General features: G+C 35.1%; 2 protein-coding genes and 1 long non-coding RNA gene across 3 annotated transcripts; 2 read left to right on the forward strand and 1 right to left on the reverse strand.

Moving 5' to 3' along the window:
• Window positions 1–15,295: 15,295 nt before the first annotated feature.
• On the forward strand, window positions 15,296–16,521 carry LOC127151474 (uncharacterized). The gene is made up of 3 exons (XR_007824463.1): window positions 15,296–15,408; window positions 15,679–15,755; window positions 16,395–16,521. It is a non-coding gene; the product is annotated as an uncharacterized LOC127151474 (long non-coding RNA).
• A 4,235-nt stretch (window positions 16,522–20,756) lies between these two features.
• On the reverse strand, window positions 20,757–23,826 carry LOC127151329 (uncharacterized). The gene is made up of 5 exons (XM_051090837.1): window positions 23,406–23,826; window positions 22,196–22,358; window positions 22,004–22,103; window positions 21,882–21,931; window positions 20,757–21,169 (listed from the first exon to the last, which is right to left on the reverse strand). The coding sequence occupies exons 1-5, from the start codon at window positions 23,455–23,457 to the stop codon at window positions 21,046–21,048; spliced, it is 489 nt and encodes a 162-aa protein (XP_050946794.1). The 5' UTR covers window positions 23,458–23,826; the 3' UTR covers window positions 20,757–21,045.
• A 16,389-nt stretch (window positions 23,827–40,215) lies between these two features.
• On the forward strand, window positions 40,216–43,826 carry LOC103491920 (U-box domain-containing protein 44-like). The gene is made up of 3 exons (XM_008452036.3): window positions 40,216–41,094; window positions 41,175–41,475; window positions 41,976–43,826. The coding sequence occupies exons 1-3, from the start codon at window positions 40,363–40,365 to the stop codon at window positions 43,418–43,420; spliced, it is 2,478 nt and encodes an 825-aa protein (XP_008450258.2). The 5' UTR covers window positions 40,216–40,362; the 3' UTR covers window positions 43,421–43,826.
• The last annotated feature ends 28,263 nt before the right edge of the window (window positions 43,827–72,089 follow it).

The raw sequence follows: 72,089 nt of genomic DNA on the forward strand, positions 1-72,089 counted from the left end.
CCGTAGACTTATGTTTTCAAAACTCATCTTCCAGGAAACAGGCGTTAAGGCCAAGTAGAGAAGGTTGAACTACTTGCTAGGCGAGAAGGCTACCAAGGTGTTTTAGCTTAAGTTTACATTGTTGTATTTATGTTTATGTATGTAAAGCTATTGTAAGTACTTGGACAAGGTTTAATAAAGTTTTGTTTTGTTTATCTTTTCTTGTCAGCTAAAAGAATTTGTTAAGTGATATTTGGTCCAAGAAAAGATAGTGTGGTGATTAAACAAAATTTAAGCAACTCAAGACTAAGTGTCTTTGTCATTTAGGCGCGTCAAGGATGCTCAAGTTGCACTGCATCTCGCCTGGCAAAAAAGGACATGTGCGGGGCGGGGTGTGACAGAGGATAAGATGAAGAGAAAGTATCCCTCTCTCTTTAACTATGAATTTCAAATTTCAATGACGAAATTTCCAAAAGGGGAGGAGTGTTGTAATACTCGTATCTTCTATCCTATTTGCTTGCTAAGAGGTTGAGAAAAGGCTAAGAGCTTTACATAAAGATCTCAGGATAGAAGTGTTCAAACTCGATCTTGTTTGGTCGAGAGAAAAGTTAGAAAAAGACCGAAGTGGGAATCTCGTGCCAGCCTTGAGTAGTCTCCAGCGAGATGGAAAACAAACAGTAAATCATGGTTCTAAGACAGGAGCATCTCATGATTGTTGACTGACTTGAAAAAAAGTAAGATTTGGAGATGTGCTCTTGGTCCATCTTGAGGCTGTGGAAGATAGAAATGAAAAATAGAAGGTTTGGAGATGTGCTCTTAGTCATGCGTGACCGTGTTTGGCTGAGGTTGAAAGTAGAAAAGGAAATTATTAGGATTCTCAGGCATTATTTCAAACATGGTCTAGTCGAGAAGAGTGAAAATTTTAAAGAAACTTGAGCCGATGTCAGTAGAGATCATTAAAGATTTAGTGAGGTTAGCATTTTATGGACGAAAGAAGTGTTTTTAAAAACAATAGACTCTCATTTCTCACCAATTTTCACTTCAAGAGCAATGTAGAGAGAAGTAGGAAGAAATTGAGTTTCCTTGTGAGAGTTAAGTTAAAGCAAAAGAGTAGTCCAGCCCCAAGTTTCAGTTGGTTGTTCAGTCAAGAGACATCCAAGGATCAAGGGTGTTGGATTTTTTTGTCAAATGAAAATCAATATGTATGAAAGTATATATAGGCAAGGTCTTTACAATCAAGCACAAATATGTTTAGAAATGAAATTTATTGCTAAGAGTAGGTTGCACAGACCTAGATTTGCCTCGACAAAACGAATTTGAATTTTACCCTTACTTTTTACCGTAGTTTGGTAGGAACTACAGGTGTCGAACCTAAGAGAATGACGGCTAAATAAAATTCTTGAAATTAAGCTTCAAAGAAATGATGTTAATAGCAAAAGAAAAGCATTGAAAAGTGTGAGAAAATCAAGTAGAACCAAGAATTAAGAGTGATTTACGATGTAAACTCAATTCACAAAATCTTCATCATCTTAAACCTGCCCTTCGTAGACATTTTGGTAGGCACATTCGGTGCCTAAGTGAGGAGGTGCGCAATGCAGATGAGGCAATGGATAGGGCCTAGAGAGAGGTAAAGCGTAATCCTATGTCGAATGTTTTGAGTCTCCAAGCAGGCCTTGCAACTAAGGCCTTCTGGATAGTTGTTAGATTGGAGGAGGTCTCTCTTCGTCAAAAGTCCAAGATTCGATGGTTGGAACTTGGTGATCAGAATACTGCCTTCTTCCATCGTTCTATTCATTCTCGTATGAACCGTAATTCTTTGCTTTCATTAGTTGATTCGGATTGCTCCAGGTTAACTTCTCATGATGGGGTGGTTCAGTTGGCAGTAAATTATTTTCGTAACAGTTTGGGTTCCCAAGAGATTGGCTATAGGGAGTTGTCTCCCTTGATTGATGACATTGTGTAGTTTAGGTGGTCTAAGGAGTGTTGTCAGGCATTACAGGTTCCTATTAGCCGTGAGGAGGTTAGGAGGGTCTTATTTTCTATGGATAGCGAAAAGGCTTATGGACTGATGGGTTCTCTATTAGGTTCTTCAAAGGTGTCTGGTCTGTGATTAGGGAGGATTTTTATGATGCGGTTTTGCATTTCTTTGAGACTTGTTATCTTCCTCAAGGAGTAAATGCTACTGCTATTACCCTCATTCCTAAGCGTTGTGGGGCTGAGCACATGAAGGATTTTTTGTCTATTTCTTGTTGTAATGTGATATACAAATGCATTTCTAAGATTTTGGCCGATAGACTTTATGTGTGGCTTCCTTCTTTTATCTATAGTAATCAGTCTGCTTTTATTCCTAGGAGAAGTATTACTGTTAACATTCTGCTTTGTCAGGTGCTGCTTGGGGGTTATCATCTTAACACTTGTAAGTCTCGTTGTACTATGAAAGTTGATCTTCGAAAAGCTTAAGACTCTTTTAACTGGGTCTTTCTGTTTGGCCTATTGATTGCTATCAGTGGCTTCTTAGAGGGGTTTTTCCATGGCATAAAAGGTTTAAGGCAAGGTGATCCTTTATCTCCACTCCTTTTCGTTATGGTGATGAAGGTTTTTTCCCGTATGCTGAATAGGCCTCCCTGGAGTTTCCAATTTCATCAGCACTGTGAAAAGGTTAGTTTAACTCACCTAACTTTGTAGTTTAACTCACCTAACCTTTGTTAACGACCTTATGCTATTTTGTGTAGCTGATGAGCCTTCTCTGAGTTTTTTTGTGACTCTTTAGAACTTTGACGAGCTTTCGAGTTTGTTTTCAAATCTTGGGAAAAGCTCTATTTTTTTTTTTTTTTTTTTTGCGGTTAGTAATGAGGTTGCATCTCGTCTGGTTGCTAGTTTGGGTTTTGTCCTTAAGAACCTCTCCGTTTGCTATCTTGAGCTTTCTTTACTTTTTGGTAGGTTATGTCCAAATGATTGTGGTCCTCTTATGCACCGTATTACTAGCCAGATTCGTTCTTGGACTGCTAGAGTTCTATCTTTTGCTGGTAGATTGCAGCTTGTTCGTTTTGTGCTTCGCAATCTTCAGGTTTACTAGGCTAGTGTGTTTATTATGCTTGCGAGGGTATATCATGAGGTGAATAAGATTCTGAGGTCTTATCTTTGAAGGGGTAAAGAGGAAGATAGAGGGGATGTTAAGCTGGTGTGGCAGAAGTGTGTCTACCTTTTGAGGAGGGTAAGCTTGCTACTCATGATGGATAAGCTTGTTACTCGTGATGGGCCTTCTTAGAATATTTCCAGTACTATAAAGATTCTTTGATTTCTGATGACGAGTTTGGGTTCTCTTTAGGTGGCTTGAGTAGAGGCCTACATTCTTAAAGAATGGTCGTTGTGGGTGATTAAGAGTAGGGTGGGTCGTTATTGGTGTCTTCGAGCTATCTTACGTAAGTGGGATAGCCTAAAACAACATGTTCGAATGGAGGTAGGAGATGGTAGGAGATGTAGAATGTGGCTTGATTCGTGGTTGCAGAAGGTCCCATTCTTGAGCAGGTTTGGGAGAGGATGCTTTATGATACGGTGAGTCGGAGGGAGGTTAGACTTTCTGAGTTTATTGGGTCGGATGGGGAGTCGTAGTGGTCGAGAGTGTCTATGGAGTTGATTGATTTATGGGATAGAGTTCAGGCTATAAGTCCGTGTCTTATTGTTATGGATAGATGGGTCTAGGTTCCTAGTCGTTAGGGTGGATTCTCGATCGTGACTGCATCGGATACTATACGTCCTCGGTATAGTCGGGTTTATTCGGCTTGTTTATTGTGGGGTGGGGGAATGCCCCCAAGCATTCCTTCTTTGTGTTGTTGGCCATTAAAGAAAGGTTGGGTACTAGGGATCGGTTGCAAAGGTGGGATAGTTTGGTTCCGCTATCGTGCATTCTTTTCTAGGGGGTGTTGAGTCTTGCGATCATTTGCTCTTTTGTGTCCTTTCAGTGGGGATGTATTGAAAAAGGTGTGAGGAGGAAGTTGTGGCGCGTTCTTTAGTGCGCAACTATCTACGTTATCTAGAAGGAGCGTAATCATCGTCTCTATGGTGACCAGGCTCGTGATCCCATATTGTCCTATTCCAACTTATCTGTACCTGTATTCCTGCTCGTATTGTTTCTTGGCATGAGGATGCTCAAGTTCTTATTTAGCTTGTTTTATTTTTGGTTTTTATCTGCTTGTCCCCGGGCTGTAGGGTTTTTCTTATTCATTGTATTGTTGTTTTCCCCTGTTTGGTGGGATTGTTTAGAGTTTGGTTGTTTTGGTGTTTTTTTTTTTTACTTTGATGTACTTTCTTTTCGTGCTTTTGTTATACTTTTTGTTTCTCCTTCTTTTTGTGAGCATTTTCTGCTATGTTGCGTGGACCTCAAGCTTTGAGGTCCTCCTTATTGTTGTATACTAATATTACCTTTTGAAAAAAAACTCAATTCACAAAAAAGGTAAAAATTGATCTCTTATGAGAAAAATGAGGGAAGGAGCAAAAGGCATTAATCAATCCTTATTATTGAATTAAGAAGATTATGAAATGATTTTTGCTCAAATAAAAGTGGGTTCTTGATCAAGATTCTTTTAAGATCAACTTGCTTGGCGTAAGCACTTTGGTCAAGATTTCAAGAAATGAGACTATCACCTCAAGCATTTAGTGTATATTCTTGCAATAACAACTAAAACCTAATCTTGCTCTTCAAAAAAGATGAAAGTATCTTTCACACTTTTTTTGGAAAGAATTTGAAATCAATGAATTAATTGGATTTAATTGTGCACAATAAAATCGATGCAATCAAATTAAAAAATTGCCAAGAACAAGGGAGATTCATCTAGCATTAATCAATTTTGAAGATTTGAGATGCGACAATCAAGAATTAAATTGAGTTTTTATGTAGACAAAACTAATCAAGTTAATCTTGCATTATTTTTTCTTACCCAAAGTATCTTTCATACAAAAATGGTGAATCAAGAACAATATCAAGAATTGAAATGACAAGGATGTTTGTGAATGAAAGAAGGAATTATTTTTTATACAACGAAATTAGGAATTCAACAAAAACTACAAGAAATTCAAAGATTTCATCATATCTAATTAATAAAGAAAAATAAGAGAAGAATTCTCCTAGAATTGAAAATCCCTAAGCCCACTTACCTTTTGGTGATTAGCCATCCATCAAGAAATAATTCTGGAAATTAATTGAGAGACCAAAAGAGGGCACAATGGAGGAGTAATTTCTGGAGTTTGAGCAAGTTTTTAGAGAATTTTAGGGTTTATTTAAGAGAAAATGGTGAATTTATGATGGATTTATGTTGAATTGTGGGAAAATTGGTATATATAGAAAAAAGTTTAAAATAACCATCATCAAGATTCAAACTTGGAACCTCAAGGCCATATGCGCGCTCCAATTGACGGAAATGTGGGTTTTTTTTTGGATTGTTGCAAAAGAATTACGAAATTGCCACACAAAAACTCTTTAAAAAATAATTTACAGACACCGAGGATCGAACTCTGGTGGTAGGAGAGGTGCACGTGCTTCAGGAGCTAACACGTTACGAATACGGATTAATGCACGCCCGTAAAAGGAATTTGAATAAATTTGATTTTAATCTACGATTGGTGCGATTCGAACTGATGACATATAAGGTACGCAAAAGGGAGGATCAAAATGACGACTTCTTGGCTTTGAAAAATCCTGGAAAATAATGCAACGCTTGAGACTCGAACTCATGAACTGAGGAGATTTTGGTGGGAACTAATGGAGAGAGGGAGCATGAGATTTTGGGGAATTAAATAAAATGAAGAAAGAGAAAAGAAAATAATAATAATATTATAATATTATTTATTTTCTTTAATTAGGCCTCGGGATGCGCATGTAACTGTTCATCTTCTTCTTCCTTATCACAAGAACACCCTAGTGAAACCCTAGCCGTCGTCGCCTAGCCTCGCCGTTGAAGCCAACGAACCCGTCGTTTCTTCGTCTCTGATCGTCTTCTGCTGCACCATTTCACCCAGCAGCAGTCGACGAGCCTCATCGGCCTTCAATCGTCGGCCAAGTCGAACACTCAAGCATTACCAAGCTTCGTTCGTCACTTGTTTGTCAGCTACTGCTGTTGGCCGACCATTCTGCATGACGCGCATGTGAAGCCGCAAGTGTCGTCGATCCGCGTCTCTTCCACCATTTGTCATGCCGCTCTGTCCAGCAATCATCAGCAAGCCTCTCCGGTCATGGGTCGTCGGTTTTGCACTCGTCCGAGCCGTCTCCGCCTGAGTCGACCGTCTGCATCAAGCGTGTCGTCGAGCCGTCTAAGTGAGCCAAGCGTCGTATGTTCGCTTGAAATCGAGTCGTCTCCAGCCGCTCGAGCCGCCCCTTTGTGAACCAAGCCGAGCCGCACGCAACTTTAGCCAAGCCACCTACCCGAGTTGTTTCAGCCTTTTAGCCAAGCCGCTCAGTCTTTTAGCCAAGCTGCCTAGCTGTTTCTCCTTAGCCAAGCCATTTTTGAGCCACCTAGCTTATTCTTTGGCTTTTTCACCTATTTTCATAAGTTTTATTTGGGTTTTTGTCACACCCATCAAAGATTAATTTTTGGACCGTAATTAAATTAATTTTGGATGATTTAGTTAGACTTTATCCGGAAGCTTGAGCTGTGGGTTTTTTCCTAAACTAAGGATAAATTTGGGTTCACCTTCAACTTTGGTAAGGGAAAATAATTGGAATTTGGTCCTTAGGCGACTGTTAATTAATTTATTGATTTTTTTAGTTATTGGGTTCACCTGTGTTTAGGACGTGACTGTTAGGAAGCTTAACCGTGACTGTTAGGATAATTTTGGGTTGAGCTAATCTCCAGGTACGAGATTCTACTACTAGACCCTCGAAATGAATTTAAGGAACCGCATGTATTTTATGGTTATGTGTTAGTATTAGCTAAGATACATGATTTAATGCTATTGATAATGATTGTCATGATGCTGGGTGATTGATGACGATAGTTGTTAATATGTTTATTATGGGTAGTATATTGATGATGACGAGTGTGTTATGTCTTTGATGACAATGTTTAGTTAAAATGACATGATCGATACTTATGTCATGCTTATGATAATGTATGTTATGTTACATGCTATGGTTAGTTTGTGTTGTTAGCTTTAGCTAGTAGAGTTGTAATCACATGGGTGTCCTTCGGAATCACCACCTTTTCTGACTGTGTAGCCCGACAGGATCACCAGTCCAGTATGACATAGACATAGAATGACTATGAGGGACTCGACGAGGTCACTCACAACCCGATTTTCTTAGTGTTTCCTTCGGGTGCGCTAGTATTCCTTTAGGTTCACCGAAGAAGTGACTGTGGTGAGCCATAGGGATCGTTTTGCTTCCATTTTATGTCATTGATCAGATGCACTTATTTATTTTATTTATCTTTTTTTTCTTAAAACTAAATAAAGCCTGAATTAGGATTTTCATTTAATTTTATCTTTACGTATATTTGTTTATGATTTTTAATGAGTATTTGAGGTTTTGTTTTAGTTTCTATTTTTAAATTTAAGAAATTTTACTTATCTTTTAATTAGTAATGACTTCGGCTTAGTATAAGAAGTTGGGTCGTTACACATGATCTTTACCAAATCTAAACAATCTTGGTACACGATCTTGTACCAAATCTAAATAATCTTGGTACACGTTCTTGTACCAAGATCTTTTAGATATTGGTATACGATCGTTTAGCTCTTGGTAAACAATCGTTTAGATCTTGGTAAAAGATTGTTTAGATCTATCACTTATCTATAGATATGGATAGTGATCTATCTATGTCTATCTGGGTAGACAACTGATTGTTTAGATTTAGGTACATGATCGAGTAGTGAAAAAAAAGAAGAAAAAAAAAGATGAGAGATGATGAACAGAGGAGAAATTTTTGAAGAGGAGATGAAGAAATCGCGAACTAGTAGAAGTGGGAAAAGAAGGAAGGAAAATAAATAATATGAAGAAGATGCACACAAATTCAATACTTGTCCTGGGAAATCCATAACCAACAAGGTCAAATTTGAAATTTATGGAAAAATAATGATGACTTCATGGGTGTTTTTTGTATTTTTTTCTATAAATGTAAGTTAACCTTTTCAATTTTCTTAATAAGTTTAGTAACCCATTATAATTTTTCAAATTATCATGGGTGACAAAACTATTTTGGAAAATTAAAAAGGTATCTTGGATTTTTAAAATTTTTCATACATAGTAAAAGATTTCGTTTTTACATTTAAATTTGGTGAATTTTCATAAATATAAAAAATCGACAAAATATTTATTATCCGTGTAACAAAATAGAAAAGCCCATGAACCTGGTCATTTTTTAAATATTCCAGGTTTGCCATTCTTTTTCATTGTCTTTCTTCTCTTCCTCTTATGGAATTCTTTTTCTTTTCCATCGTCTTTCTTCTCTTCTTCTTCTACCATTTTTCTTTTATATTTTTTTTAAAATGATGAGGATTTTGTTTTCAATCAATAATTTTTGTATTATTTGGTTCAAGATCGTGTAGTAATTATAAAAGATTTTGGATAAAAAATCGTCGAAGCTCAAAACACGATCGTTTAGATTTGGGTAGCACAATCAAAATGATCGTGTACCAAAAAATCTTGAAAAAAAATCATTTAGATTTGATGGCCAAATTGAAAAAAAAAATCGTTTAGATCTGGCTACTCAAATCTAAACGATCATGCAACCAAATCTAAACGATTGTGTAGGAAAATATAAACAATCGTGTACCAAAGAATCTTGAAAAAAAATCGTGTAGATTTAACTATCAAATGTAAATGATCGTGTACCAAAGAATATCCAAATCTAAACGATCATGTACAAAGAAATCTTGAACAAAAATCATACAGGTTTAGCCAAATCTAAACGATCGTGTAATCAAATCTAAACGTACCAAGATCGTATACTAAGTATATTAAGCGTGCACGTGCTAAATTAATCACGTGTTGATAGAGGCATTTTTGGTATTTTTCATTCTGGGTTTGTGGGCTTCTTTTATTTTCAATATTGTTCTATATAGTGTAAATATTTTGTCGATTTGTTATATTTTTTAAAAGACCCTTTAAATTTTTTATGTATTCCCTTTTTACCCTCAAAATTTATTTCTCCTCTCACACACTCTTGAGACCCAAACCCCAGTTGTCCCTCTCACCCTCGTTCTCACATTCCTAATTAGAAACAAATTATTTAGGAGAGGGGTGGTTGGCGCATTAGTACAAATTTGAGTTTTAACGACACTACAAATCAAAACATTGTGTCGTTAAAGATAAAAAATGGGTAGGATGGGAGTAAAATGTGTCGTTGAAAATAGAAGTGACACACTATTTCTTGACACAATTCTATTGTCACAATTTAATTTTTCTTGACACATTTAAAGTGTCGTTAATTAACGACAAATTCTTTGTATCATTAAATAAATTTTGAAATAAAAAAACCAAAAATTCAAAATTTTCCAATTCCCTCTTCGTGCAATATTCAAAAAGAGTTTTACAATTTGCTCAACATTTTCTCTCTCCCTACCAAAAACGGGAAACAACGTAACTCATCTCGAAATCTAAGAGACTGCCGTCAAACCCACTAATCTCACACCGTCGAACAAGCAAACCCCGTCAAACAAGCTCACATCATCGAACAAGAAAACCACATCGAACAAGCAAGCACCGTCGAACAAGCAAACATCATCTAAGGGACTGCTATCAAACCCACAAATCTAAGAGACTGTCGTCGAAGAATCTTGATCACTCCGATTTCTCTTCTCCCCCGGCTACTAGAAAAATGGGTTTTAATGACACTACTAATTAAGATATTGTGTCGTTGAAAATCAAAAAGATGGGGTGAGGTACAATTGTGTCGTTGAAAATTATTTATTGACACAATTTAATTTTTCTTAACACATTTAAAGCATCGTTAATTATCAACAAATTTGTTGTGTTAAAAAATTTTGAAATAAAAAAACCTCAAATTTCCAAATTTGTTAATTCCCTCCCTCACGGAAATTAAATTATATGACAATAGCATATTTTCTCTCAACATTTTCTCTCTCTACCGAAAACGCGAAAGCCTAGGCTCTCTCTACCTATATCATGCATATATTCATTATTTTTATAATTTTAAACAGAATTAGAATCTAGACTCTATTACGAACCCAATGTAATGAAAAACACTTAAAACAAAGTCCGAACAAAGAAAAACGGGTAAATCGAAGATCAGAGACCAATTGGTAAATAACCAAAAAGATTCAATACTTCCACGCACGTAAAACACCTCAAGGTCGCAAGGTTGAATCCCAGCCGAGCATATTCCTTTATTCCCCATTTTTGAAAGACTTCACACGCACACCTTCTCCACTCTTCAGCCAATTTACACATGCCACGTGTCGTCTTCTCCTCACGCGCACGCCTTTGATGTCCTGTGTTCGAATCACATAGCCTGTAAATTATTTTTTTGTCACATATTTTTAATGCCAATTTTGTAAATATATAACTTTTCGAAAATCCTCTTCTTTCCATTAAATTGATCGCGCGCCTGGCTTTGAAGTTATGAGTTCGAAATCCACGAAGCGGTTATTTTCATTTCGTTTCTATATATATGTAACGACCCAACTCTTTATACTAAGCTGAGGTCGTTACTAAAAAGAAACAATGACAAGAGACACCTTTTTGAAACGAGGGAAGACTAAATTTTCATTAAAACGGAATATTAAAACATTGAAACATAAACGCGGAAGCAAAACTGAGTCCACATATGGCATGTCACGGATCCTTCTCTGTCGCTCGCCAGCTTTCGTCTACCTTTACCTTCGCCTGAAATGTTAAACATAGAAAGAGTGAGTATAAACATATACTCAGTAAGGGACCTACTACTAGTCCCGCTAGGTGTCTGTTAACTTCCCATTAGAGTCCTGAAAATGGTACCCAATCTCTGGCACGTTCCCGAACACGTGCAACATGCGCTCCCGTAGGAACGAAAATCTGGTCTTCGGTGTCCCGGGGGAGCACCTAGGACATGCTGGTCTGTAGTGAACCCGGGGGTAACACTAAGACAATCGGGATGCGAGGACCCCGTCGAATCACTCGAATCATATCTATATACATGCTAGACTGGCGTCCCGTCGGACCACACAGTCCTAAATAGGTGGTGATCCCGAAGGACACCCATACAGGTACGACTCTAATAGACAAAGTTAACAGAACACCCTATCCATAGCATGTAGCATAACATAACATCATAACATGGCATGAGTATTAATCTTAACGTCCTTAATCATGTGATTAATATATCATGCATTAACAATAATCAACATCAATCTACCAATCATTAATTTCACATCAGTCATCGTCATCAATCATCAATACAATGACAGTCATTATCAGTAGCATCAAGTTATGCATTTTAGCTACCATCAATGCATAATCATAATTACATGCGGTCTCTTAAATTCAGTTCGAAGGTCTAGTAGGAGAATCTCTTACCTGGAGATTTTAGCCAAACAAGGTACTCCCTAGTTGACAGTAAAAATTCTCCAATTAACTTGTCCTAATCATAAAAGGCAAACTTAGTATCTTAATTAATGAAATTAGCAATTGGCTAACATCCAAAAATTCTCCCAAATTAATTAACTTTCTAAAAAAAAGGGGTTGAAACCAATTCAACCTTGATTGGGAAAAATCCAAGATTTAAATCTTAAAAAGTTTAGCCAATTGAACCTTTACAAAAACTCTAAATAGATCCAAAATTAAATTAATAAAATATTAATTTAATTTTATTGGCTTACCAAGGTTAATCAGATGGAGGTTGAAAAATCCTCTTATCCTTGATGAAAAATTCATCACTTTAAATCCTCAAGCTTCCAAAGAGACCAATCTTAACTTCAAATGAGGTGGCGACAGCAGAGGGTTATCTTAGAGAAGAAGATAAAGAACCTTTTTCTTTTTCATTTATTTCCATCTTAAGCATTCCAATGCTATTTATAGACTCACATAATAACAATAATAATAATTATTATTATTATTTCCTTTTCCTTTTCCTTTTAGGATATATATATATAATACCAAAAAAATATACATATATCTTTATTCCCATTATCTTTCCTAAATCAATGCCGTAATCTTAGGCTTTTATAACCATTAATAATAATAATAATACTTCTTTATTATTATTATTTTTCTCTCACCAAAATCTAAAATAAATATATATTTATTTAAACCATTATTCTCTCTTATAAATATATATCTTTTTCATCCAATCAAAATCAACCATCTCTCTCTTCATGGATTATTTTCTTTTCCAAATAAATATATTTATATTCCATAATATAATTAAATACACTTTTCCAAGTTATTAATTAAATATATATATCCATATATATATACTCAATTAAATCCAAGTCCACCAAAACTAACTTTTCCCTCCAAAATACAACTATCTTTTCCTTAAATAATTATATTTCAACAAATATAATTATCTTTTCCATTAACATAATATTTATATATATATTTCCACATATACATATAATTATTAAATCTCCAACAAACTTTCCACCCCACAATTTAATTAAATAACATCCATAATTATTTAATTAAATTCAACTTCAACAACACTAAAAGTCCACAACTTTACTTAATTCTCTTAACTTACCATCTAATCAAAATCTCAACAAACAATACATGCCAAAACCTCTAATTAATTAAATATTCATCCAACAAATATTTAATTAATTTCAATTCCCACATAAATCAAATAATTCTCATTAAATGGATTCAAAATAACGCCCAATAAATTATCTAAATTTTTGGGGCGTTACAATATAACCATTTTTTCGGTAAATCTTAATCAATTTTTAATTATATTTGATCCATTCATAAATCCAATTCCAATTTTCACCCAAATTCTCTCTAATTATCATTTTTTCAAAACTCTCCCGTCTCATTCTGTCATTTTTTCTCTCAAAAATATTTCGACAATCTTTTATTTCAATGGAGAAAAAATTCCAGCAAGATATTCCATCAATCTTTTATTTCAATAGAGGGGTAATCTTCTAAGAGGTAAGAGGATAATGGGTATTCAATTTCTTTGAAAGTTTCTTCCATTTTTCTTCTAATTTAGCATATTGATTCTTTAATTTTTGTTCAAGAACGAATTCAATTCCATGTGATCTCTATGAAACAATCTTTTAATTTGCTCTTGATTGTTTAATTAGTATGCAAGATGCATTTTGTTTAGAAAATTAAAGTGCAAAATTCAATTGATTATCATTGTCTACAAGAAATATTTTTTGATCCAATAGAAGGATAATCTTTTAAGAGGTTGTAGAATACAACATCTTATCTTTTATTTATTTTTTACTTTTATTTAATTTTTTATTTTATTTATTTACTTTATTTTTATTTATTTTTATTTTATTTTAAAAGTTGGATTTGAATTTGAATTTAACTTTTTCTTTTTAAAAACAAAAACAAAAACAAAAAAATGAATATCAGTTTCTCCCTATTTTCCCTTACTCACCCAATTTTCTCTCCGACTCCCACCTTCTCCACCCTCCTCTCTATTTTCTCTTAACTAACCCAATTTTCTCTCTCACTCTCACATTCTCCACTCTTGAAACCACTGCCCTATAAAAATAAAGGAGGATTTTTTTTGGAGGATACGTTCAATTAAGATCAATTGGAAGGGTCGAAAAAAAGCTAAGGAAACTATTCTATCAAAGGTAATCTTTTTTTTTTAATTTCCTTTCTTTCCCTTCCCTTTTAAGGGTTGAAAAAAGCTAAGGAAAACTTTTTTTTCAAATTTGTTTTGTTGTAATTTCGTTAATGAATTTTAAGGTGACTTTAATTTTGTTAGGATTAGGCCAATTGGGTTTAGTGTGCTTTATTGTTACTTCAAATTTAGGCCAATTGGGTTCACTGTGCTTTTATTGTTACTTCAAATTTAAGTCAATTGAATTTATTGTTGTTTAGGTCAATTAAATTTATTGTTGCATCAAGTTTAGTAGATTTAGGCCAATTAATTTCAATGTACTTCAAATACATTATATTTAAGTCATTTGAGCTTAATGTCATTACTAGCTTTAATTTTGTTAGGTTCAAGCCAATTGAATTTGTAGTTGCTTCAAATTTAGCAAATTTGGGCCAATTAATTTGCTTCAAATTTGTTAGATTTAGGCCATTTGAGTTTATTCTATATTCTAATTTGTTAGATTTAAACCAATTGATTTAATTTGACCATTGTTAATTTTTCTGGTTTATTGTTTATGACTAGACTTGTGAAAGATAGAATAGTTTGTTAGGTTTGATATTTATTTTTCAAACGTGTACTATTTCTCAACCTTATCCGATATATTATTTTATATTATTTCTGATATATAATTTTATATTATTTTCGATATATTATTTTTTATTATTTTTTATATATTATTTTATATTATTTTCGATGTATTATTTTATATTATGTTCAATATATTATTTTATATTATTTCTAATATATTATTTTGTATTATTTTCAATATATTATTTTATATTATTTTCAATATATTTATTCTCAATCTGTGTATTATTTCCAATATAGTATTTCTAACCTTGTATATTATTTCCGTCCTGTATTATTTGTCAACTATATTGTTTGTTGTATCATTTGTCAACTTGTATTATTTCCCAACCTGTATTTGTCATATTTCACATTGTTATGTTTTGCTATTATTATTATTATTATTATTATTATTATTATTATTATTATTATTATTATTATTATTATTATTATTATTATTGTTATTATTATTGTTGTTATTATTATTATTATTATTATTATTATTATTATTATTATTATTATTATTATTATTATTATTATTATTATTATTATTATTATTATTATTGTTATTATTATTTATTTTTCAATTTCTATAATTGCAAAATGTATGAAAAATTCATTTGTTGTTTTGCCATGTGGATATAAAAATTTGAGACGGGAAAGAAGTAATGTTCATTTATGGATTTTATGGTTCTTGGCTTGCAACTAGTATATTACATTTTCCAATTAGTAAAAAAAAATTTCATTTTTTCTTCACTTAGATGACTTTTTTAGCTTTTTCGAACTTCTGCCAATCTATGAAGTATCATGCTATGTAAGTTTCATTATCATCTAATTTTAATATTTAAGAATAGTGATAGACTAAATTAAAAACTATAAGAGGATAAGATACAAAACTAGGACTTCTCAGTTTAAGCCATTAAAAATTTGCTTATGTGTTGTATGTTAATGATGATGTTTTCTTGTGCTATGGTTCCCAGGAAAAAACAAGGATTATTTAGATCAATATATTGTCTACTCGATTTTTTGGGTTGAATTTGATAGAAGAGAAACTATAAGAGATCTTTGATAGCAACACTTCCCAATCCTCATGGTAAGAAATTTTTGAAACTTACTTATTTTGCAACTGGATTTTATATATTATTTGGATTTTTAGAGTATGTAAAATTTTAAAGTGTTTGTTATTTGTTACATTGTTTGTTGTTTTCTCATAACATTGGTTGGAACTTTTGTTCTTCGAATAACTTTGAAAATGATGTTAACTTAATTTATCATGAACTCCGTTAGGGATCAAATAATGAGTTAATATATTGCATATGAAACAATAATTGTATAACTTACGTAGTTTGCTATTCATTATTAGGGCTTCCGAGCTTGCAAGAAAGAAGAAGTCCCTGTAGAGGGTAATCAAGATATGGAGGTGGGGATTAAAAGAAAGAGGTAAGCGTGCTTTATGTTTTGTAACGTAACTTAACTATTTTATTTTAGGAATCATGTTAATATGTACTTAGGAATGTTGCTTTGATTATCCTGCAGTGGTAGCCATTGAAAATCTATTTTGTGCGATCCACTTAGACATATGTTTTAGGAATCGTGTTGACATGTATTTATGAACTCGATACTTTGTTAAGTTGATTATTCTGCAGTTATGGTAGTCATTTAAAAGCTATTTTGTTCAATACGCTTAGACATATGTTATAGAAATCATGTTGTTTTGTAATTACTTTGGAGGAGAGGGGGCTAAGGGTAAGTTTATGCTAAATTCAACTTGATGAAAACTAGAATATTGCTTGGTCTGTAAAGATTGAATCGGAACTTACATTTGCAACATTTATATACTATGTTTATGTCTATGCTTATGTAGTCGGTGTTCTTTTTTTTATATAATCTTTTGCATTCCTTATGGGTCTTTTATTAAAAACCATAATTGTATGAACTTTGGGCACTTATTTTGAAAAGTTTATTGGTCTACTTATTAAGAAGGTGATTTTTGTTTGGCATGTACTTAATGTTTATGCTTATGCTTATGCATTTTTCATAATGAATGTTGGCTAAGGTTCATTTTCTTCAAATTTGCAGGTAGTTGAAGAATCTATAGATTATAGTATCGATCAAGCTCTCACTTATACGTCAGTTTGATTAGATTAGGTCAAACATACATGTAATATTACAGTAAATTTATCTTTTGGATTATTGTAAAATATTTACCGATAATGTAAGTTATATTTTTTATTATCAATATAAATATTTTTCCAAACGTATGTGGGTAATGCTAAAATTTAGTATTTAATTTTTTTAAAAGAATAAATATATGACAGAAAAATATGTGTTGCGAAAATGAAGAATAACGACACCAAACATGTGTCAACATATAAGCATTTATTAAACAGAAACAGTGTCATTAAAGCACATTTCTTGACAACAATTTTGTGTAACGAAACATTTATAAAGACAATATATTAGTGTCGAGTTATATTGAAAAGTGACACACTTAAAGCGTCGTTATAAGAGTATAAATGACAATATATTGGTGTTGAGTGATAGATAACGGTGACACATTTAAATTGTCAATGTAATAGTATTAATGACAATATATTTGTGTCGAGTGACAGATTACTGTGACACATTTAAAGTGTCAATGTAAGGGTATTAATGACAATATATTTGTGTCAAGGTATAGATAACGGTGACATATTTAAATTGTCAATATAAGGTTATTAATGACAATATATTCGTGTCGAGTAATAGGTAATGGTGACATATGATTTGCGTCAATGCAAGGGTATTGATGATAATATATTGGTGTCGAGTTATAGATAACGATGACATATTTATTGCATCAAAGTAAAGGTATTAATGACACAATTTTGATGTCATCTAAGCATATTTAATGACACGTTTTCCAAAGTGTCGTTAAATAGCCTTTCTTGACAGTAGCTTCAATGACGCGAAAATTGTGTCGCTGAAAGTCTTTATGACCCAAAATTTTCGTCGTTAAAGCCCAAACTTCAAGTAGTGGCAGCAAGTGATAAAAAGAGAAAACTGAAGAAGACAATTGATAGAAAGAGAAAACAAAGAGAGACTAGCGACCGAATCGTGCACTTGTGGTCAGCGGCAAGTACAGCAGTGGAGCAAGCGACATTGATTTTTTAAGGGGAAAAATAGCTTCAATTGGCAACATTTGGTTTATGATGAAAGAGAGAAAGAGACAGGGGAGTCTTCAGCTTACAAACTAAGAACGAGTTTTTTTAAATAAAAAGAAAATTAAACTCAACTGAATAAATATTAGGTTAATTTTTATAAATATAAAAAAACATGTCTGTGTAATAAAATCAAAAAGCCTATGAAGCCAATAATGTTTTTCATAAATTTCAAGTTTGCCCTTGATATTTCGGACGATTTGTCACTTCTCTTTTTTTTTTTTTCTTCTTTGCAATTTATTCATTCTCTTTCAGATTTCTTCAGCTCCTACTTCAACTCCTATTTTTATTCATCTTCTTTTAATTTCTTTCTTTTTGTTTCTTTCTTTCTTCATCTTCTCTTTCTTTCTTACAGCTCCTCTTCCAGAATATCAAGATCATTTAAATGATCACTTTGAAGATCAAGATCAAGACAACTTTGATATGATCTAAACAATCGCTTACCTAGTCAACATGATCGTTTAGTATGGTCAACACAATCGTTTAGATTTGAAATTCTTTTCCCATCATTTAGGAATTACATGATCGTGTATATGTGATCTAAACGATTGCTTACCTAGTCAACACGATCTTTTAGCATGATTAACACAATCGTTTAGATTTGAAGCATTTTTCCATCGTTAAAAAGAAATAAAAGATCGTGTATCTTTTCCTACATGATCATGTATAAGTTCCTACAAGATCCTGATTCATGATCATTTAGAAGAAGAATTTCATGTGTGCATGTGGCCTATTAATTGCATGTTGACCAGGACATTTTTTGTATTTCCCTTTGTAGGCCTTTGAGATTTTTTTTGTTTTTAAAATTGTTTTATACAGTATAAATATTTAGCTTGTTTGTTATAGTTTAAAAAAAAAACTCATAAATATTCACCTTCTTTTCCATTAAACTAACATTGCTTAGTTTTTTTTTCATTTACAACTTATGAAATGGTTTTTTTAGAGGCAAATAGTTTTTGGGTTCGCTTTGCTATTAAAAAATCACCAGTATCATTGGAAATTAGTATCAATTTAAGTGAACGGAGAAGCTCACTCCAAATTTTATCTCCAATTTAAAATAAAGTTTAGGTTTTTGATGAAACCTCAAATCCATCATGTTTGCACGAGATTTTTAGAGAAACGTGTTTTGTGGAGTTGAACTTGTGTATTGATGTTGATTATGATATTGCAATGTGGTTTAATATCTAGTATGAATCCTTTAATTTTCTCTCGGTTGAATGCCTACGCTTGATTTTAGGAAGCGTAACATGTGAGGCTTTTGAAGTTAGAATCTTGAAAAAAAGCTTGTATCTTTAACTTTCGAGGTTGCTCTGCTTCAGGAGTTAAGGAGTCTTCTACTTTTTGGAAGAATTCTCTTTGGACCTTATAGAATTCTCTAGTGAGCTTTATGGGCTTCGGCTTGGTTGGCCCATGAATCAAACCTCTAGGCCTAACCATATAAATTTGGTTCTTATTTAACGTAAGGGCTGTATTAAGCCTCTCTTTGGGCTCAATTGAACTTTAAGCCAAATAAATAATATTTAATTAAACCAAAATAATTAAATTGATCCAACAGTCATAATGAAAACGCATGGGGTCATCAGGATTTGCCAATTTATGTCTTCAATTTCAATTTGGAACACATGTTAACTTTTAATTAGTAAGAAATTCAATTATTCATATTTTCGCCAGAGGGTTCTCAACCACTCTCTGGGGACAAGATATGTGAGACTGTGTTGAGTAGACAAACGGGCTACTCAAAAGACTTTCGTTGGGGACCCAAGCCCAAGGCCCGCATGATGCTAGTCGACCAGTGCCACGACCTCAACGTAATCCACGGTAGAACGCCAGTTATGGGTCAAGCTTGATGAACTAAGCGAGCGATTGAAGAACATAAAAGAAACCAAGATATGTTAGCTTTACAAGTGGAATAAATGTAGAAGCTCATAGAAGACATGACTCAGGCACAACAAGGACCACCACATGATCTCTAGCTTTACGATACGATGTTTCCATTATTCTTAAGTTCTTGAAATGGCATTATTCAATGATGATATACATATGTACTAAACTTAGGCACTTTTGTATCATTGTAGCTCCTGTGGTATAGACTGGTGTACGAGGCTCGTTAGGAGACGTACATTATTTTGTATGAATTTTTGTGTACTTTGTTTTTTTTAACATTTACTATTTTTAATTTGTATTATGAACTTTGTTGAAATTTGTTGCATTATGAACATTTACTATTTTTTATTTCGTAATCATGTTTAAATTTTTGCTCAATTTTATATTTTCTATAATTTAATATTGCATAAATCGTACTAGAATTGAAAATGAATATGAATATTATAATTGAATAAAAAATATTTCAGAAAAAAATAAAAAATATATATTTAAAATATTTTTCGACACACCACATACGTCGAGAATATGGTCTATATCCTGACGCACCCAAGAAATCATTGGGAATATGGTTTCTAACATCACATTGGGGATGGTTATTTTTAACACACGCAAACATTAGACATGTGACGTCGGGGATGGATTGTTTTTTACGCACGAACAACATCAAAAATGCTGCCATCATGAGACATATACTCTTGATGTCGTGTTGGTGACTGTCAGGTATTTGTCACCCGACACATTTCTTTCGACTCTCTTCCCAACGTCTCTTGCGACGTCAAAAACTTAGTTTTCGATAAATTTTACATGTTTTCCAACGTTTTTATGCATCGAAAAAGGCCCCATTTCTTGTAGTACCTCCTTCTTCTACATTCCAATTCCTCAACAAGATGGACAAAACCTTTGATAAACTTGGATAAACTTAATAATTGTATGAACATAAATTTATTTTCATCATCTCCTTAATAAGATTGGCATAACCTTTCCACAAAATTCTATGGTTGTACTTGTTCTTAGATCATCGATATTTTGTTGCAATTGTCTTGTTTCCTATATTCAAATGTATTTGTTAGTGAGAAAGTAACAAATATTCTTCATAATAATTTTGCTCAATAAACGTTATTCATACTTGAAAAGTCTCACATAATCTTGACCTTAAAAATTCTTCCCAATGATTTTGATCAATAAATGAATACTTTTTTTGTGGAACTTGTAGGAGTTGCTGTTCATCATTATGTGGCATATTGTATTTCATTGTTAGCCAATTCTTAAACCAACGAAATGAAATGTCTGCAGTTTGGAGAATGTTTTTCCTCGATATTGGATCAATGATGAATGCGGCCTAAATATTTAAAAGTACTTAGTAAAGTGTCCGTCCATCAATAACATTATCGATATAAGCATACGAAAATTATATATACCTCAACTGTAGTGAATATCTTATCTTTCAGTTCTACAGGCACACTTTTTCAAGACGTATATGTGATAGGGACATGATAATGTGTTGGAGACCCCATGAAAGACTTTGGCTTGGCTTCGTTCTCACCAATAAATACTACGTCTTCATTGTACCTCACTACCTTCTTCTCTTCCAAACTTCTAATATGAGTTACATTAAACATAATAGTAAGTCCTTGTGGTCTCTTCATCTATTTTAAGGTTTCATTTCCAATACCAATCTCTTTTTTCTCATCCTCAATTCCAAATGTTGCATTCAACTCACCAACACCAAGTTCTTCATTCAAATCGTCCATGAGGCGTATGAAGCAAACACTGTCAATCAAAATCAAGAAATATTTAGCATGATATACAAGTTTTAAATAATAAATAATGAAAAGATATGAATGAACATGATAAACTTATAGTACAAGTTGTCTTAAATTTTGAAAGCACACCATTATAATACTATGTAGGTATCCATGTGCCTTCACAATCTGATCGTACGTACATTGAGATGTTCTCATCCAATTCATTATTTAAATAGACATCTGACATATCATTCGATATTCCTTGACACTATAGTATTGTATCACCAAGTTTTTCGTCATTATACCTATCTTCAAAGTCTCTTTGTGGTGGAGTAAGTACAACTGACCATCTAATAAAACACTTATTTTGCTTGGCTTGCTATTATGAAGGAGTCTGACTTGCGTCCTACTCTATTTAAATCAACTAAAATATAATCAAGTTCATCGATCCGAACACCACCACTATTCTGAACCTAATTGCATTTAAACACAGAAACATTAAACGTATTATAAATAAGTTCCCATATCTCTTGTATCACTCCATAGAATGACACATATCTCCAATGACGGGATTTTTGTCTTTAGAACTAGACAATTGCATTGTTTTTGCAACTAAGCTAACTTTACTATTTTGTACATTTCGATCCTTATCACAAGATTTGGAGTGATAGTGACATCCTTTTACTGCATAACTACTATATGTAATAATAAAAGAATGAGAGTCATGAAAATTCCACCTTAAGTTATTTGAGACTTCAGTATTTCCAAGTTCAAGCTCAGTTGATACCTACCACGAGAATTCTTATTTCAAGTTCAACACAAAACATGTGTAAATAAATTACTATGTTCAACATTATACCTCTTCTCGTAACCAATGTAAAGTTTGATTATGTTCCTCTTGAAGCCATTTCTGATTTTTAGACTTATAGGATATTGTAGTTGCAAAGCCTTCATATATTCTTTTTGTAGTCATAATTCAAAAATTGTAATATAGTTAGATTAGTTATATAAAAGTCAATGAAACAATTAAGAAAGCAATGAATAAACTTACTCCGTATGTGGTTGGACATCAATTGTATTTTCTAAGACATATCGATAAGTTTGTTGTAGAAGTTCTTGTTCAGGTTTGAAGGGAACTCCCATGGACAATGATTTACCAATATTTGAAGTCTCTAAATGATCTTGTGACTTGCGAGTTCCAAGCTCAATGAGATCTACTCCAGATAAGAAATCAAAACAAAATTCAACAACTTCTTCTATTAAATAACTTTCAGCAAGACAATCTTTTAGACGATACCTATTCCTCACAGAGTTTTTTATGACTTTCATGAATCTTTCAAAAGGATACATCCATCGAAGATATATAGGGCTACAAAGTTTGACTTCCCTAACTATGTGTACTGTGAGATGAATCATGATTGTGAAGAATGAAGGGAGAAAATACTTCTCAAATAAACACAGTGTTACCATAATATCTTCTTCTAACTTGTCTAATTGTGGCGCATCTAATACCTTGTTGCACACAGAATTGAAAAAGATGCACAACCTAGTTATACCATAACGAATATGTTTCGGTAGCACCGATTTGATTGCAATAGGAAACAACTATTGTATGAGCAAATGACAATAATAAGATTTTAAATTATCTAAGTTTTACATCTGTCATTTGACATAAGGTTTCTAATTTTGGAAGAGTAACCTTTGAGAACCTTTATTTCGGACAAAGTCTTCAAAACATATCGTTTTTCTTCCTTTGAAGAGTATAACACACAGGAGGAATGAATATTTTCTTTTCAATACTAATAGTTAAAAGTTAAAACCTCACGCCACACACCCCTTAAAATCACTATATAAAATGGAATAGTACTTTAACCTATTAAATTAAACATCATTATTAAAAATGTAGCAGAACTCAACACACCAACAAAATCTTTAGAAACAATTATCCTTATGATGTTCATTTCAAATAGACTCAAAACGTTAACAACACGAATCTCCACTACCGCATCACGATTTCTACTATCAGTCAAACAAAAACATATGGTGATCCAGATGACACAATTTCCACTTTCTTTGGTTTGCATTATAAATTCCAAATCTCATCGAAACCACACAATTCCCATCATTATTGTTTCTAAAATTTAGACATGGTTTTGAAAAACTTGTAAAGATTAAAGAGTTAAGAAATTTGAAGGAATTTTCTATCTATATATTAGTACCAATCTGAAATTGACCCAATAGAAGAGACAATACATACTTACCGATGAAGAAACTTGACGTTCGCCAAAGGACTGAGTGGTTAGGCTCGTACATAGCAAGTCAGGCTCCTTTTTGACGTTTTCTGGTGAAGAAACTTGAACGTACAAAATGTGTTCTTTTTCAAGGACGGTTTAGGCTCACATAGTGGACGACAGACGAAAGTTTAGGCTCATCGACGACGAAAGCAGAAGTGCAAGGGACTTTTTTTGCTAATGGCAAGGCAGAAGACCCATACACAGTGGATGGCAGAAGTGGAAGTGCAAAGGATCGAACTTTTTTCGCGAACGGGAAGACGGCGGACTTGTACACAATGGATGACGAAACGAGAAGCACAAGATCGTACTTAGTAGACAGCGGTTTGGGTGCTTCATTTTTGCGAACGAGAAGATGAAAGAGTAGGGAAGCAAACCCGAGACGGCTGGCCTTGACGTTTTCAAAGGAAAGGAAGAAGATTAGGGCTTTTTTTAATTAATTAAAAATTCAATATTTTATTTTTAATTATTTAGTAAATCTTGACATTTTTAAAACATCAAGGAAAAGTATATTACTTGACGTTTAAAAAATGTCAAGAACTTTAGAAAATGACTCCCCTCTACCTTTTTATAAAAATTCTTGACGTTTTAAGACATCAAAAATTTAATTAATATTACTTGACGTTCTTAAAACGTCAAGAAAAATTACATATTACTTGATAGATGTTTACAAAACGTCAAGAATGTTGAATTTATAAATATTCTTGACGTTTTAAAAACGTCAAGAATTTAATAGATATTAAACGTCAAGGAAAAATACATGTTACTTGACGTTTCAAAAATATCAAGATATCTAACAATTAGCCTACCTCCACCTTTTCATAAAAGTTCTTGGCGGTTTATCTTTCCAATCACCCGTTTCTAAACGTTTTTTTCAAAAAACGTCAAGATGTTTAAACCACAACCGTAAAAAAAGTCCCTTTTTTTAGTTGTGATATGCATTAATAGTAGGTAAAATTGCATAGACGAGTTGTAAGAGACTTCTACTACTAGACCTTACACTTAAGATTTAAGATTCTGCATGTATTTACTAATTATGTACTGATGGTAGCTAAAATGTAATGAGTAGTTGTAGTAGTTGGTTGATGTTACGTGACGATTATGCATGTTTGATGGATTACATAATTATGAACTATTATGATTGATGTTTCATGTCATGTTTATGATGATTGTTACATGCTTTTGGATTGTGGTGTCTATTAACTTTGGGGTCACTACCTTTTTCCAACTCCATGATTGTGTACGTTCGACGGGACCACTAATTTGTCATGCCAATTTCCATGTGTTGTCCGACAGGATCACTTAACAACCCGATCAGTTACATGCTCCTTCAAAATAACCACACTAATGAGAGTTCCTACGAAATAACTAGATCATGTTTGTTCCTTAGGGTTCACGATATTCTATGGTACCTCCTAATGGAAAGTTTGAAGGAATAAAAGCCCTTTTGCAGCAGAACAATTCAACAGAACCCTAAATTTAAATTAATTGGAAAATTAAAAGTACCATTACATTGGAAAAAAAAACATAAACTAATTTTCTTTAACCTAAAAGCTAAACATGCTTTTACAAATATAAATATAAATATACATACATATATATATATATATATATATATATATATATATATATATATATATATATATATATATATATATATATATATAAATTACAGAGAACACTTGCGTATGTTGAAGTCTCTGTATCTGTCAAACACCAATTTATGTGGCACCACTACTTGGAAATCTCCTTAATCTCTAAGCTTGAGATCTTGGTTTGTGAGAACAAAAATTGGAATGAAAACTTTTGCATAGAGAATTGAGAGAATACACATAGTGATTTTTTTCAGAAAAAAAAAAAAAAAAGAAAAAAGTCTTTTTGTGTAACGTTACCTACTTCCCCTTTCTTCATCCTTAAGATGAGGACGTTATTGAGATATGTGGAAAGCATTCCACCTCACTTGAATAATTCCCACGTAAGGGAATTATTCATTTAATTTAAACTAATTAGTTAATTAATTAATGAATTAATTAAATCATATTTCATTAATATTTCATTTAAATCATATTTAAATGTATATCTCTCACATAATTTATAGTTTTAATTTAATTAATTTAATCAAATCAAATTTAATTAAATAAAATTAAGGGGTCTTTTAAAAAGTAGAACAAAACGACAAAATATTTACACTGTATAGAACAATTCTGAAAACGGAAAAAACCCATAGGTCCAAAATGGAAAATACAAAAAATGTCTCGTCAACCACGTCGTCAACAATATGTGTAATATATTTGGTACACGATCGTTAGATTTAGTTGTTTAGATTTGGATAGTCAAATCTAAACAATTTATTTTTTCAACTCTAGCGTTTAATTTAGGTAGACGATCGTTTAGATTTGGTCGTTTAGATTTGGCTACACGATCGTTCAGATTTGGCTACCCCAAATCTAAATGATTTTTTTTTTCAAAATTTAGTACACGATTGTCTAGATTTGGCTAAACATTTTTTTAATTCTTTTGGTATATAATCGTTTATTTTTTTTACACGATTGTTTATATTAGCTACTTCAATCAAAAAAAATTCAAGGTTTTTTATACACAATTTTTTAGATTTGATTACCCTAATCTAAACGATGGAAAGAAATCGCAGCGAAAAAAGAAAAAGAAGAAAAAGAAATCAAAGTTGATTATCTAAATCTAAAAGACGTAAAAAAAAAGAAAGAAGATGAAAAGAAGAAAAACAATGGAAAGAAATCGCAGCGGAAAAAAAGAAGAGGAAAGGGAGAAAGACGATAGAAAAAATCGCAGGAAAGAGGAGAAGAAAGACGGAAAGGCAAACCTAGAATGTTTAAAAATGGGTAACTTTATGGGCTTACACGGACCATAAATATCTTAGTAGTTTGTTATATTTATGAAAATTTTCTTAAAATTAAATTAAATTATTAATTAATTCTTCAATTAATTAATTGCTAAATTAAATATTTTATATTTTATTTAATCCAAATTTGAATCATATTCAACTATAAAGTTATTTCATAACATATAGTTACATGTGTATCATATACACATTAAATTTTAACCTATAGTTTTAATATGAATCTAATTCACATTAAATTATTATTTGAACACATTCAAACATTTTATTCCCTCATTAATTAATTTCAAATCATATCCAAAATTAAATTTATATAATAAAGTTTAATTAACACCATACCTTATATTAAGGGGTCTTTTCAAAAATATAAAGAGCGGTAAAGTATTTACACTGTATAGAACAATTCCAAAAATATAAAAAACCCAGAGGCCCACCATGTAAAATACCAAAAATGTCCCGTCAAAAATGTACGTAATATATTTGGTAACGCGATTTGGTACACGATCATTTAGATTTGTTTTTTCAATTCTATCGTTTAATTTAGTTACACGATCGTTTAGATTTGGCTACACAATCTTTTAGATTTGGGGTTCCAAATCTAAACGATTTTTTTCAAAAATTTGGTATACGATCGTTTATATTTGGCTACACAATCCTTTAGATTTGGCTACCCCAAATATAAACGATTTTTTTTTCAAACTTTGGTATAAACAATTTTTTTCAATATTCTTTATACACAATCTTTTAGTTTTGGTTACCCTAATTTAAATGCCTAACCAATTTTTTCAAGATTTTTTATACACATCCTTTGGATTTGGTTACCTAATCTAAACTTAAAAAAAGAAAAGAAGAAAGACGATACGATGCACGCAGTGAATGAAAAAAGACGATGGAAAAAAATAGATTTGGTTACCCAAATCTAAAATAAATAAAAAAAAAAAAGGAAAAAACTGCAGCTAAAAAAGAAGAGTACAGAGGATGATAAATAAATCGGAGAGAGGAGAAAAAGATGGGAGGGCAAACCTGGAATATTTAAAAAATGGGTAACTTTATGGGCTTTGTTACACGGGCTGTAAATATTTCAGTAATTTGTTATATTTATGGAAGTTTTCCTCATATTAATTCCCAAAGTAAATTTGAACATTTCAGATTACAACCAATATATATTAATCTCATTACCCTTTACGAGCTAGGAACGAGACCTGATGGACCTATAGATCAGAAACTAAAATGATATAAAATTAATTAGTTAAACTCATCAACCACATTAATCAATATTCGTTATTTGTGTGTACACTCCACTAAAGATTCACAGCTGAAATATTCTCACTATAGATATATTTATGTGTCCATGGATATAAACCAATAACAATAAGTAGTCCTTCACAAGTGTTCGTACCACCAGCTAGGTTAAATTACCGTTTTACCCTTGGGTTACTTGTAGTCCTTAAATACCAGTGCTCCTCTAATGAACAACCTGTTTATGGTCCAACAAATAAACAGAAACCCCTCTCGTGTTATAGAGAGGGTAGGGTACTTTATTCAAGTCTTGGAGACACCATTTAAGGGAACACTTATCTACTTACCCTAAATTCAGGAATGAGTGAATTTCATCTTATGTGATTATATATTTTCAGCTCCCCACTCGGTATTGTCTTCAAAATGATAAGCATACTGAGTCGGTAATTTGATCATTCTTACCCGTACAAAGCAAAGGACAATCACTCGCAAACAATAGTTCATAGTATACTCAAGGTTAAGACTAAGTTACCTAGGTCATCCTAATAAAATAGAAACCTAACTATAGTTGACGGGTTTACATTTAGTGGTTACTATTTCGTGATCCGGTCTTATGCAAACTCATTACATAGTTGCATAGGATACCTTCACTCACATTTCACTTACACGAACATGTCAGATCATTATGTTTGTATCAAATACAAAATGAGTTGTATCCATAATGTTACCAAGATAAGGTACTCAGCCTTATCTATATTATAAATCCTTTAAGCTATATCTCGAACATCGATCCCTGTATATCTCTAGATATTATTCGAGACTCATCAACACAACTTAGGATGTTAGTTTATTGGATTTGGCTAAGTAGAATGAATGTAATCAATGAATATTAGAAGGTAATCAAATGACTATTTCACAATTCCAATTCCTCTTTTAAATTGGGTCTAATGCCCAGCTGTGCTATTTTTGCAAAACTTAAACTTTTCAGGTTTTTTTTTTTTCTTTTGACAATAATGCAATTGCACCTTATTTTTTCTACTTATTTTTGTTAGAGCAGTAGGAGGTATTTTGTAAGGCCATTTTGATAAATTGGGCGCCATCATTGGAATTAGCACATAGATAAGCTCAATATAAACTAAAATTTTGCTAAATTATGCCATTATTCCATTTGGAATGTGGTATAGGATGTAGAACTCATCCGGGAATGACAGAAACGAATAAGACAGTTTATATAGTTTTTTTTTTCTTTTCTTTTCTTCTCTTTTTAAGACTTAATTTATAGTCAATAACGTGTGAACTCAAACTATTCTTTTTTTTTTTTTCCTTTTCCATTATTATCATCATCATCATAAATTATTAAAAATCCAAATGTCATGTCCATTTAAAAATAAACCAAACGCGACTGTTCAGTACAAATCAAAGCGTAACATTTTTAGAATCGGTTGCAAATATTAACATATTGAAGACTTTTTTAGAAAAATAAATTATATATTGAAGTTTTTTTAAAAAAAAATAATATATTGAAGATTTGTATGGTCATCCCCATAAAAGTATGTATATGAATCGAGAATGACACCGATATTGGGCTTTTGGACACATACTTCATTTTCAATTATAAAAGGGAAATTTATAGATATTTTGTAATATAGTACATCAATGTAAATACAATCTTTCATTATGCCTATTCTTTTCTTAATAAGAATTCTATTTTTTAGTAAATATTTTATATTGTAACTTGGATTATTTTATTTTATAGTATGTATGACTTTTTAAGTGTTTAATTTAAAAAATAAATTATTATATAAAAATGTAAAAATGTTGGAGTATTTAACTATCCCTGAATAAAAGAAATTAGAACTAGAATAATACATTTTCTCAAATCAATCCAAATTTTTGTAGACTTTTGTAGATAAGAAGATTCCAAACCATTCTTTTTCTTTTCTTTTCTTTTTTTTCAAGAATATATTGTGATAAGGTTTGACAAATTGGATTGATTGTAATGAACACATATTGTGAATTTGTTTAGCAGCACACGCACAAATGGCAAGATTATAATTTATTCTCGAATGGTTGATGTTTAATGAGAAGTTTGACGTTGAAAGTCAAGACTATCTTTATAAATATACTTAAAAGGTCAAATATATATTTATATAAAGTAAGTTTATTTATTATAAGGTAGAATTTAGTAGTCTCGAATTAGAAATTACATAATTTCTAACTTTGAAATTCATTTATGGATCATTAAAGAATTATATAAATTGGAGTGAGAGTGTCTCACCTCAAACTACCTTCTCTAAATTCAAGAGACAACATGAAGCCAACAAATATCATTCTCCTAAGAAAGCTAACAATATTGTTCTCTCAATGATACTTGATGACCCTATACTTAACTACTAATGTACTCAACAACTAAAACAAACGGAACCATACATGCATATACTCAAGTAAATAATCATCTTAAATAACTGTACTATAATCCATAGCTAAACTAACTTAAATTCCTAGACAAACAAAACATATCCCAAGGCAATTTCTATACAAGTCTAAAAAAAACTCATAGTAAACATATATACAGACTCCATGCATGTTCTATGTACAATAATACACTGTAGTAGAATCTAAAACTCTCTAGTAGATGAATAGCAGGTAGGCTAGGCTCACAATCTCTACCTAAAAAATGAAAAAACATTTTGAAGATGTGAGTTAAAGCTTCGTGAATGACTAGCTTTAAAACAAAACATATTTTATAAATTTTCAAGTAAATAAATATAACAAAGCAGTAAAATAATTTCTCAAGTTTTTTCGTTTCTCCCTATACCTTGAAACTATGTATAACTCCAAGATGGAAGCTAGCATAAGGAGTGCCCTCATCTTGATATAATTGCCCGAGATGGATAACTAGGCATCCAAAGAGGCCCTCATCTTTACCTAGTCTCTATAATGGAAAACTAGATCTGTACTGAATCCTCATATCACAATAAACTTATGTGCATAAGAAACTCCCCCAGAGAACTACTATAATTCTTTTCGGACATCTAGGGTATGAAATAAAACATGGTTTCAAATCTCAAGCTTTTAAATTTTAAACTCAAACTAGAAACAGTTGGTTCAAATAATTCTCTCGCATATAGCAAACCACTATTCTTAAAACATGATTGCTAACCATACTCACAAATCTCATAAAACTTAAATCGTGTTTTGCTTAAATCTCAAGTTATTTAACAAAAACTTAGTAAAATTAGTAAACTCGAGCTATTTCTTTTAAACAGTGCTCAATTAGATCAATCTCAATTCTTTCTTGGCTAAATTTCATCCTTTGAAAATAACTTTCTAACATCAGTATGCAAAACATACACATTTACTTAAAGCGTTCTCAAATCGTTTAGCTAGTAAATCGTGCTTAAAATCAACATTTAAACACATTTTTGTCGCTTGCAAATTTAGCTATCTTTCTTGACCTATAGATTTTCCAAATCTCCCATTGACCTATTTTGCGCTCACACTCCACTCTCGGCGCCTAGTGCTCGGCCAAAGCTCAGCAACACACAACTACTGTCCAGATGCCCTAAAAATTCCATATTCAAATTCCATGCATTATGTCTTGTGGCTTTAGATCTTTGAAGAGTGCTCTATATTCACCCGAGAAGTGGCCTTTGATGAAAAACTTAAACAATTAAAACCCTTCATGATAACTTTTCTCTCCAGTAGCCTTACCCTTAACTATCACATTCAAATAGTTTTTTTAGACTTAATTAAAATGAGAGAAAATGCACGAGCCAAATGGAATACAATTAAATTATGAAGTTACCCTTATATAATGGTTAGGGCATGGTGTAACGCCCCAAAAATTTAGATAATTTATTGGGCGTTATTTTGAATCCATTTAATGAGAATTATTTGATTTAGGTGGGAATTGAAATTAATTAAATATTTTCTTGGATGAATATTTAATTAATTAGAGGTTTTGGCATGTGGTATTTGTTAAGTTTTTGTTTAAATGGTAAGTTAAGAGAATTAAGTAAAGTTGTGGATTTTTAGTGTTGTTGAAGTTGAATTTAATTAAATAATTATGGACGTTATTTAATTAAATTGTGGGGTGGAAAGTTTGTTGGAGATTTAATAATTATATGTATATGTGAAAATATATATATAATTATTATGTTAAAGGAAAAGATAATTATATTTGTTGAAGTATAATTGTTTAAGGAAAAAATAATTATTTTTGAGAAAGATAAAGAATAATTAATTATTGTGGAAGATAATTAATTATTTTGGAAAAAGATAAATAATAATTAATTATTGTGGAAGATAATTAATTATTTTGGGTAAAGATAAATAATAATTAATTATTGTGGAAGATAATTAATTATTCTGCAGAAAGATAAATCTTGATTCTGGAGTGAAGTTGTTATGGTTGGGTTAAGATAATTCATGTTGGAAGTTATAAGTGATTTATTGGAAAAGATTTGATTGATTAAAAGAATTGAGGATTTAAGTTAATTTGAGATTTTGGAGGGAAAAGTTAGTTTTGGTGGAATTGTAATTAATTGAGTATATATGTGTGGATATATATATTTAGTTAATAATTTGGAAAAGTGTAGTTAATTTATTATGGAATATAATTATATTTATTTGGAAAAGAAAATAATCCATGAAGAGAGAGATGGTTGATTTGATTGGACGAAAAAAATATATATTTATAAGAGAGAATAATGGTTTAAATAAATATATATTTATTGTAGATTTTGGTGAGAGAAAAATAATAATAATAAAGAAGTATTATTATTATTATTAATGGTTATAAATGCCTAAGATTAAGGCATTTATTTAGGAAAGATAATGGGAATAAAGATATATGTATATTTTTTTGGTATTATATATATATATCCTAAAAGGAAAAGGAAATAATAATAATAAATATTATTGTTATTATTTGGGTCTATAAATAGCATTAGAATGCTTAAGATGGAAATAAAGGAAAAAGAAAAATGTTCTTTATCTTCTTCTCTAAGATAACCCTCTGATGTCGCCGCCTCCGCCTCAGTTGAAGTTAAGATTGGTCTCTTTGGAAGCTTGAGGATTTAAAGTGATGAATTTTTCCATCAAGGATAAGAGAATTTTTCAACCTTTATTTGAGTAACCTTGGTAAGCCAAAGAAATTAAATTAATATTTTATTAATTTATTTTGGATCTATTTGGGGTTTCTGTAAAGGTTCAATTGGCTAAACTTTTTAAGATCTAAATCTTGGATTTTTCCCAATCAAGGTTGAATTGGTTTCAACCCAATTTTTAGAAAGTTAATTAATTTGGGAGGATTTTTGGATGTTAGCCAATTGCTAATTTCATTTAATTAAGATACTAAGTTTTCCTTTTATGATTAGGATCAAGTTAATTGGAGAATTTTTACTGTCAACTAGGGAGTACCTTGTTTGGCTAAAATCTCCAGGTAAGAGATTCTCCTACTAGACCTTCGAACTGAATTCAAGAGACCGCATGTAATTATGATTATGCATTGATGGTAGCTAAAATGCATAACTTGATGCTACTGATAATGACTGTCATTGTATTGATGTTGATGATGATGACTGAGATTATTATGTTGATGATTGATGATGATGACTGAGATTATTAGCATAAGGAGTGCCCTCATCTCGATATACCGGTAGAATGTTGTTGATGACTGTTGATGATTGTTAATGCATGATATATTAATCACATGATTAAGGACGTTAAGATTAATACTCATGCCATGTTATGATGTTATGTTATGCTACATGCTATGGATAGGGTGTTCTGTTAACTTTGTCTATTAGAGTCGTACCTGCATGGGTGTCCTTCGGGATCAGCACCTATTTAGGACTGTGTGGTTCGATGGGACGCCAGTCTAGCATGGATATAGATATGATTCGAGTGATTCGACGGGGTCCTCGCATCCCGATTGTCTTAGTGTTACCCCGGGTTCACTACAGACCAGCATGTCCTAGGTGCTCCCCCGGGACACGGAAGACCAGATTTTCGTTCCTACGGGAGCGCATGTTGCACGTGTTCGGGAACGTGCCAGAGATTGGGTACCATTTTCAGGACTCTAATGGGAAGTTAACAGACACCTAGCGGGACTAGTAGTAGGTCCCTTACTGAGTATATGTTTATACTCACTCTTTCTATGTTTAACATTTCAAGCGAAGGTAAAGGTAGAGGAAAGCTGGCGAGCGACAGAGAAGGATCTGTGACATGCCATATGGGGACTCGGTTTTGCTTCCGCATTTATTTTTCAATGTTTTAATATTTCATTTTTAATGAAAATTTATTCTTTCCTCGTTTCAAAAAAGTGTCTCTTGTCATTGTTTCTTTTTAGTAACGACCTCAGCTTAGTATAAAGAGTTGGGTCGTTACACATGGCCTCCTAGCTAGTGACATCTTTTGCATCCTTAGCAAGCTGTTTCCCACTCCACCAAACTCCCTTGAACGACTAAGACACACTTGAATGCATAAGGTTCACCTTGCTCGCATGGAACTCAATGGCTTGCCTCAATGCATACCTTGCCTAGAAGTTCCTTGTTGCCGCATAGAGGTTTTTGGCACTCCTTGCCGCATAAACACCCTTAAATGCATAAGCTTGTCTTGGCTCATTCACATGCCTTGCCTCCTACATGCTTGGCCGCCTAACACCACACCTTAATTTGGAGGTTCACATGGCCATTACTTGGCCGCATAGTGCAAAATGATAGCCAAGCAACGCATTAATTTCCAAAGCGTTTACAACTTCATTTTTTCTATACAACTTAGGAAATCAAAGGATAAAAAGATCTTGGGCTTACAGGGAATATATTAAATGAATACATATTAGACGAATTCAATACATTTACTTTTATATATCGATAATTTGTTTTATTATATGCAAATCTATATTTTACCATCTCAAGCCTAAGACTGACAAAAAAGTTGGAAGTCAATATCTACCTTAAACTTGTATCAAACGTTAACATATTCTACTTTTTATTTGTATAATCATTTCTTTATAGTTAGGCAAGTTCATGTTTATTAAATCTTCAAACTCAATGTATACGTATCTAATCTTCCAACTCAATGTATCCCCTAACTTTAAATTTTGACTATAGTGATCCTTATTTAACTAAATGTTAAGGGACTAATCAAATTAAAAAATGATAATTAATATGAAATTTGTTAATAGAGTAAGATTACTATTTGTATTAATATCAAATTGACACAGAAACCCTGATAGAGACACATATAATAATATATATCATCATCACAGTATGATCAATTATAATGTTTTATATTACTTATATAGTTCATTTTACTATATTTGAAAACTCTAATCAAAAGCTAATATATAAAATCTATCAATATCGATATATTAAAGTTGAAGTTTACCTCCAACTCTTCTAATCATTTACCCAACTTGGTGTTTATTGTCTAGAAAGATCTTTATTTATATCCTCATTAAATTTTGAGCTTAGTTTTCATTAGTTTTCATTCAATTTCGAGATATTACATTTTCATCTTTAAATTTTGAGTTAGTTTCTATTAAATTTTAAGTTGGAACACTCCACATCTTAAAATGTCATAAACAAGTACATTCTTGACGGTTTTAAAATTTCATAAAGAAGTATACTCTTTACGGTTTTTAAATATCATGAAAACTCATGTTCTTGACAGTTTGTAACTGTCATAAACATTTATATACTTGACATTTATAAAACGTCGTTCACTATTCTTGATGTTTTATTAACCGTCAAGAACTTTGACTTTCTTGACATTGACTTGAATGATGGTTTTAAAATTGTCAAGAATAATAATTCTTGACAGTTAAAAAACGTCAAGAGAGTCTATTTTAGTAGTAGTGAAATGTGATATTTTCTGCCGGACTGTATGAAAATTATAAACTAAATTATAAGAAATGACCTCAACTTTATCATTTTAAGTTAAAAATGTGACAAAGTTTCAAAAATCTAAAAGATAACCTTAAGCTTTTAAAATGAGTTAGAAAATACTCTTATCGTTAGTTTTGGATGCAAACCGTTAAAGTTTTGTTTCAAAATACTTATGATTCTCAAAAGATTAAAAAATACCTTTAAACTAGAAAAAGAGTTTTGAAAAATATCCTTATTATTATACGAACAAAAACCATTAATATCGTCTTACCTCTCTATTTTGTATCTTCTTCTCCCCTCCATTCTTTAACACCCCTTGCTCGCCTTTTTTGTTAACTATTTGACAATTATTTATGCAATAAATAAATAAATAAAATTGCACATCTTACTGAATATATATAAACTAGAATAACATGGAAAATAATAAATAAAAACACCAACATATTTATTTTAGTTGTTGAGAAGATTAATGTAAGCTAAGAAATGAAAAATTAAGATAAATTTTAGAGTATCTAGGGAAAAAAAAAAAGAGAGAATCACTGTATAATTTTATTTTAAAAGTGGTTCTTTTTAAACTTAAAGAAAATTGATGTCATGTTAACGATTAGGAGCATCTTTTTACTTTTTTAAGAAAATTAAAAGTTATTGTGTTGTGAGGAATTAAAGTTTTTTGTTCAAATACAACAGTGGAGGTATTTATTAATTTTTATTAAGTTAAGAATATTTTCTAAAATTTTTTTGAAAGTTCAGGGGTATTTTTTAAGCAAACTTTTAACGATTTTCATTTGAAACTAAAATATTTTTTTAAAACTCTTTTGGAAAATTTAAGAGTATTTTTTGAAACTTTTGAAACTTAATATTTTTACACAAGTTAATAATAAAGTCACTGTTAGAAAAATGATATACCATGACAGTGAACTACAACCCAAAATGAAAGGAGAGAAAAAACAATTGTCATAAATACTAAAATTCGTGTTTTTGGTCGGAAAAGACGGAATTTTTTGGATTTTGAAGAATTTATGACAGCTTTTAAGTGTCATCAATCTATGACAGTTTTTAAATGTCATTAAATATAAATAATAAAACAATAAATATTTATTTTAAATTAAATGAAAAGAAAGAAATAAAAGAGGGAGGAATTGGAGTTTTGCGTGAAAGCTTCCCTTTTCTCGAAATTTCTCTCCGACCTTCCCTCACGCCTCTCTATCTCTCCATCGCCAACGCTTGCGACTGAGCGCCGACTAGATAGATTTCAAGACCATCGCTTCTGACTCTCACCGTGCGGGACCATTATCAGTCTCTGGTCATCGTCCATTGTTCCCGTCGTTGAGCCTCTTTCAACGGTCGTCCTACTCAGATCAACGTTGTCGATGCTGTTAGTGAGTTTCTCTTGTATCTCTCTCTCTTCTGCCCATTTTTTTATGTAAACGATTAACCCAAATCCGTTTAGATTTGAGTTCCTCCCCTTGTCCAGCTCATATCCGGGCTAGATGACCATCTTCAACGCTTGACGGGTTTAGGTATTGTTTGATTTTTTATGGTTTAGGTACAAGGTTTGTAAATAAACCTTTGGATTTTGTAGATTTTTTATCTTTGTGTTGTATGGTGCTCAGTCATGATTCACTAGTGATTCTACTTAGCAGTGCATTTTTCACTTGTTTTTGTATTTTTGTGAGGTTGCATTTGGTAGTTAACACACATCGATTTCTTCACAAATTTGTTAATTGTTTGTTTACCGATTCAATTAAATGTCTTGATTTAGTATCGCAAGGAAGAGGAGTATTTGTTATTATGAACACATTGGTATTCATACTTAAAGAACTACTTGCAGCCTGCATTGTTGTTTGTTTGTATCGTTATAGACGTTGATGTTAGTTTTGTCAATATGCAATATATAAGTGTTTTATGAGTTATAAAGCCAGTTAAATGGGGACTAATAATGTGTATGTTGATGAGATAGTCCCAATGTTTTTGTATATATACTTGCACACCATGTGAAAAATTGAGTAATTAGTTGTGGTTTCAAACAATTTAGTAATTGTTAGTAAATTTTATTCATGAATGTTGATATTCATATCTAATGCCAACATTTTTTCTAGAAGACCTTGGTGGCAATACAAGCATGTTCAACCGATTTTGATGGAAGTTGTTTATCGTAACTAACATTGTCTATTTTCTGGAAGACCTTGGTAGCAATACAAGCATGTTCAAGATATTCATATCAAATAACTACATTGAAGAAAATGTAAGTATTAAAGGGAATTTTTATAATTTAACCGTGTTAAATTTCTATATTATTGAATAGATCATAATAATTCAAAGTACATAATAATATTTTACATAGGAATATATATAGAACTCAAAGAAACCACTAAAGGAAAATTCATAAATGGAAAATACTAATGATTCATAAACCCCTACTTTTTCTTTAACACCCTCCCTCAAGCTCAAGGTGTTAGAATCACGAACTTGAATTTGTTAAGAAAACATCTAAATCAAATCAATAGATCAATCTAGAATAGAATTAGAAACCCACAAAGAACAAAAACACAAAGAACTTCTAGACTAAAGATAGATCCATGAAGAACAAAACGAAGAACTTTGGGGATTGAAACATTAGACATCTATAACAAAATCTACGAAGAACGAAATAAAGAATTTCTAGGTAATGTTGAAGATCCTCATAGAGATTATAACAAGACCCATGAACGACTCATTTGAAAATACATAAAATAGAACTTAACAATTGGGCTAGCTGAACCAGACCCAATGATTGAACCAACCGAAAGTAGACCAAACAGATGAATCAAGACTAAACCAAATTGAATGGAGAATGGAGAAACCCATGGAGACAGACCGAAATGGTGGATATGGTTTTGAGTGATGGTGAACTAATATGACGACAGATGGGTCAAAGATGCACCAATCTAGACAAAAGATGGAATACGCTTTGAAACAGAATGCTAGTTTGAACTGGAATGTTCAATTTTGTAGGAGTTTGTATGGCGAGTTGGGCGAAGTTGTCATCGAAGAACAGTGAATTTACATGTGGGTCTACCTCCGTCGATGGATAGTCAAATCGATAGAGGTAGAGGCTGAGCTAGGCTAAAGACAGCAGTGGCGGCTAAAATTAAATGAGAAAAAAAAACTCTAAAGCTTTGGTACCATATTAAATTTCTATACTATTAAATATATCAAAATAGTCCTGGGTACATATTAATGTTTTACATAATAATATATATAGAACTCAAACAAATCACTACAAGAAAATTCATAAATAAAAAATAGTAAAAAAATAATAATAGAAAATATTGATGATTCATGGACCTAATTTTCCTTTAACAAACCGAAATTATATTCAAACAAAAAAATTCTTAAAGAACAAAAGAAAAAGTCTCTAAAAACAACGATATAGGCTCACGATATATTTTTGTTTTGTTGTGCTTTGTTTTGTTTTGTTTTTTTTTTTTTTTTTTTTTTTTGTTTTAAATAATAATAAAAAGACTTGGTCAACGATGAGTCGTTGTCATTCCATCGTGTAAGGAAAGGAAAAAGAAGATTATAATAAAAGCAAAGAATTTGCAAAGCAATTCAGCATATGGGAACAACCCTCCGCCACTCCTTCCTTATTCCTCCCTCCCAATACTCCGAAATAACACACAAATTTTCCTCTACCATTCAAATTATAAATCACACATACCATTCAAATTATAAATCACACATACATACATACATATATATATATATATATATATATATATATATATATATATATATATATTTATTTATTTTAAATATCCACTCATTCAATATTTAGTAATTTAACCATTAATAATTCCTCACTCTCCTCTAAGCAAGTCAATTTTACCTATTTTAGCACTATTTAATTAGTTCTAAACGATGATCAAAGTAAATATATATATACTTTTTTCATGTTAAATCAATGCAATAATTTCAACAAGTATATTTTTTAGTAATGTTTTTAAAGATATCAAAATGAGATAAATTATTTATATATATCAAATTTGATTTTCTATATACAATAGTTGCAATAGATTTAAATATAGATATAAAGTAGATATATATCTGATTTTATCACTAAAAAAAAAAAAAAAAAAAAATTTATAGATAGCAAAATAGGAAACTATTTACAAAATATTAAAAAAAAAAACCTTAAAACCAATTTTTCTATATCTTAACCAATTGAGTAGTAATTAAGTTAGACACTATACACCTTTTTACTTTTTTTTTATTTTTTTTTATTTTTAGTATCCATTTATCATTTTCGAAACCATATTAAAAATTTCTTTTTTTAGTACAATAATTTTACAAATTTCTCACTTCAAATATGAAAGGTTATATTAATTACTAGTTGGGTTATACTTACTTTGATCTATATTAAAATTAAGTTTATTTAATTACGTAGTATTCATATATTTAAAATATAAAATATAAAAAATTAAAATAATTGAAATATAATAGTCAAATTTAAGGTAATTTAACTCGTGAAGACATATATAGTAAACCATGAACTTTGAAATTCAAATGTCTCATGTTGAACTCTGAACAATCCTTTTTAAGCATAAAAGCGTGGACTCAAACGTTCAAATTCCTATATACATCTTTCTAAACATATATTACGTGAGATATGGGTTTAATGTCTATTACGACATTTTGCAATTCCAAGTTTTAAGTCTACAGTTAGTTATATAACAGCAAGTCTTTGTCGTTTTTCTCTAGGCTTTAATGTAATTGTCTTCTAGTTCTTTCTCTATATTATCTCATCACACCAGCTCAGAACTTGCCAACCCATTTTTTCAATCATGTTACTTTGAATTCCTCACAGACCCTCTTAACAATTTCTATATATTTCTGTTTTTTCTTGTTCATTGTTTGTTCACAATCTGTCTGTTTAGAGATGAAGGAGATGCAAAACAGAACTTTCTCAGAGGTCGTGTCTGAAATTATAGCATCTACAGATGAGCTAGCTTCCATATCCAAGAATTCAGAAACAGAGAAAGAGATGTTCACTGAATTAGCTCTTGTTTTGGAGAAAATCCCACCAATTTTCAATGATTTGAGAGACTGTGACAAGATCATGGACACCCCAACAATCAGAAAAGCAGTTGAATCTCTTGAGAAGGAGATAAAGCGTGCCAAGTGTTCAATAAAAGTCCACAACCAAAAAGTGAAACATGTTGAATCTATTGCTCATGATCTTGGTCGGTCCTTGGGCCTTGTTTTGTTTGCTACTGTTGAGGTCTCCACGCAATTCAAAACAAAGATTGGAGAGCTTCACAAGGAACTGATGAAAATGAAGTTTGATGAGAATTGCAGTCCAACTTCAACTTCAAGTCGAACCACAGAGTTCATATGTGATTTGAGAGTGGAGGAGATTGAAGAAGAACGAAATAGCATTAAAGCTTGTGATATTGCACTGCATCTCAAGTATGGAAAGGACGATGAATTCAAGCGTGCAGTTGTTGGGTTGAAAGAGTTGATACAGAGTAAAAATGTTGATGATGGATGGCTAAATGAAGAGGGAATTGTTTCAATTTTGCTCAATCGTTTGGGTTGTAACAAATTTATTAATCGACCAATAATCATTCAAGTACTTAGGTGTCTTGTTTGGAACAATCCTGCAAACAAGGTAGAACCATAAGTGAAACTGACTATTGCACCCTTTTTGAGACCGTTATTTTTGATCCACTGAAACACAATAATTTGCAGGAAATGATGGCAGATGTTGGATCTTTGTCAACATTGGTCAAGTCTTTGGCTGGGGATGAGGAGGAGAGGAGGGAAGTTGTGGGACTGTTATTGGAACTCTGTGATCTTGTTAATGTACGGCGCCGGCTTGGCAGAATTCAGGGTTGTATTGTTATGTTAGTTTCCATTCTGAAAGGGGACGATCAAATTGCTTCCTATGATGCAAGAAAATTGTTGAATGTATTGTCAGGGAACACCCAGAATGTGCTTTATATGGCAGAGGCTGGTTATTTTAAGCCAATGGTGCAGCATTTGATAGAAGGTAAAGTGAGAGAACAAAAGCAAAGACTCTAACCAGTATACATTTTGTTTATTTGTTCAGAACATGCTTTGAGAACTAGACACTTGAGAGTAATTCTAGTTGCTCATTTAAGAGGATCTAATGCTTTATCTTAATATCATGTCTATAATCTGTTCGAGATCTCTGCATTACTAATCATGTTGTTGAAAAGCTTAAAATCATTTGATAGCTTAATTCTTTAGGATTGTTGGGAGTGAGACCAAAGTTTCTCCCATTGACTAGATAAGGAGACCATTGTAAGTATATAAGTGAAGGAAACTATCTTTATGAGAAACCACCAGAGTTGGGTTCAAAGTAGACACTATCATACAAATGTGGAGACATGGGGACATTATAGCATCCTCTAATATCCCTTCAACTGCAAATCTAGATTTCAAGCTCATGAAAGAAGTATGATGTTCATGCTTTTGAAATTAAGCAATTCATGAGTTCTTAATGTCAAATGGTTTCCATGTGTTTAGGTTCTGACATGAATAAGATCCTTATGGCGACGGGACTTTCAAGGATGGAGCACACTGAACAAAGTAAAGCCTCACTAGGAGAAGAAGGGGTAATTGAACCTCTTGTCCAAATGTTCCGTACTGAAAAGCTTGAAGCTAAATTATCGGCATTAAGCGCATTGCAAAGCCTCTCCGGTTTGAAGGAAAATATCCAACGATTGATTAGTTCTGGGATTGTCGTTTCACTGCTTCAACTTCTATTCTCTGTAACCTCTGTGCTTATGACTCTACGAGAGCCTGCAGCTGCAATTCTTGCAAAGATTTCTGAATCAGAATCAATCCTGACGAACTACGATGTGGCTCTCCAAATGCTCTCACTTCTGAATTTATCAAGTCCTATAATTCAGAATCACCTCTTGCAAGCACTCAATAACATTGCTGCTAATCCCAGTGCGCTTGAAGTTAGAAAAAAGATGGTGGAGAGTGGTGCAATCCAGCTTCTCTTTCCGTTTTTGATGGAAGATAATGCTAAGGTCAAGAGTGGTGCCTTGAAATTGCTTTACACTTTATCGAAAGACGCACCAGAAGAGCTAGAAGAGAGCCACATCTGTGTAATTCTGAATATAATATCCTCTACCGATTGCAAATCTGAAAGGGTCTCTGCAGTTGGTATACTGAGCAATGTTCCTGTAACTCAAAAGAAAATTACTGATTTGCTGAGAAAAGCAAATCTCGTGCCCATTTTGATTTCGATCATGAATTCCAGCACGTCTAAATCAGATGTTTTTGCATCTTTATCATCCGAAAGTGTAGCAGGTTTATTGGTACGGTTTACGAATCCATTTGATAGGAAATTACAACTTCATTCAGTAGAACAAGGGGTGATTCCATTACTGGTGAAGTTGCTGTCAAGCGAGTCGCACGTTGCTCAGAGCAAAGCAGCAATTTCACTAGCTCAATTGTCACAGAACTCGCTCTCTCTTAGCAAGTCACGGACTTCAAGGTGGTTATGTGTTCCTCCTTCAAAAGATTCAATTTGTGAAGTTCATGGAAGGCAATGCTTCATAAAAAGAACATTTTGTTTGGTGAAGGCTGATGCAATCCGTCCTATGATCGAAATTTTGGAAGGAAAAGAAAGCGAAGTAGATGAAGCTGTTCTTAGCGCCCTTACCACGCTTTTGGAAGATGAAATTTGTGACAATGGAAGTAACTACGTAGTTAAGATGTCTGGAGTTCAAGCAATCTTAAAAGTTTTAGGTTCAGGCCACATTGATTCTCAACAAAAAGCATTGTGGATATTGGAGAGAATATTCAGAATTGAGGAGCACAGAGTCAAATATGGAGAAACTGCTTGGTCAGTACTTGTTGATTTATCCCAAAAAGGCGATTCGAGTTTGAAATCAACCATTGCGAAGCTATTAGTACGGCTTGAGCTATTTCAATTTCAACATTCTCAGTACCTGTGAGCACGTTTGAACAATATGGTATATATCATAACTTTTTTCCATAAACATTGAAATATGAATGCATATTACTACATACATGTTACAAGTTTTATATTTTTTAAGCAATTAAAAGAGTTGAAAGAGAGAGCCCTTTATGGAACTTTTGTTGTTTTAGATTGGCTAATCATAGAAGATTAACATTAAGTGTTAAAAAGGAGATTAGGGTTTATTCTTATTTAATATTTTTTATATTTGTATGTTTCCTTTATTAGTATTTTGGTCTCTATTTATTCACCAATGTAATAGATTATATTGTATACATTTGGTTTATTCAATGTATTGTATAAAATTATCATGGTATCAGCAAGGTTTCTAGGATTTGTCTTATTCAATTCAGAAATAAAAGACATTTTAGATTCTCCACCAACAACTATTGCCGACAGAGACAAACCAAATCTACGTAGACTCGTTGCCCAAATCAGATCCACGCATTGATTTTTGCATCGATGTACGAATAGATCGTCCGTCGATTGGACCGTCGCAGCCTAACCGTCTCCTCAAGCTCCGTTACAGCATCTACGTCCGTTTGCGTCAAGTCCCGTATGCACGCACATATGTGTTTGCAACCTTTAGGTCCGCAAAGCACACCCAGATCTACGTTCAGATTCGTTCTTGCCATGGGCTTCTTTGTTCCACTGTAAGCCTCCCAAATCCGACGCCAGTTACACACCCATGCCAATGACGGCATCACCCAGTCCATCTCTTGTTGCTCCTCGATCTACACTCATCCGCTTCGCGTGTTTTTCTTTTGTTTACCATATGTCATCCATGGCATAATGTCTTCAAATTTGCGCAAAAAAAAAAAATAAAACAAAAAAACAAAAACAAAAACAAAAAACAAAACAGAAAAGAAAAGAAAAGAAAAATTGTCGGGTCCCTTCAAACAGGTTCGGTCAGCTGACTTTGGTTGGTTCAGTGTTTTCTCAGCCCAATTGGTCTATTTTCAATTTGGTTCAGTTTAATTAGTTTGGTTTGATCAATCCTGCTCGGTTCAGTTTAATCAGACCAGTTTGGCTCGATTTGGTTCAATACTTAGTTGATTCTTTTCCGGTTTCATCCTTTGGATATTTGTTTTGTTTTCGATTCAAATTTGGTGGCTTTTGTTATAGATCTCTATCATGATCTTTCTTATTGCCTAGGAGTTCTTATTTCATTCATGTAGGTTTTGTTATGGATCTCTATATGAAGATCTATATTTCTAATCTTTTAGTTTTGTACTTCGTGGGTTTGTCTTTAGCCTAGAAGTTATTTGTATGTTTGGTTCTTTGTTGGTTTTTAATTTTATTCCATACTTATTGAGTAGATTGAGACGTTTTCTTTAGCAAACTCACGTCGTTCGTGATTCGACCATTTTGGAGTTTGAAGGAGGGTGTTAAAGAAAAATAGGGTTTGTTGGTTTATTCTTGTTTAATATTTTTCATATTTGTATGTTTTCTTTATTACTAGAAACCTAAACTCAAATTTAATTGGGAACTCAAAAATACCAATACGTTGTAAAAAGAATACATAAACTAATTTAATTTGTAATGCTAAAAAAATAAAGGCAATTTTAAATTTAATTATCTTGGTTTAATTTAATTATGTTGGAACTATTGAGAGTTATTTGAGATTTTTGTTGAGAATGGTTGGATTTTTGGAAATTAGAATTAATTAAATAAATAAATTATGGAAATTGGAAATTTGGTGTTATTAAAGATTTGATTTAAGCTGAGGGTTATGGTTTAATTAAATTTGTGAAATTTAGAGAATTATTGGTAATTACGTATATATGTGTATATATAATTAATTAAGTTGTTGAAGGTTAAGAATAATTATATTATTGGTGATAATATAATTAATTAAGTAAATATATTATATTTTGGGATGAGAAAAAGGTTAGATGTAATGGGATATTAATTAAAAAAGAGAAGATGATTTATTAATTTGAAAAGGAAAAGGGAAATAATTAGGGAAAAGAAAATAGTAATAATATTTAGTATCAATATTAATATTATTATTATATTAAATAGGACCCTCGTGAAACATGCAACCATTTCCATCATTTTTTTCATCTTAGAAACCCTAGCCACTGTTGCCCATCTTCCATTCACTGTCAACTCTTCTACGCGCACACCATCCTAGCCCATTAGTCGCTCGTTGTCTCCATCTCTCTATTCGTTTGTCACCATAAAGCCGAAACATTAGTGTTTCCTCTATCTGCATCTTCAATCCCCATCATGAAGCCCGTCTATTTCGTTCAAGCCATTCGATTGTTATGCAAGCTGCACTTCTCTAGTGAAACTTCATCCGCGCCATTCTCTTCTCCGTTTGAGAAATTATCGAGCAGCCACCATTCATGTCCTGCGTCTTTCGCAAGCCGATCTCCCTAGACTCGAGACATACACACCTCTATTTTCACCTTCACTAAGCTGTACTGCCACGTTTGAGCCAATCTATCTCTCAACCAACTCGAGTTGTATGTGAGCCAAGCTGTTGCAGTCCCTTTACTTATAACCTTTGAGCCAATTTTTGGTGGTTTTGTTTTGTTTTGTTTTCTTTTTGTGAGTATTGGATTGGATTTTGGTATGTCCATCAAATATCAATTTTTTAGTCTAAGTAAATTAATTTTGGATTTAAGCTGAATTTTTCTTAAACTTGGATTATTGTTCTTTGAAGGTCATTGGCAAATTGGAAAGATGATTAATTTGTGAAATTTTTCCCATTCAAGGTTGATTTGGTTTCAACTTTAGTTTTTGGTAAGTTGGAGACATTATAAGAAATTAGGGGGTTCCCGACGCATAAAATGAAGACGAAAGAAGGAACGTAGGGATAGACGCCTATTCCTGACATTGTTTTGAACATGTCAAGAAATGGCATCGAGAATGGAGACACCTATTCCTAACGATTCTCGTCTAGACTCGAAAATAGGTAAGACAGTTCCTGAGGGCTTGCATATGGTGTCGAGAAAACTTGAACATTAATTATGTCAGAGCAAAATTCCTAATGCCCCATGCATTGCGCAGGGAATGGTTATATATGTTCCTGATGCCATTAGTGATTCGTCGGGAATGTTCTAAACTATTCTCGATGAATCACTAATGGTGTCGGGAACAGGTAGGATCTCTCAACGTCTTCGTGGTGCGTCAGGAGTTTCCCTATATATTTTGTTTCAGTTCTGTGAAAGACAGATATGAAATACGAAGAGAAGGAGAGGAGAAGAAGGAGAAGAGAAGAAACGATTTTCCGCGCCTGTCGTGCCTTGCCCTCGTCGCCATCTACCTCGTCGTCGTTGCCATGCCTCCATTGTTTCATTTTTGGTAAGTTTCAAACTGTTTCTTGTTAGTTGTGAAGTTAGTTTAAGTTAGACTAGTTTAGGTTGGTTAGTTTATAGTTTTGTTTTATTTTTAAGTTAGTTTAAGATTGAATATTGAATTAGTTTTGGAATCTGAGTTAAAAATTTAAAGGGGGTTATTTGAGAAATTGGGTTGGAGAATTTAAATTTTGAGTAGAAAATTTAAAACTTTGAGGGGGAAGGGAGTTTCGAATTAATTGAATGGCATGGAATAATTAAGAATTACAGGGGGGTTGAATTGAAATTTTGAAGGGGGTGGGGATTGAATTGGAAATTTTTGGGAGAGAGTTCAATTGGAATTTTGAAGAGGGATTGATGAATTTAACTTTTCAAGGGGGTGGGGTAGGTTTAATTGAATATTTGAAGAGGATGGGTTGAGAATTAGATTGGGGGGAGGGAGGGGGTAGGAAGTTTAGGATTAAATTTTGAAGGGGGCAAGGGTTATTACTGTTTTAAATTTTTTGTAATTTGTGTTCATATTTGTTTTGGCTATCTTGCAGTTATGGTAGCCTTTAGTTTAATTTTAATTTTTTATTTCATAGTAGTTAAATTTTGAATAACTTTGTTGTTGATTTGGGATGGTTATCCTGCATTTCTGGTAGCCTTTTTTGTTTTGAATTTGTTTGTATTTCTGAGGTTTTAAATATGTGGTAGTAGGGTAGCGTTATTGGAAGAGATGGATAGTATGTGCAGATTGAAGTTGTTTGTGGTTAATTAGGTTGTGCTAGCTATCCTGCAGTTATGGTAGCCCTTGTAGTTTGAAGTTGGTGTTAGTGAAAAGTTAGGGAGATTGTTTATTCATGAGAGTAAGTTTAGAAATGTGAGGGGAGGAATATACTTCTAATCAAACCTATTTATATTTTAGGGACTTTAACGATGGATAAGGGTTGGATGAAACTTAGGAATAAGTTTTCCTTTGAGTATAGAGAGGGAGTGGCCTAATTTTTAGAAGTTGTCAAGTTTGACGTTTGATGCCTATGGACGAATAAGGTGTCCATGCAAGAGATGTATGAACTCAAATCAGAACTCATTAGAGGGTGTGGAATGATATCTACTTACTATTGGAATAGTTCTTTTACTACACAAAATGGATGTATCATGGAGAGTCAGTTAGCTTTAGAGGTACAGAAAACTTTAATGAATGAACTAGTAGTAACTCTTTCGATGAAGGAACTAGTAGTAGCCACTTTCATGAAGAAGATGATATGTTTGGTATGCTGAATGATTTACAAGCCTCAATTGAACAGGAAGAGGAAACAGAGGAAGGTCGTTTGAAGGATGAATGCCAAGGAATATTAGGGTAGATATAGAACAAGATATAACAAACATATTTCAGGACTTATTGAATGAAGCACATAATGAGTTATACACCGGTTGTCTGAATTTTCCTCCTTGAATTTTTTAGTTAAGTTGATGCATGTCAAGGTTCTAAACGGTTGGAGTAATAAGTCCATCGACATGTTGTTAGAACTCTTAGGAGCAACATTTTCAATGTGTAGGAGTACTATCTCTAGTTCATTTTATGAAGTCAACCGAAAACTTCATAACTTGGGCTTGGGATACGAGACTATTCACGCGTGCAAGTACGATTGTATATTGTATTAGAAAGAGTTTGCTGATTTGCATCATTGTCCTACATGTAGCAAGACTCGATACAAGGTTAATCATAACAGAGGGAAAAAATTTTCGTATAAGATATTGTGCCACTTTCCTTTGGTCCCGAGATTACGACGCTTGTTTGTCTCGCATGAAGGGTCCACTGACATGAGATGGCATATGGATAAACGTGTTAAAACAGATGATGTGTTGAGACATCCAGCTAATGCAGAGGGATGGAAGCACTTTGATTATGAATTTCTTGATTTTTCTTTTGATCCACAAAACGTGCGTTTGAAGTTAGATTTAGATGAGTTTAATCCATTTGGTTATATGAGTACCTCGTATAGTATGTGGCCTATTATGTTGCTTCCTTACAATTTGTCACCATGTAAATGAATGAAAGAGACAAATTTCTTCATGTCATTACTCATACCTGATCTTAGTTCTCTTAGTAAAAAAATTGATGTGTATCTCCAACCATTAATTGAGGAACTAAAAGAGTTATGGAATTTCGAGGTGCATACGTATGACTCTCTTACAGGTCAATTCTTTCAGCTACATGCAACCTTGTTGTGGACGATTAATGACTTTCCAACGTATGGTGACCTATCAGGGTGGAGTACAAAGGGGTATCATGCATGGGTGATAAATCGTCCTTTGGGATACAAGGTAGGATATCCTTCATGGGACATCGACACTATCCTTCAGAGAACCACGTGTCGCGTAAAAGGAGGCAACATGATGGAAAGGTAGAGCCTAGGGCTCCTCCAATGGTGATGAATAGGCATGAAATCTTATAAAAGCTAGATTAGTTGGAGTTTCCAGTTATGAGTAAACATCCTTCAGTAAAGGATAAGAAAAGAAAGAGAGCTTTTAATTTGACAAAGAGAAGTATTTTTTTCGAACTTTCTTACTGGTCAAGACTACTGTTATGTCACAAACTTGACGTAATGCATATCAAGAAGAATATTTGTGACAATTTGGTTGGTATCTTGTTGAATATCGAAGGAAAATCAAGGATACCACGAATGCTCGGTTGGACCTACAAGATCTGAAGATAAGAAAGCATTCTTATCATAAAACGTGTACACTACTATTATCGAACTATGTAATTTTTTTTGTGACTTATATGCCAGAACCATATGAGTAAATGAGTTGGACAAATTACAAGTAGATATCATAATCATACTTTATAAGTTAGAAAGAATATTTTCACCTGCCTTATTTAGCGTTATGATACACCTCGTCATTTACTTACCATATTAAACCAAAGTTATTGGTCCAGTTTCATAGAATTGGATGTATCCCATTGACAGAAGTTTACGCACTTTGGAACATTATGTTTGGAACAAACCACGTCCTAAGGGGTCTATTGTAGAAGCATATGTAATGAATGAATCGAGAACCATTTGTTCTCGTTACCTAAGTGGTATTGAGACTCGATTTGCTAGAGATGAGCAAAATGATGATACCATTCCAGAGGATGAGGTGATTGGTATGCTTGAAATTCTCAAGTAGAAAGTACGATCATTAGGTACGTCAAGTCTTCATACTCTATCACAGGAAGAGAAACGTAAATTAAACTTGTTATCAAAGTTTAAACTTCTTACCATTGGTACATCCTCAATTATGTAGATCAAATATCAGAGTTATCGCAAGTAAGCATTTCTTATCTTTGTATTTCTTAGGTATAGTTGTGCAGTATTTGCTATACATTGTTGTTACACAAATTAAACTCATAATCATCCTCGTCAAGAAACATTTGAGGCTAATACGTTGACAGGCTCAAAAACGCTACTGATGTGTACAAAAAACATCAATGGAGATTCCCTAAATGGTTTCGAAATCAGGTATATAGCTTGCACGTATGACATGTATGCACTAACATATTTGCATGTGAATGTATATAATCATTGTCACATGGATTTTAGGTTATTGAATTGCGTGAGACTAAAAATCTTCTTCTCAATTGTGATGGGACCATCATTTGACGTTCGTTGTTATAATGGATGCATTGTGGGTGGACTGAGTTTCACATGCCAAAACATGATTCCTAGTGCACAACACAAAACAGTGGAGTGATGGTAATTGGTAAAAACAATGCAAGTAGAAGTGGCAACAATAATTTCTATGGTTTTTTGGACAAAATATTGCACATTCAATATCTGATGGAAAGAAGTGTTTGGCTATCTAAGTATTGATGGTATGACACAGACGTCAAAAAACGTCAAAGAACACATGTGGAATTATAGTACAAAGCTATCAACACGTCTCGTTTTTAGTTGGCCGAGGAATCGGTAATTCTTGCGATGTAGGCACATCAAGTACTTAGATGAGCAAAAAAATTATAGTAATTGGAAAGTTGTCCAAGTGGTCTAGAATAAGCGTATATGGGACATGCTCGAAGTGGACGATGTTGAGAATGAACAACTGAATGTACTCAAATCATTGTTGGTCATCGAGTGGATGAACACATTGAGGATGACACTCTGTGCAGGACTGATGTTGATCCCACAATGTTGAAAGACTCATTGTGCATCATGTCACTAACGACTTCATAGACAATGGAGATGAACAATTGTCGCATCAAAGCGGAACAAGCGACAACAAATGATAATGACGAACCACATACCCATATATTTATTTAGTTTATATTTGGAATCTGATTATGTGTTCGTATTTGCTTATTGAATATTTGTTTTTAATGTCCACAGGCACTATGTCGTCATTCTCGGATGAGATAGATGTTATGTTCCTCGAGCTCGCTGAGAATCTAAATAACCCTACGGAGGGTCGTTATTGGTGGTGACAACTCGAGTGAGTCTAATGGTATGTTTTAACTTACAAATGTTTTAATTTATTCAGTAGGTACAGCTCAACCATCTCCGACTCCAACTCCTAAGAGACATGTGCAGTATCGACTCCTGGAGTTAGAGCGTTACATCCATGCAAGTAGGAGGATTTCAATGTCGATCGTCTCTAACACGAAGAAGCCTATTTTGCCACACATTGTTCGCTTCAGCCAGACGATAATTTTATGTGTAAGAAAGATATTTTCAGTTTGCTGTCTTAGGTAGGCAGAGAATACATTGAGGTCATCAAGGGCGACCTACAGGTACGTCCATTACACATTTCTGTTTTCATTTAAAACATATTTAATCTAACCAAGCTAATGTGTTGTTTTTTGTAATGTATAGCATTTTTTCGTGCTTGATTTCAACGATCAAGCAATGAATAGGTTCGTTGAGCATCAAATGCTCAGTACCTTTAAAGAGTTCAGGCGCGACTGTCACAGGCACTTCAAAAAGCACAGCGACCCTAAGGAGGCACGTGCCAACCCACCACACATATTAGTGGGACGTATGGAGGATTGACACTACCTCTATGATCATTACATGAGTCGTGCATTTCAGGTGAGTAATGATACACTTTGTAATGATTAGTTCTTTTTTCAACTTTTAATATGTATTAGAAATGAACAATATAATTTTTTTCATGTAGGAGCAATCACAGACCAACAAGATTGCTAGATAGAAGTAGCCTTACAATCATAGCAGTGGGTCGAAGTCGTTTATACAATGACAACACGAGTTTTCTGAGTAAAGAGGGGAGCTGGACGATGGTGTGAAGTTGTTCCGACAAACACACGTTCGGGACGAGACTTTTGTATCGCAGGTCGTAAAGGATGTGTACGTAAGTTATCCAAGCAATACTTCTACCCTTATTTGTCCTCTTTAATTTATTTGTGACCTACTAACTTAATTTCTATACTTTTTGTAGAATCAAATGCTAGAGCTCCAGTCCCAGCCTACCCTAAAGGGTTCTCAGCCACTTTCAGGGGATGAGATATGTGAGGATGTGTTAGGTAGACGATTGAGCTACTCAAAAGGCCTGGGTTGGGCACTCAAGTCCAAGTCCCGCAAGATGGCCAGTGCGAGCATTGCCACGACCTCGATGCAATCCATTGTAGAGCTCGAATTATGAGTTGAGCTTGATGAAGCTAAGCGAGCGATTTAAGAACAGAAAAAAACCAAGATATGTTTGCTTCGCAAGTGGAACAAATGTGGAAGCTCAAAGAAGACATGACACGGGCACAACAAGGACTATGACATGATCCCTAAGATTGCGGTACGTATATATGTTTCCATTATTCTTAAGTTCTTGAAATGACATTGTTCAGTGATGCTACGCATATGTACTAATCTTAGGTACTTTTGTATCATTGTAGGTCCCACATTGTAGAATGGCATATGAGGCTCGTTAGGAGATGTACGTTATTTTGTATAGATGCCTATGTACCTTTTTTTTGGAACATTTACTATTTTTGATTTTGTAATCATATTTAAATTTTTGTTCAATTTGATATTCTATATCGGTGTTTACTAATTTATTGTAAATTTTCTATAATTTAATATTGCATAAATCATACTAGAATCGAAAACGAATACGAGTATTATGATTGAATAAAAACTATTTTTGAAAAAAATTAAAAAAATATGTTTAAAATATTTCCCAACGCACCACATACGTCAAGAATATGGCATATATTCCGACGCACCCAAGAAAGCATCAAGAACATGGTTCCCGATGTTGTATCAAGGATGGTTATTTTCGACGCACGGCTGACGCCGAACATGTAGACATTGAGGATGGATTGTTTCCAATGCATGAACAACGTTGAAAATGCCACCATCGGGAGACATATTCTCCTGACGCTGTATTGGTGACGTGTTGGGTATTTGTCTCCCGACACATTTCTTTCAACTCTCTTCCCAACGTCTCTTGCAGCATCGAAAACTTATTTTCTGACGTATTTTACACGTTTTCTATTGATTTTATGTGTCGGGAGTGGCCCCACTTCTTATAGTGAGACCTAAGATAAATACTTGGATGACTGGTTGACAAATTTACTAATATAATTTCGTTTATGTTTAGGATTTGTCTATTTGGAAAATTCTTGACTATCAAACTAGGGTGTAAATTTTAAGCTAATCTCTCAGTTAAGAGATTCTACTACTAGACCTCGAAAACGAAATTAAGAGCTTGCATGTATGATCTGTAATGCATTGATGTAGCTAAGATGCATAATGTGATGATGTTATGACTGATGTTGATGACTGATATTAATGACTGATATTGATGATTGATATTGATGACTGATATGTTATGAAACATGATACATTGATCACATGACTAAGGACTGTATGATTGATATTCATGCCATGTTATGATGTTGATGATGTGCTACATGCTACGAATTGTGGTGTTTTGTTAACTTTGGCTATTATGGTCGTACCTATATGAGTGTCTTTCAAAATCACCACCTTTCACAGATTTATAACTGTGTGAGTTTGATCGGACCACCAGTCTGTCATGTCATGTTTTATGAGTGATCCAGTGCGATCACTTACAGCGCGATGTCTTAAGTATCCCTTTGGGTTCACCAACAGGTTCCTACGAGATCATTAAATTACGTGTGTTTGGGAGCACAATAGTTTTAGGATCACGATAGTTTCTGGATGACTAGTCAAATATTTTGAGCTCGGTCACTTCTCCCTTAAGTCGATCTACTTGTGCATGACTATTATCACTTCCATTGTCACATTTGAGTTCCAAATCGCCTAATTGTTTTTTACTTCGTAGTTGCATTTCTTGCAAATTATTCTGGTACTGGATTATATCTTCAAATCCTTTCTTCATTGCCTTATATATGTAATGATCCATGAACTTGAAGATATAATCCTCTTCAACTTCTTCTGCATCTTCTCTCACCGTCTCTTTCAATTTGTCTTTTCCCGTGGAAGCTTCTAAAGTTGATTTGGGCATGAGGGAAGACTTTTCTCGCCAACTTCCTAAGAGATTACTTCATTGTTCCCTTGGAGTGGGTCATCTCCTCTAGGACTTCTTTTCCTTTTGGCACCATAGTACTCAGTTGTAACGCTCCGAAAATTTAAGGTAAAATTTTCCTCGTTTTACGTAAAGTGCAAGTTGATATAATAATAATATAATATTAATTATATTATTATTATTAATATTTATTTTATTTGTTATAATATTAATATTATAATAATTATTATTAATTAATATTATAGAAATATAATAAATTGTTATTTATTTAATATTAATATTATTAATATATTATTATTATTACTTTATTATTATTATTATTATTTATATTTAATATATATATTATTATATAATTTAAATTATTAATGTTATATAATTATTAAGAATTATATATATATATATATAATAAACTTTTTTTTTTTAAAAACCAAACCCTAAAAACGCGCGGCTACCCCCCTCAATCCATTTTCGTTTCTCTCCCCCGCGCCGCTCCTCCTCCTCCTCCTTCTTCTTCTTCCGACATCGCCGCCGCCGTCGTTTTCCTTTTCTCTTTTCCCTTCCGTTCGCGCACATCTCCATCTCCGTCTCCGTGGTGGTCGTTCGCCTCCGTCTATACCGTCAACTCTCCAGCTTCATTGTCCGACCGCCGCGGCCCCTACCATTTCGGAGCTCCTCTCGGTTTCAAATCGTCCGACTGGGTCCGCCGTCAAGCCGTCATCCTCCGCCGCGTGAAAACAGAGCAGTCGTCGGACTCCTCCCAGCCGCGACACATCCCCGTCGTCGAACGCCCGAAGTTGTCGTTGAGGTTGCCCGTTTTCAAGCCGACCCGACCCGAAAACCCGAATCAAATCCGACCCGTGTTTCAAGTAGCGAGCCGCGTGAGCCGAGCCGAGCGAGCCGCGAGCCGAGCCGCGAGCCGAGTGAGCCGAGCCGCGAGCCGAGCCGAGCCGAGCCGAGCCAAGCCGAGCCGAACCGAGCCGAGCCGAGAACCAAGCCGAGTCAAACCGAGCCGAGCCAAGCCGAGCCGAGCCGAGCCGAGCCGAGCCGAGCCGAGCCGAGCCGAGCCGAGCCGAGCCACCTAAGCCTTCCTTCCTCCAGTTCGGTTCACGGTGAGTCTTCGGTAAGGGTTGTTTTGATGAATTCCCTAATGTTACCTCGTCCGATTCGAGTTTGAATGTTGGATTAAGATGTGGCCCTACTTTTCTCCCTTGAAGGTAGTACAGAGTTGACGCTTAAGTTCTCGGGTTCCGCGGCAGACCTGGTTGGAGATAGCTTCCTTTCCTTGAGTAAGTCAACGGATAACCTTTTTAAAACAACTGCTACTAACGTCATCAACTAAAACCGTTGTGTTTTCGTTTAGGTTGATCTGTTGAGCGTGGATTCAATCGAGAGGCATAACCGAGTATCAAGTAAGGGTTTTCCTACTACTGGACCCCGAGTCCAGGCTAAAACCGTAGTAATCCACAGGGGATTACACGTTAGTGACTGTACTGAATATCTGTATGCAAGTTGACTGTTAAGTACTGATACTATATTTTGTCTGATGAAAATATACTGTGACTGCTATTTGTGGATTGAGAATTTATGTTGATGGACCCTAAAGTTACGGTTCAGTATGTAGTAAGACACTGGTCGGGATGTGGTTTATGGAATTTGGACGGGGATGGACCGTGAGTCCGGTTTTGGTTGGTTAGTCGATTGGACCTAGGGTTTTCCCTATTGGTGTGCGAATCGGTAATGCATATAGCAACGGAGGGTGTAGATGTTTAAACTTATACTATCTGACTGATAAAGCCTATGGCGAGACTGTGATATGAATGCCGTTGGGATGTGATTGATGTAGACAGTTTAGTTTGGACTGAGGGGTAACGGTTAGCTTCATCTATGGGGTAGTGTGCCTTACGGATATGTGCATCCTTCGGGAGCACTAGACTGATATGTGCATCCTTCGGGAGCACAAGACTGATATGTGCATCCTTCGGGAGCACTAGACTGATATGTGCGTCCTTCGGGAGCACTAGACTGATATGTGCGTCCTTCGGGAGCACTAGACTGATATGTGCGTCCTTCGGGAGCACTAGACTGATATGTGCATCCTTCGGGGGCACTAGACTGATATGTGCATCCTTCGGGAGCACTAGACTGATATGTGCATCCTTCGGGAGCACTAGACTGATATGTGCATCCTTCGGGAGCACTAGACTGATATGTAGGGTACCCCCGAATAGGAAGTTAACTGTTGTCCCCTAACGGGCCCAGTAGTGGGTCCCTTACTGGGTATGTTTATACTCACCCTTTTTCTTCTTTAACTTTTCAGGTAGGGGCACAGCGAGGGGCAGACCGACGAGAGGCAGGAAGGATGCGTGAAGGCCATATGGACGCGTCTGATTTTCTTTCGCTTCCGCTATGTATTTTGTCAGAATATTTTGACTGTGATTTTGGACTGGTGACTTGACATTTTATTTTGTGATTTTTTTGAATTATTTAAAAATAGGGCCCGAAACTGTCTTTTGTAAGGTTTATAATGTTTTAATGAATCGTATCTGGTCCGTTTTAAATTTTATGTTGAATGGTCGAGTTTTGATATTTGGTAGTGACCTCAGCTTAGTCCGGAAAAGTTGGGTCGTTACAGTTGGTATCAGAGCCTAAGTTTTAGGTTCTGTAGACTGACTTATAATGTGAGTCTGTGTTTTGTGTCCTTATGGCTGAAATGATCCTTCCCGCTCGTCAGGTACGCTCTCATGAAAGTATATGTATAACTCTACATGCATTACCTTACCTAAGTTAAACTGCAAATTCAATTACCATTTATGACTGAAGGAATCGTTTGGTGGTTGTTAGGAAAATGCCACCAAGGAGAGGTGCACGTAGGGGTGGCCGAGGAGGCCGAGGTAGGGGAGCAGGACGCGTTCAGCCTGAGGTGCAGCCTGTAGCCCAAGCCCCTGACCCGGCTGCGCCAGTTACTCATGCGGACCTAGCCGCCATGGAGCAGAGATTTAGAGATATGATTATGCAGATGCGGGAGCAGCAGAAGCCTGCCTCGCCAACTCCGGTGCCAGCTCCAGCGCCAGCTCCAGCACCAGTTCCTGCTCCAGCTCCGGCTCCGGTACCAGTTGCGCCTCAGTTTGTGCCGGATCAGTTGTCGGCAGAGGCTAAACATCTGAGGGATTTCAGGAAGTATAATCCCACGACGTTCGATGGGTCTTTGGAGGACCCCACCAGGGCTCAGATGTGGTTATCTTCCTTGGAGACCATATTCCGTTACATGAAATGCCCTGAGGATCAGAAGGTTCAGTGTGCTGTTTTTATGTTGACTGACAGAGGTACTGCATGGTGGGAGACTACAGAGAGAATGCTAGGTGGTGATGTGAGTCAGATCACGTGGCAGCAGTTCAAGGAGAGTTTCTATGCGAAATTCTTCTCTGCCAGTTTGAGAGATGCCAAGCGGCAGGAGTTCCTGAACCTAGAGCAGGGTGACATGACCGTGGAGCAGTACGATGCGGAGTTTGACATGTTATCCCGCTTCGCTCCCGAGATGATAGCGACCGAGGCGGCCAGAGCTGATAAGTTTGTTAGAGGCCTCAGACTGGACATTCAGGGTTTGGTCCGAGCTTTCAGACCCGCTACTCATGCCGATGCACTGCGCCTGGCAGTGGATATCAGTTTACAGGAGAGGGCTAACTCGTCTAAGACCGCTGGTAGGGGTTCGACGTCTGGACAGAAGAGGAAGGCTGAGCAGCAGCCTGTTCCAGTGCCACAGCAGAATTTTAGACCAGGTGGTGAGTTTCGCAACTTCCAGCAGAAACCTTTTGAGGCAGGGGAGGCTGCCAGAGGAAAGCCGTTGTGTACCACTTGTGGGAAGCACCATCTTGGCCGTTGCTTATTCGGGACCAGGACCTGCTTTAAGTGCAGGCAAGAGGGTCATACAGCTGATAGATGCCCGTTGAGACTCACGGGGATCGCGCAGAATCAGGGAGCAGGTGCTCCACATCAGGGTAGAGTCTTTGCTACCAACAGGACTGAGGCTGAGAAGGCAGGCACAGTAGTGACAGGTACGCTCCCAGTGTTGGGGCATTACGCCTTAGTTTTGTTTGATTCGGGTTCATCGCATTCTTTTATCTCTTCCGCATTTGTGTCGCATGCCCGCTTAGAGGTAGAGCCCTTACACCATGTTCTATCAGTATCTACTCCTTCCGGGGAATGTATGTTGTCGAAAGAAAAGGTGAAGGCATGCCAGATTGAGATATCAGGCCATGTGATTGAAGTAACGCTGATAGTTCTGGATATGCTGGACTTTGATGTAATCCTGGGTATGGATTGGTTGGCCGCTAACCACGCCAGTATAGATTGTTCACGTAAGGAGGTAACGTTTAACCCTCCCTCGATGGTCAGTTTTAAATTTAAGGGAGGAGGGTCAAAGTCGTTGCCTCAGGTAATCTCAGCCATCAGGGCCAGTAAACTGCTCAGTCAGGGTACTTGGGGTATCTTAGCGAGTGTGGTGGATACTAGAGAGGCGGATGTATCCCTGTCGTCAGAACCGATGGTGAGGGACTATCCGGACGTTTTTCCTGAGGAACTTCCAGGGTTACCTCCGCACAGAGAGGTTGAGTTTGCCATAGAGTTGGAGCCGGGCACGGTTCCTATATCCAGAGCCCCTTACAGAATGGCCCCCGCAGAACTGAAAGAACTGAAGGTACAGTTATAGGAATTGCTTGATAAGGGATTCATTCGACCGAGCGTGTCACCTTGGGGTGCGCCAGTCTTATTCGTTAAGAAGAAGGACGGATCGATGCGTCTGTGCATTGACTATAGGGAGTTAAACAAAGTAACCGTAAAGAACAGATATCCCTTGCCCAGGATTGACGATCTATTTGACCAGTTACAGGGAGCCACAGTGTTCTCTAAGATTGATCTTCGGTCGGGATACCATCAGCTGAGAATTAAGGATGAGGATGTACCGAAGACAGCATTTCGTTCCAGATATGGACACTACGAGTTTATTGTGATGTCTTTTGGTTTGACGAATGCTCCGGCAGTGTTTATGGACTTGATGAACAGAGTGTTTAGGGAGTTCCTAGATACTTTTGTGATTGTGTTTATCGACGATATCTTGATATACTCCAAGACGGAGGCCGAACACGAGGAGCATTTACGTATGGTTTTGCAAACACTTCGGGATAATAAGTTGTATGCAAAGTTCTCGAAATGCGAGTTTTGGCTGAAGCAGGTGTCCTTTCTGGGCCACGTGGTTTCTAAGGCTGGAGTCTCTGTAGATCCAGCTAAGATAGAGGCAGTCACCGGTTGGACCCGACCTTCCACAGTCAGTGAGGTTCGTAGCTTTCTGGGTTTAGCAGGCTATTATCGACGATTTGTAGAGAACTTTTCTCGTATAGCTACTCCTCTTACTCAGTTGACCAGAAAGGGAGCTCCTTTTGTTTGGAGCAAGGCATGTGAGGACAGTTTCCAGAACCTTAAACAGAAGCTAGTTATCGCGCCGGTTCTTACTGTACCTGATGGTTCTGGCAGTTTCGTGATTTATAGTGATGCTTCCAAGAAGGGTCTGGGTTGTGTTTTGATGCAGCAGGGTAAGGTGGTCGCTTATGCGTCTCGTCAGTTGAAGAGTCATGAGCAGAACTACCCTACACATGATCTAGAGTTGGCAGCAGTGGTTTTTGCTTTGAAAATATGGAGGCATTACTTATATGGCGAAAAGATACAGATCTTCACGGACCATAAGAGCCTGAAGTACTTCTTTACTCAGAAAGAATTGAATATGAGACAGCGGAGATGGCTTGAGTTAGTGAAGGATTACGATTGTGAGATACTGTATCATCCAGGCAAGGCGAATGTGGTAGCTGATGCTCTTAGTAGAAAGGTATCACATTCGGCAGCACTTATTACCCGACAGGCCCCATTGCATCGGGATCTTGAGCGGGCTGAGATTGCAGTGTCAGTGGGTGCAGTTACTATGCAGTTAGCCCAGTTGACGGTACAGCCGACTTTGAGGCAGAGGATCATCGATGCTCAGAGTAACGATCCTTATCTGGTTGAGAAACGTGGCCTAGCAGAGGCAGGGCAAACGGCTGAGTTCTCGTTATCCTCTGATGGTGGACTGTTGTTTGAGAAACGGCTCTGTGTTCCGTCAGATAGTGCGGTTAAGACAGAATTATTATCTGAGGCGCACAGTTCCCCATTTTCCATGCACCCAGGTAGTACGAAGATGTATCAGGACCTGAAGCGGGTTTATTGGTGGCGTAACATGAAAAGGGAAGTAGCAGAATTTGTTAGTAAATGCTTGGTGTGTCAGCAGGTTAAGGCACCAAGGCAGAAACCAGCGGGTTTATTACAACCTTTGAGCATACCGGAATGGAAGTGGGAAAACGTGTCCATGGATTTCATTACAGGGCTACCGAGAACTCTGAGGGGTTTTACAGTAATCTGGGTTGTGGTGGATAGACTTACTAAATCAGCGCACTTCGTTCCGGGTAAATCCACCTATACTGCTAGTAAGTGGGCACAATTGTACATGTCTGAGATAGTGAGGTTGCATGGAGTGCCTGTTTCGATTGTTTCTGATAGAGATGCCCGTTTCACTTCCAAATTCTGGAAGGGTTTGCAGACTGCCATGGGCACGAGGTTAGACTTTAGTACAGCTTTCCATCCACAGACTGACGGTCAGACTGAGCGTCTGAACCAAGTTTTAGAGGATATGTTGCGAGCGTGTGCATTGGAATTTCCAGGTAGCTGGGACTCCCACTTACATTTGATGGAATTTGCTTATAATAACAGTTATCAGGCTACTATCGGCATGGCACCATTTGAGGCCTTGTACGGCAAATGTTGTAGATCCCCGGTTTGCTGGGGTGAGGTGGGTGAGCAGAGATTGATGGGTCCTGAGTTAGTTCAATCTACTAACGAAGCGATACAGAAGATTAGATCACGCATGCATACCGCTCAGAGTAGACAGAAGAGTTATGCAGATGTGAGGCGGAAGGACCTTGAGTTTGAGGTAGGGGATAAAGTGTTCTTAAAGGTAGCACCTATGAGAGGTGTCTTGCGTTTTGCAAGGAGGGGAAAGCTGAGTCCCCGTTTTGTTGGGCCGTTTGAGATTCTGGAGCGGATTGGCCCTGTAGCTTATCGCTTGGCGTTGCCTCCATCACTCTCGACAGTCCATGATGTGTTTCACGTTTCTATGTTGAGGAAGTACGTGCCAGATCCATCCCATGTAGTGGATTACGAGCCACTAGAGATTGATGGAAACTTGAGCTATGTTGAACAACCTGTTGAGGTGCTTGCTAGAGAGGTGAAGACGTTGAGAAATAAACAAATTCCCCTAGTTAAAGTCTTATGGCGGAATCACCGGGTAGAAGAGGCTACATGGGAGCGTGAAGACGACATGAGATCCCGTTATCCCGAACTGTTCGAGAAATAAACTTTCGAGGACGAAAGTTCCCCAAGGAGGGAAGAATGTAACGCTCCGAAAATTTAAGGTAAAATTTTCCTCGTTTTACGTAAAGTGCAAGTTGATATAATAATAATATAATATTAATTATATTATTATTATTAATATTTATTTTATTTGTTATAATATTAATATTATAATTATTATTATTAATTAATATTATAGAAATATAATAAATTGTTATTTATTTAATATTAATATTATTAATATATTATTATTATTACTTTATTATTATTATTATTATTTATATTTAATATATATATTATTATATAATTTAAATTATTAATGTTATATAATTATTAAGAATTATATATATATATATAATAAACTTTTTTTTAAAAACCAAACCCTAAAAACGCGCGGCTACCCCCCTCAATCCATTTTCGTTTCTCTCCCCCGCGCCGCTCCTCCTCCTCCTCCTTCTTCTTCTTCCGACATCGCCGCCGCCGTCGTTTTCCTTTTCTCTTTTCCCTTCCGTTCGCGCACATCTCCATCTCCGTCTCCGTGGTGGTCGTTCGCCTCCGTCTACACCGTCAACTCTCCAGCTTCATTGTCCGACCGCCGCGGCCCCTACCATTTCGGAGCTCCTCTCGGTTTCAAATCGTCCGACCGGGTCCGCCGTCAAGCCGTCATCCTCCGCCGCGTGAAAACAGAGCAGTCGTCGGACTCCTCCCAGCCGCGACACATCCCCGTCGTCGAACGCCCGAAGTTGTCGTTGAGGTTGCCCGTTTTCAAGCCGACCCGACCCGAAAACCCGAATCAAATCCGACCCGTGTTTCAAGTAGCGAGCCGCGTGAGCCGAGCCGAGCGAGCCGCGTGAGCCGAGCCGAGCGAGCCGCGAGCCGAGCCGCGAGCCGAGTGAGCCGAGCCGCGAGCCGAGCCGAGCCGAGCCGAGCCAAGCCGAGCCGAACCGAGCCGAGCCGAGAACCAAGCCGAGTCAAACCGAGCCGAGCCAAGCCGAGCCGAGCCGAGCCGAGCCGAGCCGAGCCACCTAAGCCTTCCTTCCTCCAGTTCGGTTCACGGTGAGTCTTCGGTAAGGGTTGTTTTGATGAATTCCCTAATGTTACCTCGTCCGATTCGAGTTTGAATGTTGGATTAAGATGTGGCCCTACTTTTCTCCCTTGAAGGTAGTACAGAGTTGACGCTTAAGTTCTCGGGTTCCGCGGCAGACCTGGTTGGAGATAGCTTCCTTTCCTTGAGTAAGTCAACGGATAACCTTTTTAAAACAACTGCTACTAACGTCATCAACTAAAACCGTTGTGTTTTCGTTTAGGTTGATCTGTTGAGCGTGGATTCAATCGAGAGGCATAACCGAGTATCAAGTAAGGGTTTTTCTACTACTGGACCCCGAGTCCAGGCTAAAACCGTAGTAATCCACAGGGGATTACACGTTAGTGACTGTACTGAATATCTGTATGCAAGTTGACTGTTAAGTACTGATACTATATTTTGTCTGATGAAAATATACTGTGACTGCTATTTGTGGATTGAGAATTTATGTTGATGGACCCTAAAGTTACGGTTCAGTATGTAGTAAGACACTGGTCGGGATGTGGTTTATGGAATTTGGACGGGGATGGACCGTGAGTCCGGTTTTGGTTGGTTAGTCGATTGGACCTAGGGTTTTCCCTATTGGTGTGCGAATCGGTAATGCATATAGCAACGGAGGGTGTAGATGTTTAAACTTATACTATCTGACTGATAAAGCCTATGGCGGGACTGTGATATGAATGCCGTTGGGATGTGATTGATGTAGACAGTTTAGTTTGGACTGAGGGGTAACGGTTAGCTTCATCTATGGGGTAGTGTGCCTTACGGATATGTGCATCCTTCGGGAGCACTAGACTGATATGTGCATCCTTCGGGAGCACAAGACTGATATGTGCATCCTTCGGGAGCACTAGACTGATATGTGCGTCCTTCGGGAGCACTAGACTGATATGTGCGTCCTTCGGGAGCACTAGACTGATATGTGCGTCCTTCGGGAGCACTAGACTGATATGTGCATCCTTCGGGGGCACTAGACTGATATGTGCATCCTTCGGGAGCACTAGACTGATATGTGCATCCTTCGGGAGCACTAGACTGATATGTAGGGTACCCCCGAATAGGAAGTTAACTGTTGTCCCCTAACGGGCCCAGTAGTGGGTCCCTTACTGGGTATGTTTATACTCACCCTTTTTCTTCTTTAACTTTTCAGGTAGGGGCACAGCGAGGGGCAGACCGACGAGAGGCAGGAAGGATGCGTGAAGGCCATATGGACGCGTCTGATTTTCTTTCGCTTCCGCTATGTATTTTGTCAGAATATTTTGACTGTGATTTTGGACTGGTGACTTGACATTTTATTTTGTGATTTTTTTGAATTATTTAAAAATAGGGCCCGAAACTGTCTTTTGTAAGGTTTATAATGTTTTAATGAATCGTATCTGGTCCGTTTTAAATTTTATGTTGAATGGTCGAGTTTTGATATTTGGTAGTGACCTCAGCTTAGTCCGGAAAAGTTGGGTCGTTACATCAGTACCCCCTCTTCGGACTCTTTGGTCGCGCCATAATTGTTGTTGGGTCATATAAGGATTCATGGAAACTCTTTTGGTTTGAAGTTTCAAGGCTCAATGGTTTGGTTTGGTTGATTGGGATTGCGACAAGAGGTTAAGAAGTTTCCTCTTGACGCAGAAAGGAGTTTCTAGTTGAATTAAACAAAACAAGGACATAATTTTTCTCATTTTCGTGCCTTGGTGAAGAAGGGACAGTCATAATTTCGATGGGTGGAAAAGGCAATTTAGATTCCAAAGGTTTAGATTTTTGGGATTGCGGGGAAGCTCGAGAAGTTGTTGGCTTATTGGATTTGGTGTGAGCTTGAGAGTTTGTGGGCTTGGAGAGTTTAGATTTAATGGCCGATAGGGGATTGGTGGGCTCTCTTCTTCTTGGGACTTCCGCTTAACGCAGAGGACAATGTTTTCTTAGATTCCTCGGCCTTAGAGGATTTGGGTCTTTTCGATCTTGAAGCCTCCTCCTTACCTTGCCTTTTGCATTTTAAAGGGATGTCATCTTGCTCATTTTTTCCTTCTTCTTCAATATCATTCACATATCTTGAACCTCTTATTGACCATCCTTTTTGGTCTTGGGGTGTTTGAACCTTACTTTGTTTTTGTAGATGGCAATAATGTGGTGAACGATTATGGCGGTACACACTCCATCCTTCACTTTTACTTGAGTATGTTTTTCTAACTCTAGGCATGCCTTCAAACATAATTTTTCAATCAATCGCGGGAAGGGTCTTGTGCCCCGGGGATGCTTAACACACATGAGAATGTGCTCACATATGATGTTGCCGACATTCACTGGTAGTTGTTCCATAATTCAATAGATTAGTATTATTCGATCCATAGAGATGGTGTTGTCGTGGCGAATAGGCATGATGTTCTTCTCAAATACTAGCCAAACGCTTGTGTCCTTATTCATATTGTGTGGGAAAAGTTGATACTTTCATGTAGGTGTTTTGTCCTATTTTGTCCTGGGCCAGGGTACACTCTTCAACACATCTTCTAAATCTTGCTCTGATGGGTTTTTGGAAATTGTGTGTCTGATTTCATTGCTTTCCAACCCATAAGAGATCGTTTATCGCGTCCGGCAAAAAATCTACTTTCTGGCCCTTTACCATCATGTAGTTCTCTTCATTGTTTATATAACCTTTATAAAATAACTTCGTCACTAAGTCTGGCCTTATCGCGGTCACTACTCCTGATTGGTTGCAGCCCTTTGAACTAATGTGTGACGCGAGTGATGTGGTTGTTGGAATTTATGTCCTAAAACTCGTAGTTTGTAGTTTAAAATTATATTATATTCAATAAAGTGGTTATTGAGGACTTATTAGTAAAAATCAAGTACTATAATTTTAAATCCAATAAACTAAGGTCCCGAGACTATCTAGTGTAGACTTAAACTTTACATAGAGACATAAATGTGGATCAAGTTTAAGTTTATAGCCCAAACAGTCTAAAGTGTATGAATAAGGTTGGGTGCCTTATTCCGAGAACACTATGGATGTGGCTCGCTCTGTAGTTAGTACAAACAATGTGATCTTGAATCGTTCATGTAGAGACATGAGAGTAAGGGCCTCCTACGTAAAGAGTTTACATAAGACTGGAAATATGAAATAGTCGCTTTTAAGTTTTATACCTTTGACTATATAAACTGACTATTTCGATTATGATGACCTAGGTAACTTAATCTTAATCCTGAGCTAACTATGAACTTTAGTTCAAACGGTATTATCCTTAGATTTGCATAAGTGAGGGCAGCTCAACAGCACTGGCCTAATAAGCCTCCCATTTCAAGGGTAAGATCGGGTGGATAGCTAAGAACATAGGGTGCAAGACAAAATTCACTCTTACCCATTTTAGGGTTAGTAAATAGGTTGTTCCCTGAAAGACTGAATCCAAGTCTTGAACAAAGGATACCGCCCTCTCATTGGCTCAAGAGGGATTTGGTTTATAGGTTGAACCTTAAACCAGGCATTTAATAGTGGATCAGTGGGACTTAAGGAACAAGATGTAGTCTCAGGGGTAAAATGGTAGTTTGACCAAACCGAGGTTACGAACAACTTGTGAAGGATTAACTTATTGATCATAGTTATATCAGATGGACATAAATATATCTATAATGAGGGGAGTGCAACTACGGGACTTTAGTGGAATGACCCGTTAGTTAACGAATGTTGATTAGCTTGACCTAAAAGGATTTAGCCAGTTAATCTTGGATCATTGGAGCCCATGATCTATAAGTCCATTAGGTTCCCCTCCTAGCTTATATGGAATTAGTTTAGAACAATATGTTGGAATAATTCAAATTGTTTGAATTAGATAGAGAGAGAAACCAACGAATATATGTGATATAGTCGTTTGTTATAGAACTTTATATTTAAATGCGATTTGAATATTAAAAATATTAGGATGGACTCATATTCGGAAGCTCAAAATTGATGGAAAAGGTCAAAGTTGTGAAATGTCCAAATGTTCACTTCTTGACTTTGAAAAGCCAAACTTTGACTACCTTTATATTCAAATGTGATTTGAATTTCAGAAAAAAAAATGTGGATTCATGCTAAAAAAAAGTCAGAATTTGTCAAGACGGGCAAAATAGTAAAAAGTCAATAGTCAAATTTTGACTTTGACTTAATTGGTCAAATGACTATATTGGCCTTGGACTAAAGTTAGTGGGAAAATCCAACACTTTGTTGGATAATCCCACTAACACTTAGTGGGACAAGCATTAACATAAGATGTAAACATATTGCCCATTCAGTTTAAATGGAGAATGAGGTGTTGATTTTTTAGGAAGTTTTTTCATGCATGTAGCATGTAAATTTCAGATAAAAATATGTTTTGAAAATTCTTTGAGAACTTTTTGTAATTTTAAGAAATTATAAAAAATTTTCTCACCTCTCACTTAAACCAATTGTTGGTTTCTTTCCTCCCAATTCCATCTACTTCTCTTATTAATTCCTTCATTTAACGTGTCCCACACTCTGATTCTAAGTCCAGAGAATAGCGGGTCAACACTAATGGTGGTCCCGGTTCATGATCATGAGGAGATTTCGATGATTGAGAAGCTTTAAAGGTATGTACTTTTCTTAGCCTTAATTAGTGTAATTAAGGTAGTCATTAAGCATGTTAACTACTAAACGAATTTAGATGCATCTAAAGTCATTTTCGATCCATTCTTCTGCTATGCATGTCTCATTTTTCCATCAGTGGTGATAGAGCTTTGTTGGCTTAAAAGAAAGACAAAGTGATCCACCCAATTTATACTACATGTGAACTATACAACTACTAAGAAGGAGTTACTCGTCGTAGTGTTTGCATTGAAAAATACAAGAGCTACATTGTTGGTTCCAAAGTCAGGGTACATTCTGATCATTCTACGATTATATACTTAATAGTGAAGAAAGATGTCAGGCTGCGATTAATCAGATGGATTTTATTGCTTAAAGAGTTTGACTTGGAGATTATAGACTGCAAAGGTATCGAGAACCAAGTGGCAGATCACTTATCCATTTAAGCAATGAGCCCTTCCAACCCGTGAAGAAAGAAATCATAAACTGCTTTCCTGATGAGCAATTATTCCACATTGAAGAGAGAGAACCCTGGTATGTTGATATAGTTAACTATTTGGTAAGTAAAACATGGTCATAAACTTCAACAATCAGCAAAGAAAAAGAATGTTTCGTGAATGCAAATTCTATAGATGGGATAAGGTATTCCTATACAAATTGAGGTCAGACTAAATACTAAGAAGATGTGTTCTTAAGTATGAAACAAAAGAGATCCTCACCAAGTGTCATGAACTACCATATGGATGACACTTTGGCAGGCAAAAAACAACTGCAAAGGTCTTGCAGAGTGGTTATTTCTGACCCACTCTATTTCAAAATACGAAGAGTTTTATGGTTAATTGTAATCGGTCCCAGAGAACAGAAAATATGTCTAATCCCAGCGAAATGCCTCAACAGCCAATTTTAGAGATTGAACTCTTTGATGTCTGGGGATTGATTTTATGTGGCCTTTTCCTCAATCTGATGACCATATCTACATTTTGTTGGCCTTGGACTATGTCTCAAAATGCGTTGAAGTCATCTCCTATGCGAAGAATAATGCGATGATAGTCATCAAATTTTTAAGAAAGAACATTTTCTCGCGATTTAGGACACCTAGATACCTTATCAACGATGAAGGTTCTCACTTACCACCCTCAAATTTTTAAGAAAGGCCAAATTTCTCACGATGTACAATATCAACCACAAAGTTGCCACCACCTACCACCCTCAAACAAATATACAAGCGGAAGTACCCAACAGGAAAATCAAGAACATCTTACAAAAAGTAGTAAATTAATCCTGCAATGACTGGACCGATCACTTGGATTTGGTGTTACGGGCTTATTGCACCGCGTACAAGACACCAATTGGGATGTCTCGTTACACGTTAGTCTTTGGGAAGGTCTACCATTTACATTTGAGTTGGAGCACAAGGTATTAAAGACATGCAAAAAGTTGAGACATGCAAAAAGTTGAACTTCGACCATCACGCCATAGGAGAGGCAAAGACTCAAGGCATATTATGAAGATGAAGATCGCATCAAAGTCTCCATGGACTTAAAGTAAAATGCCTTCACTCATATGCCATTAATGAGTTGATGTGTTTGTACAAGTCTAACGCTCACAAATTGTAATGCAAATGTATCATTTTATGCATCATTTTAATTGCTTACTTTTTCTTTCTTTCTTTTTCACTTTATTATTTCTCTTCTTATCTTTTTGTTTATTTTTCTGTATCGCTTTCTTTATTTTCTTCATCGTTTTCTAGTTAGCTTATTTTGTGCCTATAAGGAAAACATCTAGGGGATTAATTTTACACAAGAATTAGAATGTGATCTGTTTGAAGGCACGTGAAGTACAATTAGGCGATAAGACCAATAGTATCCCATCCAACAATCAGTATCGCCTAGGGAGTTATGCCTCACATAGTGGAATTTGAAGCATTGCATTAAATGCAACGGTCATTTCTGCTTAAGAAGGGACACACCACCAACGTATCAAATCCCATTAATTACGCTAAAACCTCATGATTACGTGGTTGGTATTCCTCGTGTATAAATAGCGAAGGGAATCCCACAATATGCCTCATTTGCATTCTTAAGCTCCCTCACGGAAGATTGTACTCTCTCTGTGTGTTCATCCACTTTGCCGGAAAACTCATCAACCTTGCTAGAAAACCCATACCCTCAACCAAAACCTTATGGTCAATCAACAAAAAAGCCACCTTGAAACCCCTCAGACTTCGAAACTCCTCAAGAGGAAGGAGGAATCTTCGACCACACCGCCCACGAAGAAAAAGCTCACCAGAAAACTCAATCCAAGGTTAGCTACATGAGAAACTCAATTAGAACACCAATTCTCTGAGTTCGACCTTAGACTTATTAGGAAAATTCTTTTAGCTTACACTTGGACAACAGAGAGGAAAACTTGTACTACATGCATAACATTATGAAATCAGCAATGCATAGGTAGGACATGCATCTTTTATCGCATCATTATATCTTAGAGTTTAGCTTGACATATCTTTGAACAAATGTTTATAATGAAAATTGTAGATCAAGAAGAAAGCTTCTGCATTCTAGGTGATCTAGATCGTGTGGTATAATCTTGATGCGATATAGATCACTTAACTATCTTATATTTAAGGTGAGCAACCTCTCGGTACCTTAACAACACACTTGTTCTTCTTTTAGAACATAAATGATAAAGATAAATCAAGCGATATACATCTAGGCTTCCTTACGTATAAGCATCACATTGACTCTCTATTTAAGGCAATCAACTTCTCAATGCCTAAACATCATACTTTTTTTCCTTTCGGGAAAAAATGATTGGAGGCAAAACGCCAGACTGAAGATTGTTTCCAAACTCCCTTCTACGTGTGTTTAGCTATGTCCTTGCTACTTACTCTCTCGAACAATTGGCGAGAACACTGACGAAGCGATTGAGTTAAGCTCAACTAAACACGATGAGACTTATAACTAAAGAACCTTATCAAGTACAAAACATACATTTAAACTACTTAAAGCATATCAACAAGATGATACTAAAGAAATGAAAGAGAGACAGTGGATAAAAATGCATTATATTGATAATGTAGGCCTTTCAACCATAAGATAAAGAACATTCATACAATATATCATAAAGTACAGAAATGGAAGGACAAAAGATGTGCCAAATCGCAGAATGTAGTATAATGCATTAGTTTGCATTCCTTGACTCTTTTACAAGTTAGGGGAAATTGTAGGAGAACTTCTCTCTCTCTAATCTCTCGCTAAGCTCTCACTCAAACATTGAAGGGAGAAGAAGTGGAGGAAGAAATACTATTACAAATGGTGAAGGACTCTAAAACTTATCTTTTCACCGACCTCCTTAAGAGATAATCTCGTCTCTATTTGTTTCTGGCAGAGTTGGCTTCTTTTATGCACATACTTTAGGTGGGAAATTAACTGTGCTATGCTGCATATTTGTCCTTGCTTACAAATGTCAACGTAGAAAGTAGTTGGAGATGTAAGCGCAGAAAGTAGTTGTCTTGTCACTTCATCACCAACTACAACTCTTGTCTTCTAGCGAATCATCTCGCGTAATGATGAACTGACATCTTGCCTTCGTCTCGCTAGACAACTTCTTCTTGTTATGTTTATGCGCACGATCCTCGCTTCATTTCTTCTTTTTGGCCATCCTGTGTATAGAACACTTAAAAATATAGTTAGTTAGGTGTGATGACTTATGTAAAAAATTTGTACTAAAAGCTATGTGTATTGATTTTTTATCTCGTGTTTTAACACCATTTTTTTTAACTAAAAGGCCATAATAACTTGTATTTCTACAAGTTACCACACCCCTAAATTTAAAAGAATGCTCGTTCTCAAGCTTAACTCCACAGCTAAGACTTACCTTCCCCTTCGCATCCACTAAACTTCTCATTATGCAATTTAGTCTTACTCGTCATTCAACTCCACTCTCATCGCGTATTTCCAACAAAGAAACTATTTTCAGGTTTAGAATGTGACAAGCTTAAATCTCAAAGTACCATTGTTCTTTCCCTAGAAAATCTTATTATCAATTTTTAGAAATGATTTCAATTTTTGAAAAATCTTCGTTCCTTTTCGGTGAAGAAATTTTTAATTTGGGTTTGGTGTTGAGTGGGAAATCATTGGTATTCTAAGAATTCGTTCCTCTCCTTAACTATAACTCTTATCGCCACTTTTAATTTCACTCTCATATTTTTTAAGTTTTGCTTCTTATTTTTGGGTTGAGAGGCGGCAACATTGGAGTTTTTATTTCAATTGAATTTGAATGAAAGAATTTTTCAATCTACTTTATTTTTACATTGTTTTCACTTTTGTTAAAATGCCTTATTGAAAACGTCCCGATAGGATTCTTCAAAAATTTTGAAAAATTTAGCTCGGGCCCTGCAAACCCCCAAATTTAGAACATAACAAAGTTCTCATTGTTGAAAAGCAAATGATAAGATTTTGGTAGAAAAATCTTACAAATGAGGTATGTTAAAGCTTGCTTGCCTAGTGAACTTCGAGAAATATTTCCTAAGTAGGTTTTTAAACAAGTTGAATGCCTAAGTGACAAATGAAACTTAACCTCACATAAATTATATCATTGAAGTTATCTTTGTGGGACAAAGAAAAATTAAAGAACTTAAACGCAAAAGTATTGCTCGCAACAAGTAAGGTTTAACGCAAAAATAAATGGATTGAAACACATACTTGTATTGCAAAGAATATAATTACAGAGAATGAAAATTATATAAGTAGAAATTGAAATAAAAAAGAAGAAA

The sequence above is a fragment of the Cucumis melo genome, chromosome 10, assembly GCF_025177605.1.
Source record: "Cucumis melo cultivar AY chromosome 10, USDA_Cmelo_AY_1.0, whole genome shotgun sequence".
NCBI classification, from domain to species: Eukaryota; Viridiplantae; Streptophyta; class Magnoliopsida; order Cucurbitales; family Cucurbitaceae; genus Cucumis; species Cucumis melo.

What these genes read in the sequence shown, in the direction of transcription:
- LOC127151329 (XM_051090837.1), bottom strand. Translation starts at nt 23,457, where the DNA reads ATGTACGAGCCTAACCACTCAGTCCTTTGGCGAACGTCAAGTTTCTTC. An exon ending in AACGTCAAGTTTCTTCATCG is followed by an intron (nt 22,359 to 23,405) that starts GTAAGTATGTAT and finishes TATCTGGAGTAG; the next exon opens with ATCTCATTGAGCTTGGAACT. An exon ending in TACATTGGTTACGAGAAGAG is followed by an intron (nt 21,932 to 22,003) that starts GTATAATGTTGA and finishes TTCTCGTGGTAG; the next exon opens with GTATCAACTGAGCTTGAACT.
- LOC103491920 (XM_008452036.3), top strand. Translation starts at nt 40,363, where the DNA reads ATGAAGGAGATGCAAAACAGAACTTTCTCAGAGGTCGTGTCTGAAATT. An exon ending in GGAACAATCCTGCAAACAAG is followed by an intron (nt 41,095 to 41,174) that starts GTAGAACCATAA and finishes AATAATTTGCAG; the next exon opens with GAAATGATGGCAGATGTTGG. An exon ending in GGTGCAGCATTTGATAGAAG is followed by an intron (nt 41,476 to 41,975) that starts GTAAAGTGAGAG and finishes CCATGTGTTTAG; the next exon opens with GTTCTGACATGAATAAGATC.